General features: G+C 42.8%; 3 protein-coding genes across 5 annotated transcripts; all 3 read right to left on the bottom strand.

The window, feature by feature from the left end:
- Positions 1–3,372: 3,372 nt before the first annotated feature.
- On the bottom strand, positions 3,373–13,967 carry LOC307264538 (progranulin-like). The gene is made up of 6 exons (XM_080045957.1): positions 13,928–13,967; positions 7,009–7,158; positions 6,270–6,572; positions 5,897–6,070; positions 5,505–5,651; positions 3,373–4,968 (listed from the first exon to the last, which is right to left on the bottom strand). Exons 2-6 carry the CDS (start codon positions 7,147–7,149, stop codon positions 4,840–4,842), a joined length of 894 nt encoding a protein of 297 aa, XP_079902083.1. The 5' UTR covers positions 7,150–7,158; positions 13,928–13,967; the 3' UTR covers positions 3,373–4,839.
- An 836-nt stretch (positions 13,968–14,803) lies between these two features.
- Positions 14,804–21,820, bottom strand: fam133b (family with sequence similarity 133 member B). Of its 2 annotated transcripts, none has more exons than XM_080045185.1 (11): positions 21,683–21,820; positions 20,628–20,725; positions 20,019–20,097; positions 19,677–19,841; positions 19,554–19,586; positions 19,228–19,302; positions 17,718–17,816; positions 17,539–17,580; positions 16,932–17,021; positions 15,638–15,688; positions 14,804–15,492 (listed from the first exon to the last, which is right to left on the bottom strand). In XM_080045185.1, the coding sequence occupies exons 1-11, from the start codon at positions 21,704–21,706 to the stop codon at positions 15,388–15,390; spliced, it is 861 nt and encodes a 286-aa protein (XP_079901311.1). In that variant the 5' UTR covers positions 21,707–21,820; the 3' UTR covers positions 14,804–15,387. The 2 variants fall into 2 exon arrangements, with proteins under 2 accessions (XP_079901311.1, XP_079901312.1); XM_080045186.1 differs by having other exon boundaries at positions 17,539–17,577.
- A 3,272-nt stretch (positions 21,821–25,092) lies between these two features.
- On the bottom strand, positions 25,093–57,978 carry cdk6 (cyclin dependent kinase 6). Of its 2 annotated transcripts, none has more exons than XM_080045989.1 (8): positions 57,588–57,978; positions 56,380–56,924; positions 52,162–52,297; positions 46,486–46,653; positions 33,650–33,759; positions 26,796–26,846; positions 26,237–26,372; positions 25,093–26,072 (listed from the first exon to the last, which is right to left on the bottom strand). In XM_080045989.1, the coding sequence occupies exons 2-8, from the start codon at positions 56,601–56,603 to the stop codon at positions 25,920–25,922; spliced, it is 978 nt and encodes a 325-aa protein (XP_079902115.1). In that variant the 5' UTR covers positions 56,604–56,924; positions 57,588–57,978; the 3' UTR covers positions 25,093–25,919. The 2 variants fall into 2 exon arrangements, with proteins under 2 accessions (XP_079902115.1, XP_079902116.1); XM_080045990.1 differs by having other exon boundaries at positions 56,380–56,741.
- Between the last annotated feature and the right edge of the window lie 5,675 nt (positions 57,979–63,653).

The following is a 63,653-nucleotide window of genomic DNA, read 5'->3' as shown; positions in this document are numbered from 1 at the left end:
ATCTTAAATAGCAAAAAGAATAGAAATGCATTCAATTCAATATTATTGTTAATTCTTGACATCTATCACACTCTTCTAATCCCACTCAAAAAAATCCAATTTAGACTAATTATTTAGCTTTTAATTGATTTTTTGTGTTTTTTCTTTAAAAAAAACGAGTGACTTTTTCTAAAACAACTGGAATTTAAAGGGTTAAAATCCTTAAAATAAAGATGAATATGGTTTGTATGGTGAGGACTCGAGTTGTAAAATAAAGTTATAAAAAAAGATTGGTGGAAAAATACATTCATGTTATTTTTATCTACATATCAATTCAAAGTGACACCTTAAGCGCCGAAGGAGGCAGAGTGTGGGTGTTTTTTGAAAATCTTAGATATAAAAAAAATAAAAATGCATTCAAATCAATATCATTGCTAATTTTTGACATCTATCACACTCTTATAATCCCCCTTAAAAAAAATCCAATTTAGACTCATTATTTAGCTTTTAATTGATTTTTTGTGTTTTTTCTTTAAAAAAAACAAGTGGCTTTTTCTAAAACAACTGGAATTTAAAGGGTTAAAATCCTTAAAATAAAGATGCATATGGTTTGTATGGTGAGGACTCGAGTTGAAAAATAAAGTTATAAAAAAAGATTGGTGGAAAAATACATTCATGTTATTTTTATCTACATATCAATTCAAAGTGACACCTTAAGCGCCGAAGGAGGCAGAGTGAGTGTTTTTTGAAAATCTTAGATATAAAAAATTTAAAAAATGCATTCAAATCAATATCATTGCTAATTTTTGAAAAAAACCGAGTGACTTTTTCTAAAACAACTGGAATTTAAAAGGTTAAAATCCTTAAAATAAAGATGAATATGGTTTGCAGGGCCGTCGTATAGGGGGTAAAGGTTATGACGATTATAAGGGCCCACAGCCAGCTAGGGCCCACACAGCCCCCAGTAGAATCTATGACAAAATTATTATGCATACAGTGAACTAATATATAATCATACGAATGATTCCGAATCCGAATTAAAACAAAGCCACAAGTCATACAATATTCTAATTTTAATAATTTCAATAACCCCCTTGGCCCCTTCTTAAAAAATGGTTTGGTCCACCCTGCGGTTTGTTCTTCCTCATTGGAATTAATATGTTTGAGCGCGAGCGAACTCCAGCAGGCGAGGATGCCCCCAAAAAAGCTTGCACCAGAAAAGAGTTGAGAAGGAGGTCAGGAGTAGGATATGAGCAGCAGAGCAGGGGATCAAAAACTTTTTTTCTAAGAATGGTGAGAGTAAAACTACAGAGGGAGGCTGAAACAATTAGCCTACTTGTTCATTCATAACATTACCTTTGACGGGGCGCAGGCTGGAGCCTATACCAGTTTATTAAAAAAAAAAAAAAAACGAAAAGAAAAGAAAAGAAAAGAAAAGAAAAGAAAAGAAAAGAAAAGAAAAGAAAAGAAAAGAAAAGAAAAGAAAAGAAAAGAAAAGAAAAGAAAAAGAAAAAAGTCGCCAACTATAACTGAACGTTACTACTACAGTGACTATGTGTTTTACACATATTACTGTCTGACAGTGCTCCAGTAGCCTATGCGCCCATTCAGAGGCTGCATTGAATTGTACCATGATGCATTCAACTTCTACTCGGTAATTATGAGCATCTGACGATGGTCAGTTACGTTCAGGGCCGTCGGACTGCGGACAGGCTTGGGGGGCCCAAGGCAGAGGGGGGCTGCACCCAAAAAAAAAACTTGTTTTTTAATTTTTTTTACTGGCTCAATATAGGCCCCTGATCTTTGAAGGCCCCGACATTTTTTATTTAGGAAGATAAATATACATTATCTATAAATTATTCCAGAAAATATTACTAAATAGGAAACAGTTGATTTAGCCTTAGTTTTCTTCTCAAAGTGCACCAGATTGATGAATTTTACTTTAACATTATAAAAAAAATCTTCCGGGGGAGCATTCCCCCGGACCACCCTAGAAGGTCCAGGGTCCCCAACACAGTCTCCCAAATTCCTGTGAGAAACACGGTGTGTGTGCATGGTTATTACGAGTCTTAGACCAGGGGTTGTGTTCAAGTACGCGTAATGATTTGGTCATTCGTCAATAGAAACATTGTGTTGTTATCTGGCTCGGAGAGGGACCAGTCACTCATACGTTTTGGACTATAGACAAACATAGCTTTTACATGTTTGTATTGTAAGACCACCTCTCAGAGGGCCCATCAGGACTTCCTGTATAGGGGCCCAGAATTTGGTGCAACGCCCCTGATGGTTTGTATGGTGAGGACTCGAGTTGAAAAAGAAAGTTATATAAAAAAATTGGTGAGATTCTTATCTACATATCAATTCAAAGTGACACCTTAAGCGCCGAAGGAGGCCGAGTGTGAGTGTTTTTTTGAGATGCACTGAAGGTTAAATAAGTAACCTTTACTCTACTTTATTATCATGTTGATTCTGTGACTCTTGTATTCACTTCCATTTCAGCCTGTACTGAGAAATTCCTTTCTATCAAAACAGTCTCACTAAACATTAACAATGAACAGCAGTGGTATGTTTATAGGTTTATAGAGCCCTACACTGACAGCTATAATGTCAATGAAGGATTTAGATTCTTAGATGTTTCATATCGCTTACCTTCTGCAAGTGAAGTGATTTACCAGCTTCGTTTCTTGTGTCCCACACTTCCTCGAAGATGAAATTTAGCTTCACTGCTCTTTATACGTCAGGTTACCTCCTCCCACTCACCACAATCTGGAAGCATTTACACTATATCCCACCCCTGGGTCCTGTGACAGTTAGGGTTTGTGGAACTAGGTCACACCCATGCATTGAACTTCGATCTTCTTTTTTTTTAAGGATTGCTACAGTAATCATTGTTTGAGGATGTCAACACACACGCTCGCTCACCTCAAAGATTTAACATGACAAACATCACAAGGTCACATTAACCTTTGATACCATAACATTGTTTCTGTCAGGAGATCTGCATGTCAAGCCTCGATTCAAATGTATGTACATGAATTGTTAAGTATGTTTCCAAATATTTAAATACTACTTTTAAACGCACAATAAGTGATGAGGTTTGCATAGTTTAATAGATATAGAAATGTAATGTAACTAATTCTACTTAAGTTCTTTACAATTTAGGTACTAAGTTCTTTCCTTTCTCACAAGCTTTGTACTTCACCAAAAATCCAGTGGTTCTTGCAGAAATATTGAACCGATCCTTGTGAAAACCAACTGTTATAGTACTGCTGACCTCAGTTTAAATTTTAAGGAAATGAGATAGATGACAGGTGCAGAACCAGACGACATTAGTAACAGTCCAATATAAAAAGTCGTAAATCCAATACACACAATAGGGATGGCAAATAAATAAAAGGTTAAAACAATACTTTATTAATGAATTCCCATTGTTTGTACATTTACACTCTAGTGTAACAATTCCTCTCACAGAACAATTATCCCTCGTATAAATGTTGACTATGAAGCTCACATTTCTTATCATAAATCCAACTTCAATATGAGGCTGGCGAGACATCAGGACACCGGGTCTACATGCACGACGCAGGCACTAGCATAACAGCCTCTTCCAGCAACTAGAAATGTGAGATGTCGGGTATGGAGCGCAGAGAGGGCCAAGCATACCGAAAATGTGAGGAAGTGGCGTTCACACTTGAAGGAGGAAGAAATAAAACATAGGTGGAATATGCTTCAGTCCTGTTGTTCAGTGTAACCCAAAAATACAATGTACAAAGAGCATGGTGAGAAAAATAATATGCACCAGTAGTTGCCATTTAGAGGGGATGGGCAGTGGGGACCTCCCTCAATTTGACTTCTCACACAGAACCCCAGCATTACAAGTCTGTAGGTCTCAAGTGTGATGAGTGAAGCTATCATTGTGGCAAGGACAGCTGAGAATATTCTCTCAGTAACAGAAAGCAAAGAGAAAAATGAAAGAAAGCGCTAGGCTACTAATGAACCTTTAGTCCAAAAAGGGTTGCATCCTTCTGACACTCCAATAACAATGAATGCACCGTTGTCGAAACTGTTGTAAGAAATGTCATCAATGATTTCAAATCAAAGATGTTACAGCTGCATAATTTTGTTGAAAGTGATTGCATAGTTATGCAGGTGCTGCATTTGTTTTTCGGGTTTTTGGTAAATGTGCAATGAAGGTAGGTTTGTATTAGGTAGAACAATCGGATTGTCTGGTTTGCAAATTTGCATCTCTAACGATTAAATTATCCTGGGCACCCTTCCTCGCCAAATGAAAGTGTGACCGCTTGATTCATTTGCCTGAAATAAGATTTAAATAAAAACACATTGTAACGAACACAACAGGAAGGTTAAGTTAAGGTGGCATGAGAAAACTGAATAGATTAAAAACAACACACTCACATTTGTGTGCTTTAATTGTTTTTAAAGTTTTACATTTTCTGGTTCACGAGAAAAGATCATGAAACAAGTTGAGATTGGCATACAGCTATAAAGTTATTTGTGTATTTCTGACACTTCACTTCAAATTAAACATCTTACTGCATTACTGCAATGTATACAGACGTTTGCTGTTCATCTTGCTAAACTGATTACTAAAAGAAAGAAAAAAAGAGGAACACAGAATATATTGTAGGCTTACCAATCACCTTACATGACATTCACCATCGAAAAAGAAAAAGAAAAGGTCTTGAGATATTTTAGCAATTTACTTACTCAAACTGTAAACACCAGTGTCTGACCCCAAACCTTTCCGGTTTGTGTTATGATGCATTGTTAGATTTGATTGAAATATGTAGCGTAATAACAACAAAGCCATCACAGTGCACAAACGTTCACAACATGTCATCAGTCTGTTTTGGCATGCTCCTGTGTTCCCGAGGGGATCTGGGAGTAGCCTCTTCTGCATTTAGAGGAGTCGGGGTCGCAGGTGTATCCATACTGACAGCAGTGCTTACCATCAGCACAACACATGCCCTGAAACACAATCACAAGTCTCCATGTTAGAAAGAAACACACTATTACCTAATAAATTACTACAATTAAAGGCATACTCAGTCATTGTAATCCAAAATACTTTTTGTCAAAATCGGCAAATATCTCACTATCCGCAACCAGTCCGTACTGTGTTGCTCGCTGAAAAAAATCCAGTGTTAATAATACACAGTGTAGGGCTCTGTAAAGGGTTATGTAAACAAAGGATATGTAAACAAATGGGGCAAACTGTAGTTTGCAACACGCCTGTTTACAGAGCTTAGATATTCACTGATTTTGACAAAGTGATTTGACAACAGGCTTTCGCCAAAATGGCTGACTCCACCTTTTTAAAGGCATCAAGCAGGTTCATTTGTAGGTTTGTGTTCAGAACAAGGCAGTTCATTCATACCTAACCAATCATATTGCTCTGTTAACTGCTCTGTGCATTGTCTGAGCACATCTGCCAAAATGATTTTACATCAGATAACTGCAGCATTGTTTTGTGATGGCTTAAATATTTGATGCATGCTCCATACCAGTGGGTAGGGACAGCAGCTCCACTGGCCCGTGGACCCTTTGCAGCAAGTTGTCCCCTTAGCACAGTAAAACCTGGAATCACAGCGAATGACTCCGGCCGCTTGGTTGCCGCCACTGGCTTCTGTTAGAGCGGTCATCGGTGTCTGCTAAAAGGTAAACACAAATGGACCATTATGCCTTGGCTAATGTCTAAATATTTAATCATAAATATACATTCGATAACAAGTATTTATTAACTAGATCATTTTAACCTGCAACAATGGATGTTTGACCACTAGGTGGAAGCAGAAACTTGTTGGTTTTAATACACAATACTGTCATTCACACATTATCGTTAATGTAAATGTATTGATAACAGCCATCTATGCCCATTGGCCGTCATGTGTCCTACCTCTTGCAAGCTGCCTTTGTCCTCTGGAATAGGAATGAAAGAGGCAGGGACCGAAGACGGGGCTTGTCTGGGGCTGAAAGGATACGGCAGGCCTCGCCTTATGCAGTGTGTGTAAGTCAAGTCACAGTGGTAACCATATTGACAACAGTGGAAGCCATCCAGACAACACCAGCCCTGCAATGCACACATGTCATAGAACAGTCAATACAGAGTATTGACTGTAACCAACACAATGTAACCAATACTTGTGACTGCAAAAATGAAATGAACGAACAGAATTTAACAAAATTTAAACAGGTTGCAAACCTTGAGTTATTGTAATTGTAATTAAAGTCACGTTTCTTATTGCAAATCACTATTCGGGTCCACTCACATTAGGGTACGGGCAACAGAACCAGGCGCCTGCAGGGTGTCTGCAGCAGGTAGTGCGGTCGGGACAGACGGTATAGCTGTCACAATAAACAACTGAACTCTTTAGTTGGTCTGGAACCTGCTTGTTTTGGGGCTCTCCGACGGGAGACTGCGGAAGAGAGGGAGTTCTGGGATCCTCTGCAGCCTCCTTCTCCACCATGGGTACGTTCAACCACGGCTGGTATACCTGCTCACACATCTTGGCAGCCAGGTTACAACTAAACCCTGAGGGGCAGCAGTGTGCCATGTCAGAGCAGCACACGGCCTACAGGACACCAGAGTACAGACACACACAGATTAAAGGGATAGCTCAGTATGTTTTCAAGTGGGGTTGTATGCAGTACTTATGCATAGTTACTCTGTAACTTTATGGAGATGCCCGTCAGAGCAGTAATTTTAAAAAGTTTGGGAGAGACGTCGCTGTTGCAGATATGAGCGTTACTGTTGCAGAGGCAACCGAAAAAAGTTTTTTCGGCCTGTATATAGATGGTTACCTAATAACTTAATATCTGTTCAATGTACACTACATTTAGGATTTTTCCACTGCTGACTTGCTGACTGATACGCTGCAGTGCACCGTCAGTAATGGTGATTGTAGACAAAATAATCAAAAAAAAAAAAATTGAAATTGAAAATCGTACATACAGTCTTAGTAACTACAGGTGAAGAAGTTGCTTCATGTGTTGGTACGTGCTACTTACATTTGGATATGGACAGCAGCTGTATCCATGGTTAGACTTGCAGCAGGTTTGTAAATCAGGACAGACGTTCCCATGCGGGCAGGTGATGGAGCAGGAGGCCAGCCCCCACATCAACACCCCCACTAACACCCACAAGCTCATCCTCAGAATCTGCAAGAGGAAAGCATTCACATGAAGTATATTTGAATCAAGTGAATGTGACACATTTTGTGCCATTTCAAGAAAAAAAGAAAGAAAAAACATTGAAGTCCGTGCTTTCTTTTCAGTTAAGTCATATTCCGTGACTTAAAGCTCCCATATTATACACTTTTCGGTACTATTATACACCATATTATATGGTCTTAGTGGTCCCTAATACGTTTTTCTTTAATTGTTTGCTGAAAAAAACTTTCAGATAATTTATTGTACTATGCTGATGTTCAGCTAATCTCACAATGGCCTATTTTTTAAATTGTAAATATACAATCTTTGAGCTGCCCCCGCCCCCTGTCCGGAAGCGAAGCCAGATACGCCTCGCCCTCTGTCTGTCAGGGCCGTGGACCAATAAGAAATAGGGGTGTGGGCTGCACAGTGGAAGCTTCTGGCTTTCCAGTTTGTGAGGTCAGAAAAGGGGAAAATTCTGACTGGAGTATATTGGGGGAAGGGGTGGGGGTTTCAGAAAGGGGGAGAGTGAGAACAGGAGAGATTGGTTGCGTTCCGAATCGCATACTCTTTCTTTTTTCTATTCTACATACTACATCCGACGATAAAAATAATCTAGTTAGGACGCAGTAGGCATACTATTGGGACATACTTTACTCTCTTATTTCATCATAACATTGCGCCTTGATCTTGCCTCTTGCTTTTATATCCGTCGCATCCCCGTTTGTTTTCATAATGAGGCTTCATCGATGTTACGTCACTTCACGTGCGCACTGGATTGTGGGTCAGAATCGCCCAAATAGGATGCACTTTTCAACACTAACAATCTTGGCCGCATGAAGTAGGACATCCGGGTACTTCTAACCATCCTAAATCTGGCCACAAAAATCGGGACATCCTAAATCTTTTTTCTACATACTATATAGTAGAAAGTATGCGATTCGGAACGCAACCATTGTTATTTATTTTTTATTTTGGCAGTCTCTAGGCACACCGTGGACCCATGGATATGTTAGAACACATTTAAAAAGTGCATTTAGCATAATATGTGACCTTTAAAAGTGTAACTTTGTGTTTGCCAGAGAAGGGAACAATTTCTAAGGTTTGTTCTCATAACGGCATTAGCAAACTTTCCTCACAGTAAAATTGGATCCCTGTAACACTGTTTGAAGTTAGAAAGTTTCCTGAAAAGTTACTGTTTCATTGTTGTTGTTTTCAGCAGCAGGGCCCACAGTTTGGTTCACAAATATATTCTAGTCTCACGTTTGGTTCCAGTTACCTCAAAATAATCCAGTTTTGATTTATGATGATAGTGTGGCGTGTAAAGACAGGAGTCGGAGGCGGAGTGTCAAAAGACGGAGCTAACTGCTTTAATGACATTAATGCACTTGTCAAGTAACAACAACGGAGCAGACAGTAAACTCCTGATAGTCTCAAAACGCCAACAAGACAAAACAGGAAATTCCCCCAGTATAACAGTTCCCCCGGAACCCCGGAACTTCAGTTCGATAGGTGAATTATGTAAGATCACTACACAAGCCCCCCCAGAATTCACCCATAGTCAAAGTCCCCGCGCCGGAAAGGCACGATGGCCCGGCCGCGACTAGAACGAGTGGCAGGGGCCGAAGAGGGGAGGGGCGTGGCGGGTGCGGCCGGACCAAGCCCAGGACTGGGCGGTAACGGCACCGACAAGGTGGCAGGGAGCCCAGCGGGGCGTGGCAACGGGGGGCGTCCACGGCGCGGAGCCTGGGCCAACTCCAACGGTCTGGAAATGTCCACGTGGGCAGGCTTGATCCTGTCGACAGAGACAGTCTCGGGCCTACCACCGACGTCCACGACCAGGCTCTTATCCCCGTGTCGCAAGACCCTAAACGGCCCGTCATAGGGGGGGCGCAACGGTCCACGGTGGGCGTCGTGGCGGATGAACACAAACTCCGCCGTGTGCAGATTGGGTGGCACCAGGGAAACGGGGGTGCAGTGCTGCGAAGTGGGGACGGGTGCGAACTGCTTGGCGACCTCCAGCAGAGAGGACCGCTGCCTGGCTGCCGACCAGGGTGTCGTGGCGTCCGGAATGAAATCCCCTGGAACTCGCAGCACCTGACCGTAGACTAACTCGGCAGACGAGGACTGCAGGTCCTCCTTAGGCGCCGTCCGGAGCCCCAGCATCACCCAGGGAAGTTTGTCCAACCAGTTGCCGTCCGTCAAACTGGCACGCAAGGCCGCCTTCATGGAGCGATGGAACCGCTCGCACAACCCATTAGCCTGAGGATGGTATGCGGTAGTGCGATGCAGTTTAACCCCCAGATCCCTGGCAACCACATTCCAGATCTCCGAGGTAAACTGTGCACCCCGGTCGGAGGTGAGGTCCGAAGGTGTCCCAAAGCGCGCGACCCACGTGCCGATAAACGCACGGGCCACATCGGAAGATGATGTCGAGGTGAGTGGCACAGCTTCAGGCCAACGCGTCGTCCTGTCCACCATCGTGAGGAGGTGGGTGAAACCATGCGAAGGGGGGAGTGGCCCCACCAGGTCGATGTTGACATGGTCGAACCTCCTACCGGGGACGACGAATGGCTCCAACGGGGCCTTGGTGTGGCGGTGCACTTTTGCACGCTGACAGGACACACACGAGTCGACCCAGGCCCGTATGTCCTTCTTCAGTCCTTTCCAGACGAACTTCTGAGAGACCAGCCTCACGGACGCCCTCCTACCGGGATGGGACAGGCCGTGTATTGCCTCGAAAACAGCCCGCTGCCAGCCGGCAGGGACCAGTGGCCTGGGCTGGCCGGTGGAGAGGTCACACCACAACCTGACCCCTGAGTCGCCGATCGCCACTTTTTCCAGGCGCAGCCCGGTGTCTGAGTCTTTGAGGGACTGAAATCCGTGGTCCGTGGCCTGTTCCGCACTCATACGCGAGTAGTCGAGACCCAGCTGCACCGCGCTGACGATCACTCTGGAGAGGCAATCCGCGACCACGTTGGATTTGCCAGCGATGTGCCGGATGTCCGTGGTATACTCAGAGATGGATGACAGCTGGCGCTGTTGGCGGGCGGACCACGGCTCGGCTACCTTGGACATGGAGAACGTGAGGGGTTTGTGGTCCACAAAAACCGTAAACTGACGGCCCTCCAGGGCGAAGCGGAAATGGCGGATTGCCAGCCAGACGCCGAGCAGCTCCCTGTCGAAAGTACTGTATTTGCGCTCCCGGGGCACCAGCTGGCGGCTGAAAAAGGCGAGCGGTTGCCAGGCGCCACCGTCCCACTGCTCTAACACCGCGCCAACCGCGTAGTCGGACGCGTCGGTTGTGAGGGCCACCTGAGCTCCGGGCAACGGGTGGACCAACAATGCGGCCCGGCTCAATGCAGTCTTAGTGTCCTCGAACGCTCTGTCCCTCTCTGCAGTCCAGTCGACGTCTTGGCCGGGCGTCTTGTCCTTGAGGGCCTCATACAGCGGGCGCATAGTGTGGGCCGCCCGGTGTATGAATCGGTGATAGAAGGTGACCATCCCCAGGAACTCCCGGAGCCCCCGGGCCGAACGTGGGCGGGGAAAGTCGGAAACAGCCTCCACCTTCGACGGAAGGGGGACGGCACCATCCCTGTTGATGAGGTGCCCGAGGAACTGGATGGACGGCACCCCAAAAACACACTTCGCCGGGTTAATGATCAAGCCGTGGCGGTCGAGCCTTGTGAAGAGGGCCCGGAGGTGTGTGAGGTGCTCCTCCTCCGAGGAACTGGCGACCAGGACATCGTCCAAGTAGACGAAGATGAAAGGCATGTCCCTCAGCGCCGAGTCCATCAGCCGCTGGAAGGACTGGGCCGCGTTTTTCAGGCCGAATGGCATCCTGAGGAACTCAAACAACCCAAACGGAGTGACCACAGCTGTCTTCGGGACATCCGCAGGGTGCACCGGAACCTGGTGGTAGCCCCGCACAAGGTCGACTTTGGAAAACAGGAGCTTCCCCGCCAGATGCACGGAGAAGTCCTGAATATGGGGCACTGGATAGCGGTCGGGCGTGGTGGCATCATTTAGGCGGCGGTAGTCTCCACACGGGCGCCAGCCGCCATCCTGCTTCGGAACCATGTGGAGTGGCGAGGACCACGGACTGTCGGAACGGCGAATGATGCCCAGGCGCTCCATGTTGGCGAATTCAGCCTTAGCAACCGCCAGTCTCTCCGGAGCAAGCCGTCGGGCCCTGGCATGGACGGGGGGCCCTTTCGTCTCAATATGGTGCTCCACACCGTGTTTCGTCGACGTGGACGAGAAGGTCGGTTGCAGCAGGCTAGAGAACTCTCTGAGCAGCCGCTGGTACTTGTCACCCTCAGAGAGCGAGCTAGAAAGGCCGTCGTATGTCCCCTCATCGCAGACACATGCGAACGAGGAGAAGGTCAATGCGTCCACCAGGCGCTCGTTCTTGACATCAACCAGCAGCCCGTGTGCGCACAGAAAATCTGCGCCGAGGAGGGGGAAGGAGACGTCGGCTGTAACAAAATCCCATGTGAACCGTTGACCTCCAAAACATAAATCCACAGACTTCGTGCCATACGTTCGGATCGGGGTGTCGTTGGCAGATGTTAAGGGAGGGCCGTGCAACCCGCCGGCGGCGTCGTCCACCGTAGCCGGCACCACGCTCCTCTGTGCACCGGTGTCGCAAAGGAATTTACGCCTGGAGAGGGTGTCCACGATGAACAGCAGCCGGCCCTTTGCGCCTGCGCTCACGGCCACTACTGAGCGCAGGCCTTGGCGTTTCCCGCCGCGTTGAAAGTGCACGGAGAGCGGCACCTTTTTGCCTTGGCCCCGAAACGTGCATGGAAAAAGCATAAGCCCGCAGCGGCAAGGCTGTCGGTGGACGCGTGCCCTCCGCCAAGGGGAGCGCTGCTGCCCGGACGAGTGTAACGGCGTGTCGGGGCCAGCACATCCGGGGCGAAACGCTGGGTGGCCAGAAAGAACCTGTCTGCCTCCTCTGCTAGAGCTCGTGGCTCCGTGATGCATGTATTCGCGAGCGCTGTCTGGACGTGTGGTGGCATGTGTCGCAGGAAGAGTTCGATGAAAAGGAAATTTGGTACCTCCGTGCCCAGCAGGTTTAACATCATTTCCATATGTTCGGAGGGTTTGCTGTCCCCCAGGCCTTGAATGGCAAGAAGACGCCGGGCTCTTTCCGATCTTGACAGTTCAAAGATTTTGAGGAGGTAAGCCTTGAGCCCTGCATATTTATTTTGGGCAGGAGGAGATGTAATAAAGCTTACTGTCCTGGCTGCAGTGGAGCTCCCCAGTGCTGAGACGACGTGGTAATAGCGTGTGGCATCATCTGTAATCCCACGGAGGGTGAACTGAGCCTCTGCCTGTGCGAACCACGTTGCCGCGGACGTCTCCCAGAACTCTGGCAGTTTGAGAACGATGGAAAGCGCCATGCTGTTGCGATCGATATTCAAATCAGTCTCGGAATCTTCAGCGGGACTGACGTCAGGGTCACCAATGTGGCGTGTAAAGACAGGAGTCGGAGGCGGAGTGTCAAAAGACGGAGCTAACTGCTTTAATGACATTAATGCACTTGTCAAGTAACAACAACGGAGCAGACAGTAAACTCCTGATAGTCTCAAAACGCCAACAAGACAAAACAGGAAATTCCCCCAGTATAACAGTTCCCCCGGAACCCCGGAACTTCAGTTCGATAGGTGAATTATGTAAGATCACTACAATAGAATTATTCAATACTAAGAATTACATGGATAGTAAATAGCCTACGTTATGGAAACTATTTGCATGCTCTGCAAATGTCAACAAAGCCCCCTCTTCTAAAACCGCATAGTGCACATTTAAATAAGTAACCTTTACTCTACTTTATTATGTTGATTCTGTGACTTTCACTTTCATTTCAGCCTGTACTGAGAAATTCCTTTCTATCAAAACAGTCTCACTAAACATTAACAATGAACAGCAGTGGTGGATGTTTATAGGTTTATAGAGCCCTACACTGACAGCTATAATGTCAATGAAGGATTTAGATCAGGGGTGGCCACTGTTTTTCAGCTTGTGAGCTACTTTTAAAATGACCAAGTCAAAGTGAGCTACCACCTACTATTAGGGGTCAAAAGTCACGGTTCGGTACGTACCTCGGTTTTTAAGTCACGGTTCTGTTCTGTACGGTACGGTTCTCAGTTAAGAGGAAACATGTCTGCAGAATTGCAGCCTAAAGGTATTTTCCAGTATAGAAAAGAAAAAACTGCTGCATACAACCAAAGTCTCCAATAAATATCAGCGGAGTGAGAAAGAAAGGCAGACAGACTTGCCCAAATTATTGCCTAGTTAAATGTCATTCACACATCCAGTGCCACGCTAGTACCTCCAATGTCCTGCTGGAGGAAAATAGTAGCCAGCAGAGAACCAGACCCTCCTAGGGGGGTCCGGGGGCATGCCCCCCCGGGAGATTTTTTTTCACCTTTTTAAAGTGAAATGCATGAATCTGGTGCACTTTGACAGGAAAATTAAGAGGCTAAATATGAGGAATTTTGTGTGCTTTGGTTAGCTCACTGGCTAACAAACTGATGTACTGTATGTCAAATTAGAAAGTGGTGTCCTCTCTCCCTCCACCGAACGTCGGCGCATGCTCACACGGCTCGTTCGCTCTTTCATAGTAAAAAAAAAAGAAAAAAAAAAAAGAATTAAATATATATATATATATTTTTTTTTAAAGAATGCCACGCGATCGACCCACACTACCCTCGCGATCGACCTAGTGGCCACCCCTGATTTAGATTCTTAGATGTTTCATATTGCTTACCTTCTGCAAGTGAAGTGATTTACCAGCTTCGTTTCTTGTGTCCCACACTTCCTCGAAGATGAAATTAAGCTTCACTGCTCTTTATATGTCAGGTTACCTCCTCCCACTCACCACAATCTGGAAGCATTTACTGTATATCCCACCCCTGGGTCCTGTGACAGTTAGGGTTTGTGGAACTAGGTCACACCCATGCATTGAACTTCGATCTTCTTCTTTTTTAAAGGATTGTTACAGTAATCATTGTTTGAGGATGTCAACACACGCTCGCTCACCTCAAAGATTTAACATGACAAACATCACAAGGTCACATTAACCTTTGATACCATAACATTGTTTCTGTCAGGAGATCTGCATGTCAAGCCTCGATTCAAATGTATGTACATGAATTGTTAAGTAGGCCAAATGTTTCCAAATATTTAAATACTACTTTTAAACGCACAATAAGTGATGAGGTTTGCATAGTTTAATAGATATAGAAATGTAATGTAACTAATTCTACTTAAGTTCTTTACAATTTAGGTACTAAGTTCTTTCCTTTCTCACAAGCTTTGTACTTTACCAAAAATCCAGTGGTTCTTGCAGAAATACTTGAGCCGTAACAGTTAAAATAGGGAAACACAAAGGGACATGTACAATTATAAAAGCAAGTCCTCCATGGGTTAGTGCGTTAAACAAGAACTGGGTGTTTTTACTTCTACAAATATAACTGTCGTTTGAACCGATCCTTGTGAAAACCAACTGTTATAGTACTGCTGACCTCAGTTTAAATTTTAAGGAAATGAGATAGATGACAGGTGCAGAACCAGACGACATTAGTAACAGTCCAATATAAAAAGTCGTAAGTCCAATACACACAATAGGGATGGCAAATAAATAAAAGGTTAAAACAATACTTTATTAATGAATTCCCATTGTTTGTACATTTACACTCTAGTGTAACAATTCCTCTCACAGAACAATTATCCCTCGTATAAATGTTGACTATGAAGCTCACATTTCTTATCATAAATCCAACTTCAATATGAGGCTGGCGAGACATCAGGACACCGGGTCTACATGCACGACGCAGGCACTAGCATAACAGCCTCTTCCAGCAACTAGAAATGTGAGATGTCGGGTATGGAGCGCAGAGAGGGCCAAGCATACCGAAAATGTGAGGAAGTGGCGTTCACACTTGAAGGAGGAAGAAATAAAACATAGGTGGAATATGCTTCAGTCCTGTTGTTGAGTGTAACCCAAAAATACAATCTACAAAGAGCATGGTGAGAAAAAGAATATGCACCAGTAGTTGCCATTTAGAGGGGATGGGCAGTGGGGACCTCCCTCAATTTGACTTCTCACACAGAACCCCAGCATTACAAGTCTGTAGGTCTCAAGTGTGATGAGTGAAGCCGGATGGGCAACAAAAAAAGAACACTACTAGTGAACTGAACTGTGAGGGTGATGTGAGAACCGTAAAGCTACGGTTGATTGGCGAGCTCCGAGTCTGACTGAGACGCTGCCTTGTTTTTCTTTTTTCTGCTGTGTTTCTTGTGCTTCCTTTTCCTCTTCTTCTTGGATTTGTCCTGTGAATGGAAAACATTTTTAGTTAACAGCACATATGTGTTGGTAGATTGATAAATGCTGAGGTTTAGTTTACTGACTCACATTCCTGAATCAATAAATAAATAACGTCCTGTTAATAAAAAGGAAATTAAGTACAATTCTTACTGTGATTTTCTCCTTCTCCTCGCTACTTCTCTTTTTCTTCTTGGCTTCAGCCTATGGGAGGGGAAAGTTTAAATGAACCCATGGAAAGAGGGAAGTCATGAGCTGCACCTAATTCTAAAAAGTCCCCGCAACAATCTCGTTTCACAATTATGGAGTAAGTAATAAACAACCGCAAGTATAACAGCAGTAATCAGTTTCTGAACCAACTATATGTTTTATAAACTTTTGAGCAAACAATAGCAAGTATGCGCAATTTGTGATAAGTTGCTCTGATAACCTTTCTCCACGTGAAGACAACTGATCAACATAACGGTTGAATCAGTGATTCTGGAAAACGCTTGTTTCCAAAAACCTTTTTCTTCCAAATCATATCTCCCCACAGTCTCCAACCCGTCCACACCGTTTGTGTGCTGAAAAAGAAATCCAGTGTATATACACAGCCTAGGCTCTATAAACAGGCATGTTGCTGGATATGGTCGGTGGGCCCCTATGTTTACATACCAGTTTACAGAGCCAAGGCTGTTTATTAGAACTGGATATATTTTGGGCTGACTCCACTTTTAAAGGTTCATTTCTAGGTTTATGTTCAGAACAAGGCAGTTCATTCATACTTAACCAATCATGTTGGCTTTAATGATAATCATTTTCATCTAAGCCTCATTGCTAGGCACTTCATATTTGGACCAAATTCACTGATTTCGCTAAGCTTTGAAAACAATTCTAATCAATTATGGCGAGGGGGCTAAATCTTTAGATAACAGCAGCTCAATTCTCATTGGCTCTTCCTCATTTATGTTGAACAGAGGCCATTGTCTTTTAAAATGTATTTAACCGGAATGCCCAAGAAGAGTGAGAGACAGATGGACAACATGCTTACACAAGTGGGATGGGAGCCACAAGGAGAACTGAAACTAATTAAAAGTGTGAGAACTAAAAATTAAACAGATTTATTTATTTATTATTCTTTCGGACAACTAAACTAAACATGCTCTGTGCGCCAGAGGCCTGAACTGGTAGACCATAATGTCTAGTTTGTATTTTTCACGAAACAAAACTAAATCGTTAAGTGTCTTGTTGACTAAAACTACACTGAATGAAAAGCAGAACAAGGGAAAAAAAAGCGGAAGGGAAGAAAAATTATGGCTTAATTTTGGAGAGTGTGCTTTATTCATAACAAACTTGAAGTAAATCTAATTTTGTAATCAAATGGCTAAAAAGTGGTGAAAGAAACGTATTCAATTCCATTTTCCCTTTTCTTGCCCATAAAAGGGCATATAAGTACAATACATAATACCTCTTCTCCCTCCGAGTCCAGAAAGGACTCTGATGATGAGTCTTTGTAGCTCCGCTCGGCCTTCCTTTTTCTTTTACGGCTCTTTTCGTCCTGACAAAAAAAAAGTACATTATGAATATGAATAATTTACAACACCTTGAAACAGTGTTACACTTATCTGGACTGACAAGGGACAAGGAGAGCAATAACATTATATCTGGAAGCTCATCGCACTCGTCGCTGCGAAACGTACACAATATCAGTTAGTTAATGAAAGGCCGAGTAGGCAATTCTGGAGAAAGCTTGTGGTAAAAATCCCTTTTTGCCAAAATCAGTCAATAACTGCTCACGATCTGTTTCCTGTACGTACTGTGTGTAGGCTCTCTCAAAAGGCATGTTGCTAGTGGGTCCCTTTGTTTACATATCCTTCGTTTATATACCAGATTAGTTTACAGAGCCTGGGCTGTGTGTATAACTGCCAGATTTTTTTTTCAGTGCACACACACACTACGGACAGGTAGCGGATCGCAAGGATATATATTCACAGGCAAAAAGTGATTTTGACAACAAGCATTAACCAGAATCGGTGACTCCACCTTTAAGTGAGTTATGAATAAGAGTTCATCACCTTCTCTTTGTCTCCGTCCTCCTTGATTCTTTTCTTTTTCTTCTTGGGAAGAAAACATCAACATTTAGAATGAAAAGTGGCAATTACAAAATACATTTTCAATACAAGAATCTGATTCTATTGAAGTGCAAAGTCGTCTGTGCGTGCTGTTAGAAAAAGACAAAGAAGAAGAGAGAAACCTTGCTTTCAGCATCAGATTCTTCCTCTGAGCCGTCGGACGCTCTCCTCGCAGATGACTTCTTTTTCTTCCGTTTCTTCTTCACACTCTTCTTTTCATCCTACACACACACATCAAGAAATGCAAAAAAAAAAAACATTGATGACGGCTGCTGCGCGATGCCACATTGTATCTCCTGCCTGATGCTGCGTAGCGCAGCATTGTTACTTTATCTAATTTTCATGGCGCACGCAGCATAGAATGCACTGTCATTGGTTCAAATACACATGAGGTGGGTTTTGTTGATTTTTTAAGACCACGTGACCACCCAAAAGTTGTGTGGTTTGCCGAAAATCAGTCAATCAAAAATATTAAAAATAAATAAAAAGAATAAAAAAATATGCCAGCTGTGTCGGCGATAGTGTATTACAGAACAGTTAGTGGCGTTCGGAGCACAGAATCTAGGCCTACTCTAGACTACTGACGAAAATCACACAACACATTGCATCTATTTATTAACAATATTTAATAATTTAGGCTATATTTTGCTGCTCCAACTCAAATTCAGCCCAGTTTCAGTTTCGTTTTCATCTCCGTGGTATACAGCCGTTTGGACCAGCTGATCGGCTCCCAACAGCAGGAGTCAGTCTGCGTTCCAGCTGTACTGGGAAGTCTGATTTATGGTGCCAATGATTACTGAACTAAATTATAAAATAAAGCCATCTACTCCTTCCTATATCTGTCTATCTTTATCCCTCCACTGCACACTCAGTCACTACTATACATGTTAAAAAGAAGCAGGATTATAACCTCATTTAGCACATTATTTTTAAATATTTTATATTATTTATTCTTTTTTTTTCTCCCCCATCTAATTTTGACGATTTTTAGAAAAATATGTTGGTTTGTAAGCGCTAAAACCTGTGAACCTTAACTTTTAAATGTATTTTATTTCATGTTTCTATGTGCTACACAGGCTTAGATATTAAGGTTTTGGTAGACTTAACAATTCATACTATTTTTTCAGAAAACCCTCAGGCATTAAGGACATGCATCCTAGATTGCCATAGTCATCAATGGGTTAAGGCAAAAGTCTATTTTGAGATTTTTGTCTATTTTGCTTCAATAACATGTCTTCCTTCATACTGGTAAAAATCTGAACTTCTAAAGTAATAGCACTTCTAAAGCGCTTAAGATGTAATACAGCCTTTTTTTGGACAGTCTGAATCCTAAACCTGTTCTGTTAAAACGATGGACACTTATATGTTGTAAAAATGAAATAAAGTGACTTTATCCAACAACTATATATTTTTTTTTAAAGAGATGCAAATTGACGTATGATAGGTTAGATATTGCCAAATCTGCATATTTATTCACACATTTCTGAAAAAATTGTTATACGAAAAATGATTGCTTTAATGCAAGCAATCAGCTGGCAAAGTTATAATGCCATATATAAGTTCAAATGTTTTACCCTAGTCACCTGCAGTGTCCTGCCTTAAGTGGTTGGCAACATCTAGTATCAGACTTACCTCGTCTTCAGATTCTGAGGAAGAGCTGCTGGAGGAATCAGAACTCGATGAGGAAGAGGAGGAAGATGGAGAATGCTTGACCAAAACACAATGAAAGCAGGGTTCATTAGACTTGAGGTTATGCGCTTGTTTGGAAATTGGAACAGTACAATGCCTGTTGGTCGAAAGGGAAGATCCTCCGAAATGCTTTGTGTATTTGTTATTGATGTACATGTGCAGTGCCCACAGAGTAGATTATCTGCTTTTATTAGCAAGAGGAAACACTGAATGAATTAATGGAGAGTGTGCGTGTGTGTGGCATCAAAATACTGGAGGTCTCTCCTCACCCTGACGGATTTCTTCTTCTCTTTCTTCTTTTTCTAAAACACAAATGAAAAGCGAACGTGAGTGAAGATTCAAGTTTGAAAAGAGAGATAATTAAAATGTCTGATAAATGAGAAAACACATACCTCTTTTTTCTCCTTTTTCTCCTTCTTCTCCTCCTTTTCCTTCTCCTTCTCTGTCGTCTTTTTGTCTGTCGTCTTTTTGTCTATCGTCTTTTTGTCTTTCCCTTTGTCTTTGTCAATTGCAGCAAACAACTTCTCCCGGTTCTTTGCCAGCTCTTTCTTCCATTTCTGAAATCGGGAGGTTTGGAAAAAAACTTTCAACTACTATATTCTTAATTTGCGGCTACACCTTCATTCAATTTTGAATAGTTGTGTAGTAGTTGTAACTGGACACATTACCGTGTTGACCCGTTAAAAGAATGCATAATAGTTCAAAATGTCAGTCTACACATAACACAAACTCACATCGTTCATTTTGTCTTCAAATTCAGCCAGGGAGCGAGAGCCTTTCTTCTTCTTCTCCAGCTGCTCCTTTAACTCTTCCCTGATGAAAAGACAATAAAAAGGATAAGGGTTTATTCCTCCTGTGTAACAGAAACAATTTAAAAACGGTAAAAGCGGTTTCATTTTCTGCTGCTTTCACATTAAATTTAAACAAGCCAGTGTCTTTCAAATAGCACCATGCTCGTTCTTATGGCAGACAACAACGTAGACTTTGCTACTTTTGCCAATGTGCCATTTGTGAGACGAAAAATTACACAAAAAAGGTGGAGTCAGCGATTATGGAGTATGTTTGTTGTCAAAATCACTTTTTGCCAAAAACAGGGAATCACGATCTGCTACCTGTATGTACTCTGTGTGAACCCTCAAACTTGTTTGATGAGCTTGAAGGACAGGGCAAACCATGTACTAGAAAACGGTATCCTCACATCCTCCTCACAGTACCTGTCACATAAGTGCAACATCTAGCTATGATATTGAATGACAGCATGATATACAAGAATAACAGGGGAATGCAGCTGTGGTGAGACAAGGTGCAGTGCCAGTGAGGAGGTCCGTCCTTTTCTCTCTCACCATGTTGGCCGAGGTCTGCTCAAGTAATCCTGTATGCTGGGCCCAGAGTTTGATGCCGGTCCCTTGGCTCGGGAGGCAGCGATGGGGTTAACATAAGCCTGCAACACCAAACAGAGGGAAGCATTTTACACATTGCTGATGGAGATACAATACAATAATACTTTAAAAAAGGACAGTGTAGCAGATTAAAACAAAATGATCAAATAAGGAAATAAATGTATAGTAAAATAAGTAAAACACACAACTAAAAATAGATAAATAAATACACGCATGCCAGACTGTTAAATGCCAAGATTATCAGCGGACTGCAATACAGTTCTATACTCCCAGTCCCCACAACAAAATATCAATTTAATGAAGAACATTTCTTAATTAAACAGATAACACAATCTCAATGTACATTATCAGTGTAACCTCAGGGAGGATGGGATGTATGCATGATTGTTATAGGCCTATTATACTACATGAGTTTTATTTAACAGTCAAGATAAATATACCTGACGTAAACAAACCCATGACGTTAGCCCGATAAAATAAGTATGTATCGCTGCCGCTGATACAATGGTTAATATGGCATGAGCAAAGTGCTAACGTTGACCAAAAACATTGAACTAATGTTGAGATACACTTATTATCTTGATAAGTCTCTGTATGTATGTATAGACAAGAAGCAACGAAAAGCTCAGCGACCCCCCCCCCCCTTCCCCCAAAAATACTGTCAGTAATGTGATGAGCTAACGTTAGCATCAGCAGCTCTACGCAGCTCCACCACGACTGCTGCACGAGCTTGTAGACTCGCCTTTTCAGGTTAGCTACGACACGGTGCACCAAACCATTTCAAAATATAACGCATTACAGGCAAATGAAAAATATCCCACTGTATTTTTTAAGGGTATATGTTAAGGCGCGAATTTGGTAAACACTGTTTAGGCCCAGCATCAGAAAACCTAGCAGAGGCTAGTTAGTGTGCTAACGCGAAGACTCCGTCTGTGTTTTACCTCGCTAGCAGAACAAATGTAACCGTGTATTTACAGCTTGCGTGTAACATAACTCACCACTCGATTGTCCCTTTTGCCCATGTCGAGTTGACTAATGGGGGAAATATCCAATAGAGGGAACAAGCATTAGTGTTACCTTGTTGCTAACATTTACCACAGACTTTCTTTACGACGCTGACAATTCTTCTTCTCTTTGGTGTTCTCGTTTTTTCCAAGAGGCTGGCCTAAAAATAAAAATGGCGCATTACCGCCACCAAGTGTTTGGAGTGTGGACCTAAACCAACAAAAAATAATTGCATAGTAGGCCTATAATAATTAAAATATAACTAACATATACAAAACTAGTATATCTTCCCAAATGAGTTTTCTAAACGTAAATCAAAGTTTAACTAACCCTTTATTTTGTGTCTTACAATTCGCTGATGTGTCTATGGATCTCTGCGGTGGCTTCACCTGCTGATTAATTTATCTTAATTCCAATATTATTTGGTATCCCCAAAAAATATCGCAGTTCCATCATTTGAATTCTGTATAGTGTCGGTTGTAATTCTATCAACATATTCTATAGTTGACAGACTAATAATGATACATTTAAAATCAGAATGTTATGTTTACAACCTCTTCAGTTTACATGCTCATTTAGACTACAGGTTCTAGTTTTGAGCATGGCACATGTAGTGAAACAGACTGATAACACAAATTCAATAATAGAAAAAAAAAATCCTTTATTAAAAAAAAAACGTGTTCTTGTGCTGGTACGAAATAGAAGCATATTGTTGAGAAAAGACTGTGGCAGGATGCAAGTATTATAACAGCAAATATCTTGCGCTCAACTTTCCCCCGCTCTCATAATGAATAACTACACATTCAACAGGAGAATTCATTGATTTGTCAATCACACTTATAAATGAGTCCAAAACATCATCCACAATAAGCCGTTTTATTTAATTGGTGCAAAACAATAATAAGACACCAATGCCAGCATTCATACATAAGTATAATGCCATGATTGTGATTTTCCTTTGAGTCGCCATTTCCAGATGCTAAAAAAAAGTGACAAAGGAACATATGTGTACGTTCAGTTATATGACAGATCAAGCTATGCCGGTTTCAAAACAGTGAAACTACTAAAAGTGGACTTTTGGACAGTTTTATGTTACAAAACTGAAATGTATTACAAACTTGTTAAGTCATGAATAAAAGTGTACAGTGATTGTATCAAGTGTCATGACAGTAAAGCAGTCATTATGTTAATTGTAAACCTCTAGATCTAAAGTATTTGAAGCATTCATTGCATTGTACGCACCACTGTTACCAAATATGAGTCATGAGTTATTAAAACATAAAATTCACACAGTGCTTAGTCAAGCAGACAATTATACATGGATCTACATTGTGTGCACCATCAAGAACAGTTCATACAGGCAGTTGTCTTCAGACAGTAATGACTACAGTAACATATACTTGATAAATACAGATTGACAGTAGACATTGACCAATGACATGATCGTGGAACAGCTTGAAAGAAAAAACCTGAAGGAGTTGCGATATGGTCAGTTTGTAGTCCAGGGATGTGCAAACTGTGCCCGAAAGCTTTCGGAGTCCAGGGATGTGCAAACTGTGCCCGAAAGCTTTCGGACTTCCATAAAAAAGAACCTGAGAAAGTCAGAGAGTGTGTCTGTGTGTGTGTGTGTGCTAGCAGCACTACCTGTAAAGAAAACGTAAACCAGTGTTCAAAATATGTTACTGTTCTGAAAGAAATACTACATACAAAAATACAACTCTGCATATTAACTTGCTTTCTTCTTGCTGCTAAAAACTGAATATGACAGGACATAAATGTAAAATGAAAGCAAAAAAAAAAGTACACAAAATAATTGTGCATTATTTAATTTACATAACCACTGTATAAATTCATAGTCACTCTCGATCCAAAGCAAATGAAGCACCCACTGAGCCCACCAACATTTTCAATAGGCAAAATACTCTTGCCCTATACAACATTCCTCTGACCCTCTACTCTACATCTATCCGTTTTTACAACATATCTATAGGCTGCCGATGCACTTAAAAGGTTTCTATCATTACAGCTTGTACATAGCACTCTATACTGTACGGTACCAATGCCTATCCTTTATACATTCCTTACATCGTCAAACTATTCTTACACAAATTCTATAATCATCTAAAGAGTTGGTGTAATTGGTGTAAAAATATTGTATGCCCCAGCATATTAAAAAAAAAAAAAGTAACAACTTAATGAGACCAAGTATATGAGACTTGTCAATAAAACAAAAATTAAATACAAAATATTGGCGACACTATTTGGTGCCAAATGTATTCATGTTGAATAGTGCTGGTGGGACTTTCTCCACCTATTGCAAGCCTGTGCATTTACTGTATCATTTAGGATAGCAAATAATTTTATTTCATTATGATAAAAGCCCAGGATGGCAGACAGGTGAGTGGCAGGAACGTTTCTATAAAAAAGAAATAAAAAAAACCAATTGCCTCAGCACTGATTTTAAGCCCCTTCCGATCCCTTGAAGAGTGCAGAAACCATTAGAATCCCGCTACTGGTCTGCAGTTACTCTGGACGTCCTCAAGGTGGCGGTTATTTAACACATGTAAAACTGGAATGATAAGTCATGACGTTGGCAGTGAGGGGCTGGCTTGTGATGCCCAATAATGTTTCAGTAAAGTCGGTGTGTGAGTGTGTGTACATGAGCGTGCTAATGTCAGTGGTAGTGCACACGCTAAATGTTGTGTAGCTTACATATTTGTGAGCATGCTGGTACTGTATGACTGCCCACTGCGCACACCCAAACGCAGTAAAAACGCTGTCCACCCAGGCTGTGTTATGGTCCAGCCAGGCTGCGTTATGGTCCCCCCCCCCCCAAAAAAAAAAAAAGTCATGAGGGCTCTTGCAAGGCTAACACTGGTCATAGAGAGGCCTTTGGTCCGTGGCCTATACAGTGTGTCTGCCCGCTACCACCAGTCAATATGAGATGCAAGTCTCTTTTGCATTGTTAACAGTCAATCATCAACATTTAACAACCTCAAAGCAGCAAATTACAATCCATCAGTTCATGGAAGGAGGATAGCTTTTGTGCATTTTTTTTCAAGGGGTGAGAGTGTTGGTGTGTCGTCTTCCTCGACCAAGCTTGACTCTCTCTTTAGGAGTACTCTCCTTGAGCTCTTTACATGGGCTATAAAAAGTGTTTGCCCCTTTGGTGTATTTCATGTTTTTTCTTTTTATATATATATATGTACAACACAGAATCACAGTTGATCAAGCTGGTCTTGACACTGATTATCAGAAGAATGTGTCTTTAAAGTCAAAGAGAAGACAAATATCTACAAAATGGGATCTAAAATGACGGCGTTAAGTATTGCCCCCTCTCAACTATGACACTTAATTCATCACTGGTGCAGCTGACCCCCCCCCCCCACACCCACTTCAGGAGATTGAATCATAAGAGTAACGGCGATCGCCTGTGTTTAATCGAGATGCAATGTTTACTCTGCAGGTCCCAACAGCTGGCATAAACTACACTATGAAAACAGGAACATCAAACCGACCTGCAACAAGGTTACTGAGAAGTACCAATTGGTGGCGGGACACTAGTAAAATATATAGGCACTGAGTGTGGAGAACAAGTCCAAGGCAATAGTGAGCAAGGTAATACGGTCCTGTAGACACTGAAGGAGGGTCTGCTGTTCCCCTAACGGTGATGAGGTTTTCGAGCCTGCCGCCATTTCTAACTTTAAGGCCAACTGACATAAAAGACAAATCCACACATGTCACAATTCTCGTGACATGTCAGCTTGCATTTTGCCCAACGGTATGTGGGAGCACATCAGCCTAGACCGCAATCCAATTGAGATTTTTTTTTGGGAATAACTCACTATGCAACTTGACAGAGGCTTGAGGGCTTTTGCAAAAATGCCAAGGGAACATGACCGTCGCAAAATGTGTAAACCACATAGACTTAAAGTTGTTAATGATGCTAAAGCTGCCTCTACTGAATATCCCCTCGAGTAGGTGAATACTTCTGCATTAATCACTCTGTATTCTACCTACATTGAATCCATGTCTACCGATTTATCCATCGCTTTGACATTTAAGATCTATCTGTGGGTCAGTGTCAAAAAAGCTTGACTCGAGCACTTTGATTTAATGCCGCAGAAACCAATGGAACATGAAAAACAACAAGGTGGTGGGGGGTGGGGGGTATGCTGAATACTTTTTATAGACACCGTGTGGGATGATTTAAAAGGTGAAGGAAGACCATCAGGCAGTCCTCTCCTCCATAGTAGGCTTGTTGCTGGGGATGGGCTGGGCGGCGTACACACTCCTACTGAGGCTGTCCACACTCTGAAAGTAGGGGTGGGTCAGTGCAGCAAAGGCCGATATCCTCCTGGAGGGGTTGAAGGCGAGGAATTGCTGCAAAGGAGAGAGAGGAAATAGAAGAGGATTAGGTTAGACTTATGAATAAAGTAGGTCAATTAATGTATAAGTGCAATATTGAACCATAACAAATGCATCGTTTCTACATGTTGAGACCTTGTGATGAGTTTGGATTACTTTCGACAAAGACTACTACCCACCAATAAGAGGGCCCGTCCTTGCTCGTCCATGTCTGGAACCAGGTCCTGTATTGGCTTAGGGGGTCGTGGGCTGAAGGCACTCTGTGGTAGGGCCACTTCCTGGGGCCAGTCTTCTACTGTAGGTACCCCTACAACACTGTGGGGACGATAACGGTCAGCAGTGCTTTTTACCTACGCCGATACGCAACATTCACTGTCTCTCAAGGACAAATGTAATCCTTTGTTTCTAAAGCCACTGAGGTTTATTGTTCAGTGTGGGATATTCTCTATAAACTGTTCTATATTTAGGCCATATGCAGAATGATAAGTCCAATTGAGGAACAATTTAGAGTATCCGCATACCCGCTTTAAATTCCCTACATTCTTTTGTTGTGTTTTTTTTGGACAGACTTCTGACTGATCTTGATGGACAGTCCCCAGATAAAGTTTTAAGAGCTTAAGGCCAGTGTCTGGATAGTGTCCATTGTCCAAGGTTGCACATTCTCCGTTCTCTATGTATATATCAAATATGATATGTAGGACCTCAGAAGCTCTAAGACACACAGCCAATAATACTTACTCAAAAATCTTTCCCAGCTGATCAACATCTGAGTTTCCTCGAAATAGCGGTCTGGGAAAAAAAGAAAGAAAATAAACACTTTAGTTTGACTGCTGCTGCTGTTGCTGCTTAAACATTTATGTACAGTGTGTCAATCCTTAGGTACGGTGCTGCACACAAACATATGCAGCAATGTGCAGAAGTAGAAAAAGGTTCCAACAGATTTCGGCTCTAACTGAAGCAGTACTTATATTATTCCATTCCATATTGACATTGACATGCATACATGTTGACATTCTTTAAATACAAGCCCTTATGCCCACTGTGCCATGGTACACGGCAGACAAAAACAGCCCTAAGATATAAGCTATGTATCGGCTCAAGGCAAAGAGGAATGTGTGACTCAGACGTGAGTGTTTGAAGTAGCCATGCACTAGCTCCATCTCATGTACTAGTCAGAGGATGGTGGAGCACCAGTGAAGAGGGGAAGGAGGGATGAAAGGAGGGAGCAGCGCCGAGCGGCAGCAGTAGGGCTGCTGGTGGTTCCTGTGGCTTTGGGCCGTCTCCGAGTGCCCCGTGGGCGGCCATGCCTGCACTGGCACCCGCACAAATTCCAGTAGTCATCATCAGCACAAGCCCGACGGCCGCCGCACGGGACAGAAAAAGACTATTTATCCCTTGTGTGTGTGTGTGTTTTTTCTCTGCCTGTGTATGCATCTGTGAGGGGAAAGTAGGAGGGAGAGGCGTGTGAAAGAAAAGTTAAATATTCTAACAGAGAAAGAGAGGTATGGGAACTAGACTTTCCTGCAGTTCCTGCGAAAGGAAATGAGGAGCCGACCTTTTGAATAAGAATACTATTCTAAATGTGGTAGTTTTAGAATCCCAGCATGAAATAAGAGAAGAGAAGAAGAAGATGTCCTTTTTTGGTATCTCATGTTTGAGATGATCAGTCACCAGCAGATGTCAATGTAATGCAGGATACTGTCATGTGGATCATGGGCTTGTATGCATTTGTGTATGCATTCTGTTTCACCAGGCCTCAACACAGCTCAAGTGCACCTCACTTAACTGGAGTCAACAGCCCACCATGTGCTCCCTGTGTTTTTTCCCACTTGCAGGAAGCTTTGCATAGCTTCAACACCCACACTTTCCTACAGACTCAGACAATGGGAAATTAGTCACACAGGGGGATTTTGCACATTTGTACAGTGGCAGCAAACTCTCTGTCACATGCTGCAGATCGGAAGTGGAATTGAGATATACAGTTTGATTATTCACAACTGGCATTCTTAACTAATGAATGTCCCTGTGTCTACCCTTTAACCCTTTGCTTTAAACATCTGACTCGGGACATGGATCATGCACCACACCACACATGCAGGTCTTTGGTTTGGAGGTTTGAAAGCCATTTCAGATCAGACCAAACCAGTTTTTGACTGTTGCAAAAGAAGGAAAAATTCACCTACAGCAAAGTCAACGTGCCAAAACAAGTAGGGCTGATAATTCCAAGAGGTCCATTTTTAAACCTGGAGTGGTTTGTTGGTTTGTTGGAGGGGGATAACTGGATTCACATAGAGCTGGCCACTGGCATGCACACAGTCAACAGTCCAGTGCAAATGCACATATGCACACACTCGAGCGAGTACACACATCAGGGTGTACAAATGCACACGCTTAAAATAGATGGTTTCCCACTCTTTAGGATTTGTAGGATGTACACGAGCACAATCACACACACACACACTGGTGGTAGTGAAAAGAGGATTGAGACTGGGTTGGGACAGGCAGCTGAGTCATGCTTCCTTTAGTGCCAACATGGCTCTGTCCCTTATTCCACTGAGACAACCTCTAGAATGTGTGTGTGTGCCTGTTTGCACGTGAGAGCGTCAATCTGTCTGGGTGGGAAACGAACAGAGACAGAGAGAGAGAGAAAAGGAGTGTGGCTTCTTCCCAGGTCTGCGGCTGTGTTCAGGTATACTGTGCATCTGAGTGCGTGTTTGAGTAAAGCACACGTGCATGTAAGGTTTGCGTCTTTGAGGGATTTATCAATTGAGTTCCAAACTGTGAGAAAGTCAACACGGATGTGGGGCCTCTCCCGGACCATTAACACAACACGTTCACCCTTTTTTTTTCTTCTCGATTGGAGGAATGTCAACAAGCAGGCACTCTCTCCCCTATTCAATCGCACCATGACTCACACTGACACTATCCCAGCCATGCAGATGCAGACTTGCAAGATATTTGCTCAAATTCCTTTGACATCAAGTTCCCAACCATTCTGGCTACAGTAGACAGTCATTAGAAGAGTCGGCTTTTTTTCCTGTTTTGACAATGGCATGTTTGATGATGAAAGCCGAGACAGGAGGGGAAAGGTGCTTGGGGCGGAGATCCCATTAAGTTTCATGAGTGATAAGAAAAATATTCTGAAGGTTGGAAGTGTACTTTTGTGACCTGTGAGCATAAGATGACAGGGTGAATTGGGGTTGGCACGGCTCAGTGGGACAAAGTAACCACTCATAATGGCTTGTTATATGTCCAAAACCAAGACAAATTCCATCTACAAGAATAAAAAAACAAGTTAAAGCAGAACGACCTCTAGTTTGGAAGAACTAAACAGCTAATGTTTGGTCATTTTTGCAATATTAAATCAAAGTAATCCAAGTGTCGCAAGATCATTTTTGTCAGTACACTAACCAATCAATCATCTCATGGTGCACACGAGATCTCTAAGCTGATGTTCTCAGACAAATGCATGAATTTGGGTTCCTGCCAGCGATTCTCAAAGGCAATTAAACCACCGGTGGGAATGTCTGGTCGGCTGTAACCAAGCTATCAACTATTCTAATCTCTAGTTCAACAAAACTCCAAATCAATAAAATGTGTTTTCTCATCTTCTCTTTCCCTCAGCCTTTCCCTTCTCTTGCCTTTTTTCACTGCCTCTCCCAGGTGCCCTTTAATCTCTAACAGGTGGCCTTTTAAAAAGCCATCTTAATCACCTGCAGAGAGCGAGAGACCTAGAGAGAGAGAGAGCGAGAGCGAGACAGAGTGTATGTGTGTATGTTCTGTTCATGGCCATCAAAGGGCTCTGCCTTGCTTTCCGCCTTAAGGCCAAGTTGGACAGGTGCCAGATTGTGAAAAAAAAGACACACATATACACACTAAAGCTTTTTACATCTTATTGTGTCAGGGTGAGAGAAGAACCTTAACCTAGACAACACACACACACACACACACACACACACACACACACACACACACACACACACACACACACACACACACACACACACACACACACACACACACACACACACACACACACACACACACAGCTACTGTCAGACCTGGATTGCTAACATCAGAAAGTCCCTGCTCTTAACAGGAACACTATGGAACCAGGACAGAACTCTGCGGCACATGATAAATAAGCGTTACAGTTACTTTGTTTATTGTTAGATATTTTACAGTAAAACGCTCACTCATAAGGTTAATTTTCTATTAGTTCCTTCATGTGTTTTAACACTTAAAAAGGCCAAGAAATGACCATCAACTTTGTGCATTTCATGATGTATTAACAATGTTGAATATGGCATAAAGTTCATCCAACTCCCTAAATGAGTCAGAGGCTTAACTTTCGTGTTATTTGCGAATTGGATTGTGAATGTACTAGCTTGTAGTGTATTTTCTATCCAAACAATAACTGTACCCTATTGAAACGTCAACCTAAACTGCGAAATGTTGTGCACCAATAAATTTTTTTACTGATGTGAGAGCTATATGCGCAACTTTAACCTTAAAAGAAATAGATTTATGCCAGGTAAAAATACAAATCATATGTTTTCATACGTGGCTTCTTAAACAGCCATGTCAAAATTTAGAAGACATTTCCTCAGGGTCTGAAAACTGTTTGCGTTTGTTAAGCTGTATTGGCACATTACAGATCATGCCTTTACTTTCCAGGTAAGCCTGCAACTGGTGATTATTTTCATTAAGGATGAAGCCACCAATTGATTTTTTGAATAATTGATTCATTGTGGGTCTATAAAATGTCAGGAAATAGTAAACAATAAAATGTCTTAAAGCCAAGCTCAGCAAACAGTCCAAAACCCAAGAATATTAACTTTAGAAGCAATTCCTCACATCTAACGTTGGAAGTTGGAATCAGAAAATGTAGGGCACGCGTTTTGGGAAAAAGAGTCTTGAAAATTAGCCAAGAAGTTGGCAATTTGTGGCTGATCGATCAATCGATTTTAAATTTTCAGTTTGAATCCAAAGATGCCGAAAGAAAATTAAGATATAATGTGGGCAGCCAACACATAACTGTTGTTGGAGCAACTGAAACGGTTCAGTGAAACCATTGGTAACTCTTAACGATACCGACACTGAAAGAGTGATAATGTGGTCACCACATCATCGTCATCAGCTGAGGAAGCTCTGAGAAGACTGAACATTTTTAAACCTGACCACCGGGGTTTTTTCTTTACTCAACTGAGTCACATATGAAAGTACCTGTAATTGATTATCAGTGGTCTTGAAGTAACAACACCATGAATATTAAAGCAGCCCGTGTCTCCCCAGGGCTGCTCCTCCTCTGATACAAAGCGTTTACGGATGCAACAACATTGGATAGTTTACAGTGGGACATTTGACATTGCAATAGGGGTTTAATTAGTCCAACATCTGGTGACTGAAGGCCATCGCATATCACAACGTTTTTATAGTTTAAGAAAGTGTTCAGTAACCCTCTTCACCATTTAGCAGCATGTTCCATATTTCTACAAATCATATACAGTAGTGCTGCTGTATACCACATGACTACGCGGTGTCTTCACCCCGTGTCACCCTGTGCGAGCAGGGCCTATATTTCCCCACTGAGGCTCACGTGCAGAGCGTGGGTCGCGCATGTTGGGGTGTGAGGACGGTTGGGGAAGGAAGCATAAATTACAGGCAGGGCTGCTCCTCCTGGCACTCTGCCCTACCTCAGAATGGCTGTTCTTATCTGCCCTGAAGCACACCCATGCATGCTGGCTAGGCCCCAGTTCACTGTTGATTACAAGTAATATTTCTTTACATCACGTGGCTCATAAATATTAATATCAGATAGATGCTGTGAGGATACAATATGTCCTGAAGTCTTGGGAAAGATTTGTTTCTTACATAGAAAGCCGTTGAATATGGTCCGTTATTAGCTTGGCTCCCTGGTGTGTGAAGTTCGTTAGACCACAAACTGACAAATACCTACACCAAGAAGCAGAATCTTGACTCGCATGCTGCAACCACAGCAGACAGCCTGTCATTACTGTAATGGTTTGATAAGCCAACTGACATTCAATTTCTCACTGCTCACACAACCCATCTGACAGGTGTCCGGGGGAAAAAAAATGACAAGTTTAAGAACCACCCAAATAACTGATTCTGTAACGACGGCTGCTGATTGTTTTTGCAGCATGCACCTTTAATGATTAGGTTCAATAAAACAACTAATACAAAGGAATAGAAAAGTTTCCTAACAGTGCAACTCTTAAGTATTAACCAAAAGAAAGACAGTAAATCTTGATGAATAAAATGTATCAACTATATATCAGGGACATTTTTTCACTCATGAATGCAAACAGTAAAACCACTCTCCATAGGACAGGAGAGAAGGCAGAGGGCCTTTAGTGATACTTGCTCCATATGAGAACTAGTCACAAGGAAATGAGCGTGTGAATGTGTGCATACAGTATAGTGTGAACACCCCTGTGGGTCACTGATCATAATCTGTTGTTTTAACAGTAAATGTGTGAAACCCATCAGTAACAGGAGCAGTTTTCCACTTCATGACCTCCGATTGCCCCTAAAATTCATATAACGGCCTGACCAGTGAGAAACACATGGTCAAAGTCAGCCATCAGATGCTTTGACCAGCTCGCTTTTCTGAATTCATTGAACTACAGCTACACTGATGTATACACCAAATCCTGTTCAAAAAGATTGACAACCTTTGTTAAGTTGAATTCTCCAAACTATAGTCAGGCAAATTGAGTGTAAGGTGTTTAGGTATTCCGTCCTTCTTATTGCCAACATGACAAAGGGTTAAGGTCAAACAATGCAATGTCAGTTAAGTAATACCGTTCATACTCAGCAGAAATCTACTTTAAATAATAAAAAAATAAGTCACACATGCAAAAGCACTTAAAAAAGGTAGAGGTCAAAAAGAGGCCAACTAGTATGTAGCGGATATATTGCGCTGATGCGGGTCAGTGAAATTTGTGTGACCGTGTGAAGATGTAACACCACCACACCATTCAGTAGTCAATTGCTGAGGTGTGAGTGTTAAGTGGGAGGATACAACAGTGCATGGATGAGGGAGTCATGTGAATTATTAAAATCATGAAGTGCTAACAGTGGTAGCCGTCGACACCTACTTGCGGCTCACATTACTATTGTTTGAGTGATTCGAAACAGGTCAAGTGTTCATAACTTGCCAATGCTACTGTAGTTTCCACATCAACTGAAATGTAGTTCAATGGGTTGGATATATCAAAGACTAAAGGGTTACGGCAACAAAAAAAATATCCCACTGGAAAGAGTGAGAGGCTAACAACAACAAGAGCACAACCTCTTAGACATTAGTATGAAACAAAATGGCCGATAAACCAGATGATCAATCTAGAATAGTGTTTTTGAATGATAGCAGGAAATTGTTTTGTGGCTGGGGATGTGTGCGGAGCTTTAGGCCGGTGAGCATGTGGTTGCTGGTTTAAATCTCTTAAATGTATCTATGACTATGTAGTTATCGCGTTGTCGTTCATGCAGTCTATGGTCGGCAGCAATGCAACACTTCAGCTCAGGAGGCTTGTTTTTATTTTTTTTCACCAGGCACGCTCTCTCACCTTCTCCTAAACATCTCAGCGAAGATGCAGCCGACACTCCACAGGTCCACCGGCGTGGCGTAACTGGACTGGAGCAGCACTTCTGGGGCTCTGTACCACAGTGTCACCACCTGCAACACACAAAGCAGAAATACATTAAGAACATGAGCTTGAATACACTGACACAAATATTCCCCAATTTCTTTCTTGTAGTTTTACCTGCATGGAGCACTGAGTAATTGTCACCTTCTAAAGGGGCTCAGACTCCCACACATGCAGGCACACACACACACACACACACACACAGGGTTAATACTTCTCTGGCCCATCATAGGCTTATGTAAGACATGAAATCATATCTGGCAGGACACGTCTCCATACTCCACTTTTGGTGTACCTACGTCAGAGTCTTTCCACAGCAATCCACCAGGGACATAATACAGTATGTACGTCTGTGTATCTACCTGCAGTAGTGCCTATTACGATGATAAACACAATGTTTCATTGGATTAAAACCTGGCAGATGTCTTGTGTTATGTGAACTGAGAATGGGCTATCATTGACATTAACCATCACAACCACCAACCCCCTCCTGCAGAAATGGAAAAAGAAACACTGCCGTCTGTTATCAAGCAACGCTGTACCCACCTGACGTATGACGGCAGCCATTTTGTGCCACTTCACACAATGCATGGTTTCCAAATGTGTCCTTGTAACTCTATTGGGAGCTAAATGTGCGCACGCACAAGTGTGTGTGTGTAGTCATAGCCTGCAGGAAGGCAGCAGCATTGTTAACAGCTACAGTAGGGAAAGCCTCCAGACAAAACTCAGTGACCCCTAGTCAGAGAGTGGACCGGTTCCAGGTGCTTTCCTAAACTCCAGATTTTTTCCAACAGCTTTTGGCTGCAGTCCCCTGCTCATGCACAGCTAAGTGCTTATCGGGATCTGAGAGTCTGAGGTGAATGTTTGTAAGCAAAGAGAGTGCCGTGTCACCTAGATATCTTTATTAGCGGGCTTGGACTCTCCGCGGGGGCATTTGGAAACGGTTCCCTGAGCTTTTAGATGTTGTCTCATCATATGCCTACATGTATAACATGAAAGCTATGATCTTTGAAGGATGTGCTGAGAAGTTAGTTTGAGTCAGCGGTTCAAGTAACTTTATGGATTCAAGATTTTTGGATAGTATTTCTTTGACTGGGGGAGGTGTATGATTTCAGTATTACATGTGCCACATTGAATGTGTGTTACTGTACTCCAGTTAAAGCACTTGTTCGTCCTTGCCTAATCTAATTCCCATCTGGAAAAACCAGTTGTGTTTCAGCCACGCTAGCATCATGGCTCTGCGGGTGTCATTTTCGGTTGGTATATTGATATTACTAAAATATCTTAAAAACAATTGGATGTATTGCTTAGACGTATTGCTTTGATGCAGACATTCATGGTCCACCAAGAGGTGCACATCTTTGGTTGATAAATATGTAAACAACTAATTAAACATTAACATTAAATACTTTGCCACTTTGATTTTTCCTCAAGGTCAAAACATTATTTTGTCCAATACTTAGGTTTATGACCAAAATATTGACAATTCTATCTGCCAAATTTAGGATGCCAACAGGCTAATCCAAGATGACACACAGGGTACATGTTGCCTGCTAATAAATCTGCAAGTTGTGACTAAGTATATTAGCATGCTGATGTTAGCATTAAACTAATAGCACCACTGTGTCCAAGTCTAACCTCACAGAGCCATGGGTATCTGAAGCAAAGTCACAAACTGACCAAACTTTACCCCGATGGTGGAATTCTAAAGTGAGGCAGTCACCAGAGACCGATAAGAGGAATAAAAAGTTTGGTCACATTTTTTTTTCTTCTAAACTGAATGACACTATTAATAGAGCCGAAGAAGGGGGGGTTGCATTTTGCAGATGTGTGATACTTTCTCATCTCCTGCTTCCTGCTTCAGTGGAAATAGGGAGGAAGTTGAGGCTAGTTGGCTGCGATGCGTCGGCTGAGCCACGTGACCCAGACATATGAGACATGCTGACTGCTATGGTCATTGAACATTTTAAGAACAGTGAAAACCTCAAAGAAAAACCATGAATGGAAGTTGCACAGCTGGCCGTATAGTCAGGCAAAAAAATGTCATTGATGTTTTTTTTTAGCATAGAATAATTCAACGCTGCATTGTTTTTGTTGGAATTATATCTTAAAGCGTTTGATTATTACGTTTGAAAGTAAGTCTTCAGCATGATATGTAGAAAGAGCACAGAGCACATATCCATTTCCCAGCTACCAACTAAAACATGGTATTGTTTAAGCAATCAAGCAACGGTTACTGGTTTTTGAAAATGGGGGTGGATGCATAAGTGACACTTGGCCCAATCCTTCTGTCATTCTTGCAGCTGCATGCTCAAATGCAAGTGACTTTAGTCTACTGCATTGAGCTTGTAAGCATTTAAAAGTCAAGAGCCACAGGCTTGCATGAACAGATATGCAGCACGCATAGAGCCTTCTAGGAAGAACCACAGTACATCCGCCTCAGTGCAATACAGAGTTATTCGAAAACCTGGCCACAAGTGCAGATTAAAGCATATGTATATTTATCACATATGCATGCACTCAGAAACACCGGAAGAGAGATAATTTAAGGCTTATTGCATTCTGAATTTAAACCATGACTTCATGTCACACTGCAGGATTTTTTTTTGTGAAGGCACATCTACGTCAAAGGGATCCTTCATCCTAACTGCATTTAAAGATAACACTGCTGTAACTCTAGTGTTCATTTTCTGACAATTATCATTTGAAAAGAAAAATAAGAACGCATTAGTCATCAAAAACCTCATTCTAATTTCTGGGTGCCCATTTTCATTTCCACTGTATCACTGGTCTCCAATCAGCAATCCCCATCACCCTATTCTCCCTACGTCATACCTCTCTTGTTCTTTCTCTATAAAATGCCTCTCTGCTTTTGTGAGCCTGTGAGTCTGTAATACACACACACGTCTTATATTCAGTAAAGTCCGCACACGCACACACCAGTTGGTGAGCCTTTAACATCCGTGAATGCACTGTGATCACTCTCTCACACACACACACACACACACAGTTTCACCTTCTCCATAAAATACTAAAATGTCTCTTTGTAAATCTCAAATCTGCTGTAATAAATACAGAGCGTGATTTGCCCTGCCGTGGCCTAAACAGACAACTTAATAACCACTTTCATTGAGAGGATTATAACAACACGTAGACTGTCCTAAAAAAAGAAGAAAAAAAAGAACATTCCCCAATTGCAAAGTCGCTCTGAGCTTTTTTTTTGTGTCCTTTCCCTTCCTCTTCTTCCGACCACGTTTGCATTCCTTCTCCCTTAGTCTCTTTCTCACCCTTCTCATTCCCTGTTCTGCTTCACGTATCCCTGCGTTACACACTCCTGCTGCGTGAACAACAGGGAGATATTACAGACACGTCAGTACAGTAACTGTAGGACAATCAGGACACGGAGGAAAGTGAGTCATCCTTCGACCGGTGCAATAAAACGCTTCGCTCTAAGGTCAGCTGCTTTGCATTTCCAATCTGTCTCTGTGCCTATCTGACACACCACTCTTCCCTTCCGCATGGTAACAGAAGAGCCAGAGGAGGTCAGATAAAGCAGAGGGAGGGTTGGGGGGGAAAGAGTGAGAGAGAGTTTGAGCGAGAGACATAGAGAGTGTGTGAGGCTGACTCCAGATTAAAGGACAACATTCTGGGAATTCCTCTGTGCTGAGAGCATCCTCCCCCTCACCACAGTCCTCCTCACTGCTGCTCTCTGCTTCAGGGGAGGAAATGGCTTCCCCTGCCCTAGAGGACCTCCAGACCTCCTGGGCCGGACCTCCAAGCCTGTCTGGCCTTGCAACATCCGGACCAGTGTGCAAACCAGCGCATGCACTGTGCATGCATGGCGGAGGAGTTATGACAATAGTGTGCATGCAATGTGAGTGCGGGGGCAGATGGTTTGGGGTATGTGTGTGTGTGTGTATGTGTGTGTGTATGTGTGTGTGTGTGGGAGCACTCGCACGTGACTAAGTGAGCACCTGCTTTTGCCTGGATTCACTGGCTCCAGTGCCAAGTGCTTTTGTGTGTGTGTGTGTCTGGAATTTACGCAAGTTATCGACAGCATGTGTTTGATGGATATTATTCTGGTTTAATACAAATTGGATGTTATTTTCATATAGTGTTGTATAGTGGTTCTATTTCTTTTCTGGGCATTCAAACATTGTACACACAGTGGGATTTGTGAGCGCTACGCAGTTGACCCAAGTAAAAAAAAAATATTATTTAAACCATGGGCAAATTAGTTAAGTCACAAGGCATTCTTCAGAGTGTTTGAAATAGACAGGTTCAATTAAGTGATTGGGGCCTATCAAATCATCCCATCCCCCTAGACTAGAGGCACAGGGAACAATCACAGGTGACTCAAACTTCATAACATACAATTTAACATAAAGTTCTACATCACAAATGTTCTGGCCATTTAGACCATACATTGGTTGCCATTTAAGAGAAATTCTAAACAGTCCTAAACAATTCCAAGTGTGTGTGTGTCTGTGTGTGTGTGTGTGTGGGGGGGGGGGGGGGGGGCATTCAAAGCGACCTGATGCCATGAGGATGACTGAGCCCGGGGCTTAAGGCTGCAGCGCCGGAGGCAAAGGGGCTGATGGAGCTTGGCCGGGAGCCTGTGTTTACATTCTCTCTCACTGAGGAAGCCCAGGATGAAAGAGCACACAAACACACAGACACAAACCCATCCACACACACACACACACACACACACACACACACACACACATATGCACACTCACAGACAAGTATTTTGGATGCAACAGAGGCCAGAGAGCTGTTGCAATTGAATGAATTGAAGAGCATGATTGGAGGGTTTAACTTTCAGCAATTACTGAATAACGTGGAATAAGCGCGCGGGGCGGTTTAAGTCTCTCCAGGTAAATGGCTGGCCTGTGTGGTGCTTTAGGGTCTTAAGCTGGAATTTGATTACGTTCCTGAAAGCATTCCACTGGCAAATTAAAGTCTTCCTGCGTGAATCTGAGGCAGGAAAAAAGGATTAAGTTTTCAAGAGCGTATAGGCAGGCCCACATATGGCAGAGAAGGAGAGCGGATGTTGTAATAATAATATGAGCAAAACTATGCACTCTGAGAATACAGTGGAGCTGAGGGCTGTAATGTTGTGTCTCCGGAGAGGCCTCATTCGAAGCCCTAGCAGTCAGCCATGTTGTAAACACCATTATTTCACTCCTCTCTCACTTTCCCTAGCTCTTTCTTTCCCTTGTTCTGCAAAAAGGACAATTTACAGTCGCAACAATGCAGCCGCACCAGGCCAAGAAAGGAAGTAAGGAAGGAGCGATAGAGAGACAGAAGATTTAAAAGGGGGGGGGGGGGAAAGGCTGAAGGAGGGAGAGACAGAGCTAGAAAGGAAAGTGCAAGAGAAGCACACAAACTGTATACAGTAAAACAGAAAAAAAGCGGGCACTACAACTGTTGCCAAAGTATGCACAGTGTACAGGAATGCAGCATGGGGCCCTCAGCGAGCGAAACAAAGACAGCACAGTCAGTGGCTCTCTCTCCCCAGTGCTACCACATCCGCACATCATTAGCTGGAAAATTCCTGATATATGCTGTAATTTTTTCTCTCTTTTTTTTCTCTCCTTCTCTTCCTCTTGCCGTTGCTGGTACAGACAAGGCTTTAATATCCTGATGCCGGTGTACACACTCCAACCAGTACCCCCTTTTCCCCACCTGGAGCACTGCCAAGAGACTATCAACAATGACTACAGTGAAGTGCGTGTGCATGTCTGTGTGTGTGTGTGTGTGTGCATGTGTGTGTGTAGGGGGATACCACCGACGCTCTTTCAGACACACTTAAGAGGGGGTGTACACGGGAAAAATCTTGCACAGTGCATGTGGAGGTGTTTATCTATGTGTGTGCAAACATTAATAACAATGCTTTGAATGCATGCATTTACAGTATATCCCTGTTCATATGTGTGTGAACTGTGTGTGTGTTTGCTAATGTCAAAATTGGGGCCAGCCCCTTTGCTCCAGCCGGCTGCAGTCAAAGCGTAGAGGATGACTTTTCCTTTTTTCCCATGCAAAGCCGTTTGAGGAGATATCTAAACATTCCCAGAGTGCGCTGCACGTGCTCTCCTGCGTGCAGTGCAAGGGGTTCCCCCCTCCCTCTCCCTGCCGCTGCCTGCCTTTCTGTCTGTCCAGAGTAGAAACACATTGTCTGGCAAAAGAAGAGAGCCACAGACACCACTGTCTAGTTCATCCTTGGTCATCACAGAGAGATTTCAGTGTTTCACTTTCCTCAGTCTCTTTTACTGAACTCTGTTGCTTTATTGTCGTTGTATTTGATGCTACCGTCACAGCTAGTACAGTAGCATCAAATAGAACATACTGATGCTTGCCAATATGCAAACAAGTCTTGCAAACAGCAAGTCTTCCTAAAATCATTGTCTTCAAACTTTTAAATAAAGTTTCATTTTGTAAGGGCCAGAAGAGGGAAATGCCATCATCAAGAAGCATGTGGTTATTTGCATTATTCTCACCATCTTGTAAGATTATCATAACGTGCCACGAGTGAGAACACACCAATCTAACACTTTCCCCTAAACGACTCCCACAGAGCTGAGCTCACATATCACAGTCAAACAAGGGCCCACAAATGGGACCACTTTCATAGTGAAAACACAAATCCAGACTGAATAGAGTCTGACTGTTCTTGAAAGCTTTGTATTGTAAAAGCTTGTCTGCTCTTTGAGCGCGGGCAGGAAATCTGGTTTCAATTTGTTTAATGTCGTCTGAGATATGGGTGTCTTATTCTGGTAATCATGGTGGGAGGGCTGTAGTGTAGGCAGGGGGAAACTAGGGGAAAGAATTGGGAAAATACCTTTGATCAGGTAGCAATTCCACTCCTCTGTGTGTCACCAACAACAGATTTGACAGTTAACCAATAGTGACAGCTTATAATAATACAAACTGGTTCATTTGGCCACTTTAAAATAAAAAGGTCATTTAAAAGCTATTTATTCGCTGAAAAAAGACTTGAAAAGAGCAGGCTGCAAGACTTCCTGTTGGGTGTTGTTTAACTCAATGACAGGCTAATTTAAGATAAGCTCAGAGGCGAGACAAAAACACATTTTTGCCACTAATAAGCTTACCCTGTCATCTCCTGTGAATTACAGCAACCCCCCAGTTTATTTTGGTTTCAACTACAAAAACACAAGAGTTTAACGACAAGTGATAACATAAACGTCCGGTGGCGTTCCCCTTGAGTTTTCCAAATCCAATTTGACAGGCAACGACATGCACATGACATGCATGAGAGTGGAAGCTAATTGGCTTCATGGGACCATCGTGTCAGCCTCCTACAACAATGGCTGCCAATGTGTGGTTGGTGTGGATGTAAAGCCTACCATCAGGTTACTTAAGATTTTCTTTTGAAAACAAACACCTTACCTAACCTCTGCTCCTATGTCACGGTCAGAGAAGGAGTCTCTTGAAAATCTCAAATCTTATTTACAAAGCTACTGCGAGACAAAACTTCACTATCTAAAAAGTTAGAGTTGACCCTGTTGCAATGGATGACATTTTGTTTGTTAATTTACTGAGGTGAGTGACAGGGGCATCAGTATATGTGATGCAATGCTGCAAACTAAACTGTATTGCTTCAGTATGCAAGTAGTGCAGCGTTGTGTAGAATATCTACAGGACTATTGGACAATTCAAATCTGCCTGTGAGATATTAACTCACCTGCCATCAAAATATGCAACATATTTCTCTCACTTATTTTAGGCAAAGTTATTCCTGAACTCCTAAAGTCAGAACTGTCCACCCTCGGTTAGTTAAAACTACTTAGTTTTAGACTTAGGATGTTTTAGGAATCAGTCCTTCGACTTCCATTAAGGCCAGGACACACCGGCCAGATAATCGCCGTCGTAGTGTCGGTAGTGGGTCGGGACACAAATCTGTTTGGTGTGTGCCGTGACGTCGGCCGAGGTCATGTTCAATCGGCGGCCGACTGTCTTTCATTTGGAGCAATTTGATTGGTGGAGGGCTAGCGAATCAGTGAAGCCCGGAAGTGAGGCGGGTAGCACAAACAGCTAACAACAGCTAGCCACCGTTTTAATGTGTTTGTTCGTTTCGTTTTGAGAGTACTCACATGCATCAACCCTTGTTGACTGCTCGACACCATGCTCGACACTCTCTGCTAAAAATTGTGCTCTTATGGTCCATAAATATAAATACGTATTTCTATCTATGTTTATGCTCTAGAGAGCTGTCCCATCATTTCCGGCTTTCGTATTTTTTCGGGCCACAATACAGATTAGCGCCGCCTGCTGTTGTGGAGACATTACGTCCCGCGCGGAAAATAAGCAGTCGTCTCGGTGTGTTTTTTGGCCGCGACGGAAAGACTGGAGCTTCCTGAAACGGCGACTCCATTTTTTGGGTAGTCGGAACGAGTCGGACTGGTGTGTCCTGACCTTTAGAGAGATCCAGGTCAGATGTTAATTGGGTTTCCTTCTTACTTGATAGAAACAGATATTTATAACCAGTATCTGAATGTTAATCTATTTTAACACTGCATTATACAAGAGGACTTCAGCAGCCCTACAAACTGTTGGGTTGTATTTTTCGTTAGCATTTGTTCCGAATTCAAACAACATCAAAAGAAATAGTTTTCCCTAAAGTGCTTTGGCAGAAATGGGATCTCATTGAGGTGGACAGAAAAAAAGCCCCTCTCCGCTCTTTTCTGGTGTGTCAGATTAACCCATCAGCTTTTCCCATCTGCCTGTCACTCAGGGCAGTACAATGAGCCTGTAGCCAGACTGGGGTCATTAAAAAACCATCAACAAAGCAACGGACCTCCAGGGACTGCCAGGGGCAGCCTAATCTGGACCCCAGTACCAACCCAATGGGTGGTCTCCCTCCCTCCCTCCCTCCCTCTCCTTTTCAGGGAGGGTGAAATATGTGCAACATGGTAGGTGGGTGATGCCGATGGGGCCAGCAGTCACATGCAACCATCCATGTGCAAATGCACCCAGACTCCATCACACACACACGTTCACACATAGACTACATTTTTTTGTCAATTACATACTAACAACCCAGCAGGTTTTCTAGGTTGAAAAGCAAATTCATTGCAAAAAGAGAAGTTTGAGCGGTAAATCATCAGCAGAAAATACGAACGTGTTGATACTAGAAGGAAAAAAGGGGAGCGAGGGACTCTTCTTGAAGACTTTATGCAAATGTTCACTTCAGCCATCTTGTCATTCTAGAAGTGCTAAATGAATCACTTTGAAAGTGAGAGAGAAGTGTCTTGTTCGCTTAAGCAACAGCAGTTCTCCAAAGCCCATCTGTCTGCCAGTAACGGTGGCATTAGGTGACTAAATAAGCAACTGCTGGTCTGTTGGGCAAAGGGGAAGGTGTGTGTGTGTGTGTGTGTGTGTGTGTGTGTGTGTGTGTGTGTGTGTGTGTGTGTGTGTGTGTGTGTGTGTGTGTGTGTGTGTGTGTGTGTGTGTGTGTGTGTGTGTGTGTTGGACTGATAGGGGGATTCCAGACTCTGGCACATTAATGTAGAACCGAAGATCCCGTTCTCACGTTGCAGCGCTCTGCTCCAGCGCAACACATGCACACGCACAGGCACAGTATAAGTATGCATAACCAAGAAAGGAAATGAGTGTGCGAGTATGTGTGTGCGCTAGCAGTTTCGGGTACTTAGTATTGGTGAGTCATATCTAAAAGGTGAATACTGGTGTAACTATTCAACCCCCGACAAAAAGTGTCCCCTTCCAGTCATACTTGAAGTCCAACAAATCTACCACAAGACAAAACCTCCAGTGAAACCACACACACTCACTGAATATGACTTAACACTATGTAAATTCTATGGTTAAGTACTTCTTCCCCTGAGCTTTTAGCTATGTGTTATCATCAATCACAATGACAAATTATAGAAATTAACTGAGGAATTACTGACAAGATGTATCTGAATCATAGAAATTACCCTCGATAAATATAGTGAGAAATTACATTTCAGGTCCCGGGCTACAATCGCACATTACTCAAACTGATAAAAAGCTTGGAGGGATAAAGTCTACATTTGAAAAAAACAAACTCTCCTCCTATCTAAACACCGACATTTATCAGTACTTTATTGTAACCGTCGTCTCGATAATGAAAACCCCTGGCAACTTGTGTTGTGATAATGACTTCATGAAAAAGAAACATAATTCCATTTCAGTTATCACTTGATCAGTGAGAGTGTTTTTTCATGCACACTAGTAAACTGGTTCCGATCATAACAGAGATATGATATTCACATGGAATCTCCCTCTGTGTAAGATTCCAACGACAATGTCAACCATTATGTTCTGTATCAACAAGGAATGATCATAAACCTGGATATGGTAAGTAAATGCCACAGTATTCGGTCCAAATGTAAAACGTGTGACTTGGACACTCCAAATAGCCAATCCATTTTGCCATGCTTTTTAGACAATATTCTACTTTATTGTCTGAGTAGACTTTGATTTGTTTTATGGCTTGGCTTACTGAGACCTTCAAGGCTGATGTGATGTTCATATATGGACTATGATATAGGTTTAATACATTTAAAATAAACAATGATTTGGTAACCAGCTCAAAATAACTACTTTTGCTCATTGTGCAGATACCTTGTTTTTGAATTTATCTAAATTATGATACATTAAATGAAAGGTCCTCCTCCAGTCTCTGGTGGGCTGGATTTCAGTAATGGGTTTTTCAAACTTAACTTAACTTACAATGAAGCAGATTCAGGATATCTTCAATTGATTTTTGATATGGTTTCAACTAAAACTGTTAACTGTAGAATACATTGGTTACATAGCACAACAAGAGGCACAGTAAATCTCTACGCAGAGTGATAATGGCACAGACGCGTGTCAATCTATTTTAATGCTGAGAGCAGAATAAAAGTTTGCATTCTCTCCCAGAGGATGTTTGTATTTACTTTAGATGGGCATATGCCGCACTACTGGAAGTGCAGGATGAGCCTGAGTTAAGCTCCCATGAGCTTTGCTTACGTGGTTTCACTGCGATTTTAAGGGTTTGTCGTCTGTACATTGTAACGCCAATTCACTATTTACACTTAGTGAGATAACATCTTTCTGTACCAATATCTGACACTTCCACAGTGAAACAAACACAACTCTTTTTACTTAACAAATTGAAGGGTCATGTGCTACAATATTGTCCTCCATGAAAAAGAAACGTTTAAAAAATTAATTAAAACTAAAACCTTAAAATTAACCAATTTACCTTAGGTGCCTTGAGCTGAAGGCATGAGTGCTTATGTGTGAATTTGACACTGATCTGAAACCCTTCTCTTGGTTAATAAAGGCGTATACAAGTTACTGAGCCACTGTCGCTGGCTCCCCTTATCTTAAAAAGTCTCATCTCTTCCTATTTCAAAGTCTTCCAAAGACTCCTTTCAGCCTCCTCTCCCTTTCCATTTTATCTGGTCATCAGAGCCCAGAGCTCAACAGTTGGACATCAAAGCGCCGCCAGTGGGGAGGGAGGGGTGTGTGTCTCTTCTCGTCTGTCCCATCCCTGTCTGCAACAGCCACTGAGGGATTCCTGAGACCGACCGCGGGGGCCCTGGGCTCTCACTTTACACAGAGAAGGCCTATCATTTGGCCCGGCGCTGCACAGCGACCCGCCGATGCCCCATAAGTGCCCGCTACATCACATGAGACGCTTTTCATCAAACTCTCTGGAGATGGGACGGGCAGTTCAAGGCGGTGTGTGTGTGTGTGTGTGTGTGTGTGTGTGTCTCTCTCTCTATCAAAAAGCCTTGATCAGAATGACTACTTAAGTTTGAGTAGTGAATGAATAGAAAGGTGCAATGATAATGATATGATACATGCAATGCACAGAGACATACAAAAATGTTCTACGTGACTCTTTAGATTAGGGCTGCAACTAACGATTATTTTGATAATCGATTAATCTGTCAATTATTTTCTCGATTATTAATCGATTAGTGTTTTGGTCCGTAAAATGTCAGAAAATGGTGAAAAATGTTGATACATTTTCCAAAGCCCATGTTGACGTCCTCAAATGTATTGTTTTGTCCAAGACACACAGATATTTCAGTTTACTGTCATAATAGGATTAAAGAAACCAGAAAATATTCACATTTGAGAAGCTGAAATCAGAGAATTGACATTTTTTATTCAAAAATTACTCAAAACGATTAATCGATTATCAAAATAGTTGGCGATTATTTTAATAATCGATTAATCGTTGCAGCTCTACTTTAGATGTCTTCCAAAAGATCCTAATACTGGCAATTGGTTGATAACTAATATTAAGTGTGGGTAAATGGGGTGGCTACATTCTTTTTATACTTGTCTTTGTGTGTTTTCTGTGTTTATTTGGTTCGTCTCTTTTTGGTTATTTGTATGTTGTATACATGTTGTATTGACTGCTAATTCATGGGTGAAATCTGCACAATGGCATCAAGACCTTGAACATAAGAATGAGGATGCAGCTGTAGAACCGAATGTGTTACAGGTGCAATAGAGCTGCTCTGTCCTCCCAATCTGACATCACAGGCTATTATATTAGGTCATGTCCTATTCCCTTATCCAAGTCTATTTGTGTCCGTGACCCAGAATTAAAAACAGCCCGCGACCCACTTTGGGGTCATCAGCTGGGCTTCACAGTGTTTGTTTTGAGTCACTGGATTGTGAAAGAAACTATTGGATGAGTGCGGCTGGCTTTGGGGGGAAAAAGACAGGACAGGGTAACTCACCACAGAGGTGAGCGCCATCTGGAAGCTGTAGATGCGCGCCAGACCAAAGTCGGCCAGTTTGATCTGTCCTCCGCTGGTCACCAGGATGTTCTGGGGCTTCAGGTCACGGTGGACCACGCGGTGCGAATGCAGGAAGTCCAGCCCCTGGAGCAGCTGGTACATCATATCCTGTAGGACAACAAGACAACAAAGAGAGAGAGAGAGACAGACAGAGAGAGAGAGAGAGAGAGAGAGAGAAGGGTGGATTTTGGTTAACATCATCAGAACAGAAGAATTCATACAACTAAATTGGGATGAGGATGATTGAGGCGTTGGGATTTTTGAAGTCATGAAAGGGTCTGAGGTCTCCAATATATAAATGACACTGATGGAGTGTGAGATTGAGCAAACAGCACTCTAAAGGCCAGGACACACCAGCCCGATAATCGCCGTCGTCAAAAAAAAAGACGAATCTGTTTGGTGTGTGCCGTGACGTCGGCCGATGTAGAGGTCGTCGGACTTGTTTTGAGCCTGTCGGCCGCCGATTGGACATGTTCAATCGGCGGCCGACCGTCTTTCATTTGGAGCAATTTGATTGGTGGAGGGCTAGCGAATCAGTGAAGCCCGGAAGTGAGGCGGGTAGCACAAACAGCTAACAACAGCTAGCCATCGTTTTAATGTGTTTGTTCGTTTCGTTTTGCGAGTACTCACATGCATCAACCCTTGTTGACTGCTCGACACCATGCTCGACACTCTCTGCTAAAAATTGTGCTCTTATGGTCCATAAATATAAATACGTATTTCTATCTATGTTTATGCTCTAGAGAGCTGTCCCATCATTTCCGGCTTTCGTATTTTTTCGGGCCACAATACAGATTAGCGCCGCCTGCTGTTGTGGAGACATTACAAGCGCGGGACGTACGGAAAATAAGCAGTCGTCTCAGTGTGTTTTTGGGCCGCAACGGAAAGACTGGAGCTTCCTGAAACGGCGACTCCAGTTTTTGGGTAGTCGGAACGTGTCGGACTGGTGTGTCCTGGCCTTTAATAGGCTTATTCATATTTGTGACACAGAGTGTGATTGAATCCGAACCGTTATTAGAAATAGTTCCGTCTTAAACTGCTCTTGCAAAATGTCAAAGACAGATGGCTTCATGACCCCCACACACCTCTACAGCAACACCTGAATGAATTCCCCTGTCAAACCAGACGACAAAAGGACTGAATTATAAGACCCTGCAGTAAGGACTGAATTATAAGACCCTGCAGTGAGAAAGTTAAGTATAAAAGGCTGAGACACTGTGGCATGAAGGGGGGCCTGTGTCTTTTCTTGTCAACTGTAGCAGATGTTTGATCACACACACACACACACACACACACACACACACACACACACACACACACACACACACACACACACACACACACACACACACACACACACACACACACACACACACACACACACACACACACACACACACACACACACACACACACACACACACACACACACACACACACACACACACACACACACACACACACACACACCTCTTTCTCAGCAGCTGTCTTGCTTGAGTTAACTAGTGCTTGTTGCTCTTTTTATGCTCAAAAGCAGACCCCTGAAATGGCCAAAGGCACTGCATCCATGACACATTAGCAAATGTAAACTGGCGTGATCAGCAATGAACTATGTCAAAACCAGCTTGGACTTGTTCTTTTCAAACCGAAATCCTCTCAAACAGGTCTTGCACCTGTAAATAGATAACAAGTCATTACAAGGGATGGTGGTCAGGTGGTTGTGGCGGTGCTACGGTTGGGATCATTTCATAAAATAAAATCTAGGGGAACCTGTTTATGTAAATGCTAGTCAAATATAAAAAAAAAATCTGACTATATCCATGATGGTAATAAAACAATTGTCTCCACAATCATTTAGTCTGTTCGAAAACAAAATGTGGTAAAGGAGACAATGTATATATTAAAGAAGAGAAAAGAGAGACATTTGTAAAGGGAAATGCATTGATGCTGGTAGTGGTGTGGTGTGTTGCATCCTAGTCTGTACACCCCCCCTAGAAAAAACACACACCCTTCCCAATACACACACACACACACACACACATGCCCCCAACACACACCCCCAAAACCCACTGCCAAGACCTCACAAGTGACATGGACCTGGGCCCGCAGCTCTATTCACTGGCCGGCCAGCTGGTGAGTGAGTCAAAGGGGCCTGCACACTCAAGCAGAAAACATTAGCAAACGGCGCGGGGCTGGCTGCTGTGCTGGCCACAGAGGAGGAGACAGGGCGCCCCACACACAGCACTGTGGAGATGGGGAGTGGTGTGTGTGTGCACACAAACTGAGTGTCCCTCTGGTCTGTGTTCACATAATGTGTGTTTAACTACATCTCTATTTGTGTGTGTGTGTGTGGACCTCAGACTCTGTGTGTGTGTGTGTGTGTGTGTGTGTGTGTGTGTGTGTGTGTGTGTGTGTGTGTGTGTGTGTGTGTGTGTGTGTGTGCATGTGCGTGTGTGCCCTCTGACCAAGGGCAGGCAGGATGCATAAACAGACCTTCCTTTCTACATCTCCATCCAGCCATGACCCAAGCGAGGAGGGCAGCAGACAGCCAAGGCCATAGGAGAGAGGCAGGCAGTTGGTTATATTGTGTATGTATGGAGGGGGGCTGACACAATAGCGGGCCACCCCCTCAGTTCCTCTCCGCTTTAAATAGCCATTTCGCCTTGCTTCCATTCAACAGCATTTCCTAGTAAACACTAATTATCTCAGAAGTGTGACTCTTGGACAAACACACAAACAATCTTGGCCCCTTTGTCCTGAGCCATCTTCTGTGCCGTATCAATTACCCTCACAACAGAATAATGAAGAATATTCTAACTTTGTTCAACAGCATAACTTGTGGCATTGCCACCAGGGAAACACCGAGTTAAGACATTTGAATAGCTAAATGAATACTGCTTCAGAGTTTTGGATCATATGTGGCACAACGAGCAATAGCGTCACACAGGGTTGATTTCCGTGGCAGGAAAACTGACAAGGGTTTCTCAACACACAACTGTCTTCAACTGGCAAGCCCACAAAAACAATTGGCCTATAAGCGAACAAAATCGAGCTACAAGGCAACACACCGAAAAAGCACCAGGAGGACCAGGAGAAAAGTAGTCAGCCCCTCTGTAAGATGCAGTCAAAACATAGCTTTCTGAGTGCACCTCCTTTTCTAATGCAAATGTACCAGAGGCAGCCATATTGTTTATTGTAGCTGGGCACAATATGGGACATCTGCCGGTTAGCGTTAGTGTAATTCCCTCCCCATGCTTCATTAACCTCCCCCTTCATGGGCCCGAAGAATGGAGTTGTAGAAGCTTGGACGGTGGTTTCAGAGGAGGGTGGGCAAGACCCAAGCGCTGGCCCGGACGAGGAGCACTGAGGCTGGGGCTGCCCGGCTCCTTGATGTCCTTCCAGCTCATTTGATTCCTGGAGGAGGACCTTTCATCAATGGCCATGTGGTGGGTCTTGAGTAAGGCTGAGTGGGTGATGGAGGGTGGGGGGACTGAAGTGGACAGGCTGGGCCGGGGTTGGGTGTTTGGGGGGGGTAGACCGGTTCAGTTTGCCTGTTCTTTTTGGTTTGGGGTCTTTCCATGAAAACTTCCTCGGTTCAGGGTATTCAAGGGTGGCAAATTAATAGGAGTGTTCAATTAAATCAGCAACGGTGTGCTAAAATTATTGGGTATATCTGGTTTAATCTGGTATAGCGAAGGAAAAATGTAGTTGTAGTGGGAGGGGGGTGGGGGTGTTATTGGGTCGTGTCCACTGTCCTAGAAATAACAAGCAATGGTGCTAGTGTCATCTTGTGACTCAATCAGTCCCTCTGTCCCCTCAAGCCTCCAGCTGTATGGATGTTAGGCAGAAAGCAAAAGATGGAGGGATGCCTTAAGGGGCCCGGATGCTTCAAACAGGTCATTGTCGATGGTCCAGCTGCCCACAAAACATTTTCCCCCAAAATGTGCCAACAACAGGATTTGGGTAGGCGGCATTGTCAAACAATCTCAAGCTTGAAATCTAACTTCACATAGTGACTGGCTAGGTTTGTAGCGGCAAGAAATTACAAGTTTCTTTTAAATACTTTCTTACAAAGCTGTCTATTTTTCCTTCTTTGTTTTACCACTCCCATTACTTTTTGCGCACACAATTAAATGCAACACCATGAACGCCTTAGAAAAGAGTTCAACAGTTGCCCGAAAAACTGCTTTTCTCACATTTCATCGATTATTGCGTCTCATGGGTTCCTATAACAGCAGGCCTTTCGTCCCGCCTATGAGTGTGGCCATTTGGAACAGCTAAAAAGTTAAAACATTTTTGCCTTAAGTCGCAAGACGCAACACTGTAGTCTTTTCAAGTATACCACCAGTAGTTGTACCCCACAGATTGTGATTGATAACTCAATTATGATCTGCTCAGCGTTTAAGCACCACAATAAATGATTAGCTACAAATATTATTAAATGTATACCTCATGAACAATAAAATGGCTATGAATATTAATGATTACTTCTGAACAATAGTTGTATCATTACATTACATTTATTAAACTATTCAACGGTTTGTCATTCATGTACTTGCTGCTTCGGTATTACAGTAAAAAGGTACACTATTTGGAGCCCCAACAACAACCCAATCATCACCGCTCTGAGATATCCATAGAAAATACAGTAGCACACACACTGTATCGCACCCTGGGAAAGCCTCAGGTGTGATCTACCTGACTCGTCTACGCTTGCACAGCATCCCACCAACATTACAGACGATACAAAACGTACATACATAAAGCCCGCCCTGGGGTGATAAACCAACGGTTACTCTAGCTTCCAGGACTTCTCTGTTTCAAATATGACACTTTAAACTGTGAGGGCCCCTCTGTCCAAAAATAGAGATGTATACTCTCCAATAATGTGCACGATACATTTACAGACCTTGGGGTGAAACATGATAAAGAGGATTTGAATAAAAAAGGTACAAGTGTGGGAAAGAGTTGAACAAAAAGACAGTTACAGAGGCACAGGAGTCGGTGACACATCCATTTCCCGACTTTTGGCAAAGTATGTAATGCACACTTTGTGGGTTTTATCAGATGACCTGGAGACATTCATAGCGCTGGTGAGTTTAAATGTTGTACTTTTATTCATTTCTCACACACAGACACACTTTTTTTCCCCCCCCTCATTCTCCATCTGTTAATACAGTGTAAACTTGGGAGGGAGAGACGGGCAGAGTGAAAATAGAGATGGTGGGGGAGCCTCTAATTTGGAACCCCATCTGCCACATGTGCTGCCCTTCAAAACGCTCCAGTACCTCTGATGTCGGGAGGGAAGTGCACTCTGTCCTCGTGAGTCTCTGGCCAAAGAGAACTCAGTCAGTACCATAAAGACATACATAGGCTGTGGTCACGCAATGTTCAAGCCGCAGAGAGGATTAGCAAATAGCTTCCCTTTCTATTTGAAATAGAAACGGCACAGTCATTTTTTTTTTCAAATTACCCTCTGACATGTTTTCTAATTGGTCATGGAATACTATTTATTTATTGCCTACCTAGCTGATCAGTACAGCAAAAAAATTGTCATTTGAGACGCCATTTTATCCACCAGAGTACTTATAGTTAAACAGTGATAACATTGGTTACCTTGATGGTCTCGGGTGGTACCCCAGGGTCGGGGGCCTTCTCCAGGTAGGTGGTCAAGTCCTGATCCACGTGCTCAAAGACCAGAGTGAGTTTGGTTTCCCGGTCGTTCCGAGATACTGTACACACATCAAACAACCTAGAACAATAAGGAACAGGTACAGCAGATCAATACAACCGATTTAATGGAGTCCACAAGCTAGTATAGTGTAACTAATAAGACTCAACCACCACTTTGTTAACATTTCGGCATGTTTGTTCTTTTAACAAGATGTATTGTAATGTCACTTGTTTAACTTAAAAAGTGGTCTTTATCTTCATTCTCTTGTTCGCTCAGTGACTGTTTTTCTTTATATTTAACACTCAATTGTAAATTGAGATAACAGACTATAAATTGTAGGTATAATGTCGAATAACTATCTTGCCTTTTGAGTAAATTTCAAGAAAACAGCATCATATGTGCAAAGCTTTTGAATGCTTTCTTTATTGCATCCATTTTATACTTTCATACACAGCAGCATACATGTCAAACAGGTGGAACTGATGACAATGATGCCAGTTCAGACATTGAGACATTTCATGCTATGACAGGCCACAAGTCTGCATGTGAAAAGGTTCTATTGGAAAACAACAAGACACAAGGGACAGAGGCTATCCTACTGTAGCTTTCATTTTTTTTCTTTTACAAATCTTTCCTAAATTCAGTTATGGAAAAAGAATCTCTTCCAATGAAACCTCAACAGCTGAGAGTTGAACAGATCTGCTTTGTGGTGGTTGGTCAGGAGGAAAGCATTAACCATTCCAAGACTTTCAATTGAAAAGTTGAGAAACAGAGCCTGGACTCTAGCCTGCTGGGTATTTCTATATTACGGAAAGGTTTGAGAGAAAATTAACATGCCTATTGCCTAGACCCTAGAGCAGGGGTGTCCAAACTACGGCCCGTGGGCCAACTGCGGCCCGCGTTTTATTGCCCCGGACCCTACTTGGAGGGGCGGGATCTCGGCTGGCTGCTATTTTCACCTAGCTGGACATTGGACGCAAAAGCAGAAAACACTGGGTGTATCAATGGCATTTAACAAGAGGGGGAATGTATCTGTTTAATGTACAAGTAAAGTGTTGCCGTGAGGAAGGATTACAATTTACGAATACACTATGACACTAAACATCAGAGCAGCTACATGTCCTGATAAATGTGTTATTTTTGCAAAGTGGCCCGGCCCTTCGTAGATTTGTCTGTATGTGGCCCTCAGTGAAAAAAGTTTGGACACCCCTGCTCTAGAGTGACCAGAATGATGTGCTGTAAAGCTTTTGAAGATTCAAGACCATCAAGCACCAAACAACAGTGTTTATGGTTGTGTTTCACTAGGCAACACACTAAGGCCAAGAATCCAGATTATGTTGAAACCTGCCAAGGCAGGCTTTGGTGAAAAGCTGAAAAAAAGCTAGCCAGTGTGTCCTCTTCAAAGAGCTGTGGACCACAAGCGGCATTCCTCAACCGGCACTATGACAACTCCTGATGCTCTCTGGGAAGCTGAGCGGACCCTGCCTGTAGCTGCTGCAGAGGTAGCATCTTCCATCACAACAACCATGAAGATATATCACACACACACACACACACACACACACACACACACACACACACAGTGTTGGCACTTTACAGAGAAGTGAGTCACTGTGAGCACATATCCTTGAAAGTTTGGCATTATTTAAATGACCCAATAAAGTGGTAAATATCATATGTCAGTTTTAATCTGTATGCTACGAAATAGAAAAGTAATAATATTGTCTCCTGTTACTCAGGGACAATTTATAGACAATATATTTATTGTCTATAAATATTTATTGACCCAAGACATGTTATGGGAATTAATATTATAGTGATAATATAATAATCAAGTTTATTTCTTTATGTAGCCAGATTACTTGTATTTCGATTCAAACTGGCATCTGGCTACATAAACAAATACACTTGATTATTATATTAAACCCCTGCCTTGACATGTTAGGGTAATGAACCCAATATGGGTTTCCTAAAAAGCTTTCATATTATGTGACATTACCAACTAAGGGTACCTACCGGTAACTGCTTTTAACTTATTATAATGCCACATCAATATTTTAATCAACCTCCAACACGTGCTGCAATAACTCAACCTAGCTAATCTACATAAGGCCTTTAAATTCTAAGCTTGGAAAAGAAATGACTAAATCTCTTTGGAAACTCTTTCATTCCTATCCAACGAGGCGCTCTCTGCCAACACCCTTGTAATCAGTGGACTTGGAAACGCTGGAGTCAGTGAGGGCCGATTCATTCAAGGTATTAGTTCTGTGCATGATGTCACAGAATAGACGGCGCCCTCCTCTTCAAGCGCTGGGGTTAAACGCCCCTCGCAGCTCGATTGTTGGGCTACAATGGGGGCTCTCAGCAGACACTGAACATATGGAATGAATAATGGGCCTCATTACAAACATCCAGGGGTTGGCCTGGAGTCACACAGAAGGCCCACAATGCACCCTTCCTGGTTGGAGCTGCTTGGCTAATGTTGGTTTGCTAAACTGGAGGAAAAGTGAAGTTTTCATGTTGAGAGTTCAAAGAGCTGATGGCTGAGCCGCAATTTTCCGCGACCAATGCTTCTGCGTAGCATCTGAACTCATGCTTTCACGGTTGTGCACAAGGTTTGATCAAAACACTGTGTTAAAACATAGAAAACTGACCAGTTTTCCAGTAGGAACAAATCCCCATTGTGATCCCATTAGGAGGAAACCATTATCCTCTTTCATTCATTGATACACTGGGGAATTATTATTTGGGGCACAAGATGGTGCTTCTAAAACATCCATTTAGAGATTCCTCTTAGACCTCAAAGCACTCAATATTCCACAATAAAACGGATACCAAGGTCACACCATGGACAGTGCCAAGGTCTGACGTGTTATCTGACTGCAGACCAGAGGGAACAATTTCATATCAAAAGTAAAAGAAAACAGGTTCAACGTGCAGAGAAAAGATGAGCAAAAATATGCTGGAGATCTATGTTCAAAATAGTTATACTCAGTAAACCCAGCACGATGTACAGTAACTGAGCTGGGAGAGCGCCTTGCTCAAGGGCAACTGGACGACATAGTACAGATGAGCACACCCCCACATAGATACACAGAGTGCATCAAACATGCGACACGTTTTTGTTATAGTTATTTTTAATTAAATTTTTTTTTTACCAAATAAAATACTATTCATTACTAGTTGTAGGGGCTCATTTGTGATATATTATTGTTAACAGGGCTCACTTGAAAGCTGAAACATATGTCATTGTTTACACTCATGAGTTTACAATATTTATTCAGAAAATATCTTGATATATATCTTGATAAATAATCTAAATAAAGTGATGTAAGATTCAAATATCATATCAAAAGGTGAAGGCCTTTTCGTTGGAAAGAAAAGCTTTGAATGGAAACCAATGTATTCCAATCTGACGTCAGTGACGTGTGTAAATGAATGCTCGTCTGTCCTGTCAAAGTGCTCGTGAGCAAGATAGTGACTGGGTACCAAACACTAAAACACTACTTAAATAGAGTAGTGTTTTGGCTTCTAAAAGTGAATCCTTTAATTCAAACAGGACGTCTCGTTGAGATCATGATCTCCTGCATACCAGAGCCCTTTCTTGGTGGCAAGAGGGTGAAAAGCCACCGGTTAGTAAAGTTGTTGCGTCTTTCAGACAGGGCCGGCTTGATATTTAAAGCCGAGTGGAGTTACACTTTTTATGGGAATGTGCACGTAGGCGGCTCAATGTGGCCGGAGCAGACCAATTAATGGCGAGGAAGGCACAGGGTTAAATTCACACTAAAGGGGAAGCTTAACAATGCAGACAGACAACATTGAAAATGGGGGAAAGTTATTGATCCTTCAGGTGTGCACCTATACCTGAGGCAGCAGCAACAGGCTGGTTATGCAACCCAATTTCTTTTCATATTGTCAGCAGAAAAGAGTTAAAGGCCTCCGCCACAAAAACACAGGACAGGCACGAATGTAGGCCTGTCTTAAAGGTCATATGAGGCAGTATGGTTGTCACCACACAGCTTGCAAAAAAGGAAGTAGGCCTAGCATGTGCCTGTCTTATAGACATACACAAAATGTATCATTATTTGCCACCCTCTTCCTCAAACAAATACAAACACACACACACGCATAGGGCTACCCACCTCTCCCCCCTCACTTACCTGACAACATTGGGGTGCTCAAAGGCTTCAAGCTGCCTCAGTACCGCCACCTCCCGGATGGTTGAGAGAGGCATCCCCTCTTCCTCCGTCTGGACACGAACTCTTTTTAGGGCTACAAAGCGTCCCCCGTTCTTCAAATCTCTCGCCTTGTACACTTTGCCATAAGCGCCCTCTCCGATCTCGGCCACGGGCTCATATTGAGTGGCAATGCTCTCTTTTTCCATTTTTGCAGATTTTTTCTTTCTTTCTTCCCTTGCTCTCCTCGTCTCTTGTTGAAAATATGGGGAATCCCAGGGAGGGTGACGAGCCAGAGAGTCTCTCACAAAGGCATATTCACAGAAAAAAGTTGGCACGCGCAATGCCTAGACGACAGGGAGACACAGATGGGGGAAGACACCATCTTTGTCAGATTTGGTCAAACGGAGCTCCAGGTAGGCAATAACAGGACTGTCATCATGTTTTATTCCGACTATCAACACAAGAGCCCCGTTGCGTCCCAACTTCCACTCCTCCTCCTCCTATTACGCACAGCAACTCATGTCCTCCTACCAGCAACACAAAGTCATGTAAAAAATAATGAAAATTAACCGTATTTAGCCTCTTTTTTTAAACTAGGCTCGCTTTAAACAAACTGTCTCGCGCATTTAAAAACAAAGCAGTCCGCGCGTGCAACTTGTTGAGGTTGTGCTCGCGCAGCGCTGTCTTAAATAGGACATTTTAAAATAATGTTATTCTTTTTTTAAAGACAACACGCAAACAGAGAGGGACAAACCTTACACGCCACGCTGCTTTAAGTAAACGAGATAACCAGGGCACTGCTTTCCCTGTCCTGTTTTATCAGAGTGTGCGACACAAACTTGTCGAGCACGTGGCTCATGTCTACTGATTGCATTGTCTGAACTTCCTACAGCAACAGTCCATTTAAAACGCCGCAAACCTCGACTTTCGAGCCCCGAAACGAAACAAATGTGTAAAACAATGAGGCAACAGAGTTTTAAGAGTGTTAACATTAGCTCGGCCAGCTTCCTCTAATTTTTCTAATTTAATTGTGCGTGGGCTCAAATGGGCTAATTAAAAATAATGTCTAGCAAGCCTAGGGGATGCGCTCTGCTCGGTTTCAACTTTTATTGTAAAACAATTTTTTTCAGCTTCAGAGACATATTTTGTCACAACATTCTGCATTAAACATCCACACTCTCGCTGTTTACCTTGGTTTATGTTGTCAATAAACTGTCGCAACGTCTTGCGTGTCCGAGAAAATGCAAAACGCTGAGGAGGCATTCAGTGTCTGAATAAAAATAAATAAAAATTGACCCGCATCACTGTCCACTGTCCTCCATGTAGGGGCCACACAGGTAGTTGGACGGTGCAGGCTCTCTAACCCCCCATCCCTCACTAGGCTACTGCACCAGCCCAGGGAGAGACACTCAAACAAGGGAGGAGGAGGGGGTGGTGGGCAGTACGAAAACTCACACACACTCTCACTGCAACTTTGTGGGTGGGGGTGTATGATGGTGGTGGTGGGGGTCATAGGACAAAGGCAAACGCGTGATACAGCCCCTCCAAAAACCACGCTCTTCTTTAGATTTTTCTCCTTTCTAATTTTTTTCCTACCCCCTTTCCATAGCCTTTCGGCATATCCCCGGATAGGCCTATGGAACTGCAGCCCCGCTCACTTGTACTGAGCTGTGTGTGTGTGTGTGTGTGTATGTGCGCGCGCTCCGTCTCTGCCTGGCTTTCCCACGCCGGCTGAATGTGGCCTGACCCCCTTCAGAGAGGTTTGACACGGAGCGGGGACATTTCCGCATTCCTCCCCGACTACAAAGGCACACCGCCTCCTTTTTGCTCTCCCCTCGGCCTCCTTGGTGCTTTTACCATTCACAGTCCTTCGCTCCGCGGGTTTTGTCTCCCGTGTCAAAACCGTGAGCGCCGCGGGGATCGCGAGAGAGGAGTTTTTTTTTCATTGGATGGACGGCTACACTATCTATCTCCCCCACAAGCCATTGAGGGACTCCTCCGGTAACAATGCGGCAGTGGGGGGATGCAATGTGTCAAGCTCGTCCTAGATGGTCCGGAGGGGTCAGGTTCAAGGCCCGGTGGCTTGATCTGTGACAGGGGTGGGGGGGGGGGGGCTCCTCTGCTCCGGTGGTCGTTTTTTTCTTCTGCAGGGCACCGTGGCCCCATGGCCCCCGTAACGTGCGCGATAGCCACGTGGGCTGCTAGATAGCAAAGTTTCGTTTGTCTAGAAAAATATGGGATACGGCGTTACATCATCATCACCATCTCAGGATTGATTGATTTCTCAACAAAAGATTGACTATTCTGATGTGTAGAATTTACTACGCTACATGTAGGACTAATAAGCCTAAAAATAATGATGACTATAGGCTATCCTTATTATCAGCTTTTAATATTTATAACCCACTTTTGTATAGCCTTTCAAAACGAATTAAATTATTCAAAAATAAATGTAAATTGCTAAATTAAAAAGCATATCATAAACATTATTTTAAGTTAGTTTAAGATACCTCAAAATTAACATACCTTCTATCCTACAAAAATACAATTTACTATCATTTGTGCCTTTTATAATTTTGCTCATGTTCCCCGTTTGCTTTATTTGTTTAGTTAAGATGTATTTTATTCGACTCATTTATGCTTTATGGTCTAATTACAAGTGTAGACATTCATTACCTTCTTTCTTTGAATGAAAAGTTTTTTAAACTTTGACATACATTTCACATTTCTTTTTGGATCATGCTGGACACGCTTTTAGACATGACAAGACTTGATGTCAGGCTATTCCAATGAGAGGCCAATTGCAGGCGCGTAAGCAAAGCACGATTACCATAACTTCATTGGAAGGCGTGTAGGCCTATTAGAGATTGCACACTAGATAAGAGGAAGGCCATTCACCCGCTGCTGGGATTTACAAACAAACTTGTCTTGCGTGTTTTTTGAAGACTGCACTGATTTCCTTTGAAAAGGTAAACTAGTTTTTTGAGATGGGGGAGGGAGATAATGACATGGAAGTATGTATGGCAATCTCCCCCTGCACAACTTTATAGACAACCCCACATTTAAAACATTTGCATCTCAAAACACACAATGCAGACAATGTGCCCCAGACCAATTACTGTAAATGTGGTGCATTTACATTTTTCCCATCATCATTGTTCATGTGAAATCAGCTCTGAGAGCCATCCCCTAAAATTGAATACATTAGCATGCATACTTCTTATTTGGCTGGAGAACAAACCAATTAGCTCCGTTGTGTGCGGTATTATAAATATGAGAGGGAGACACACACACCTCAAACACTCCCACACACACAATCACATTTTTGCAACAGTCTCTTATTATTCATATCTGACATACACTTTTGTTTTTTTAAGTTTCCATAATCAGGGTCTGCGATGTATTTACCTTGATGGGGCTCATGCTGGGGGATCGGTTAGCAGATGCAGGAACAGGATGATCCAATTAGGAACATCCTGCTCTATGGAAACAGCATGGTCAGAATAATCTACTATTATGTTTAATCTTGAGCTTTTCTTGCGTCATTGAAGTTTCAATATAAACAATAATCTCTGGTTCTGACCATTCAGAAGCAAAGGTGGACCTTTCGCCAAAACAAAAGATTGAAACAGTTTCAGGTGGAGTTTGATCATTTTAGTGGACTTTAAACCCACTTTGGTGATCCTAGCAAAGGATCCCTTATCGCGTTTCTTCATTGCAAATTATTATTGACTCGTTTCATATAATGATTTGGAAACTTTCGTGTGAAAAATGTACCGGGATGTTTTTTAATCAAGGCGTTTAGTAATAGCTACAGGATTTTCAGTAAAAAAAAAAAAAAAAAAATCGATTGAAGTATAATTACAGAAGAATTACAGAAATCAGCAAAATGCACCTAAATTATTCAAAGTATACCAATTCTGCAAAAAAAAAATGATAGAAGGCATCATTATTCATCCATAGTTTTGCAACATATGGAACAGGTCCCCTATATGGGGTCGGTGGATACATCTGATGGTTTGTGAGATGCATATTCGAGGAAACAAGAAAACTAAAGTTCTTCTGAACAAATGTGTTCATTCTGTTTCTTAGCGTTAGTTTAATCTGCTATTGTGGCGATAATATAATTATTTGATCTCTTTTGCACTCCAATTGTTGTCTAAATGAAACCATCTGGGAGGTTTGGGGATAAGTCACTCTTTGGTGGGATGCAACACTCATTGACTTTTTGCCATGAGGCCACAAGCCAAAAAGAAAAGTCTAGGAACCACTGGTTTATAATCTATTAATGTATCATGTTTTACACATGTATGAAAGGTTTTTAATGTCTAATCTGAATTTAAAAAGTAACTGGTAACTACTGATGTTGGATTGATATGTAAAAAGTACCACATTTACCTCCTAAATACTAAATTACATCACGATACAACTGTACTCGGGTATTAATTGTAGGTGTGTGTGTGTGTGTGTGTGTGTGTGTGTGTGTGTGTGTGTGTGTGTGTGTGTGTGTGTGTGTGTGTGTGTGTGTGTGTAATCTCCCTGAATGTAGCTCCTAACCTGGGAAGATTAAAGCACCCCAACTGGCATTTCTGCTTGACACAGCCACTCCTTTACATTTTTACTACACATGATACCAAATCTGGTGGTCTGACAGTTTTTTCTTCTCAGTGAACATGTTGACTGCATTGACACCATTGTGGCCAAAGGTTTGTCAGTACAGGTTGTCTGGACACTCAACTCCTTGGTTTTGGCCAGGTCGGGTAATAAGCTTCTCTTTCTGCATACTTGAGTGTTGCTCTGACAAGACAGTGCAAGGTGTTTGGGGCGGAACTACTGTTTCTTCAGGTTCAAGTCAAACCAGATAAGGCATCAAAGAGACAATATAATTGCGAGTACAGTGCGGCTTTCTTTCAAGGGATCTTTACGTGTCACTCAGGAGTTTGGTTGGGGTTCAATAAGATCTGGTACGTAAGTGAAGCCATTTCCCTTACAAAATCTAAATATATTAACAACAGCAACAGACATTTCATATTAACATGCACATCACTGAAATGTAAAGCTGCTTTAATTGATTTTTGATATAAAAATAAGAAAGATAAATTTACATTTTCACTTGTAAAGTGAAACCTTAACAGTGTCAGTCCAGTACAGTAATATTACTATCTTTGTTTTCATTATTATGTGCTGCATAATGACTCATTTGAGTCAAAAGGCCAGCCCCATCGTTCACTCCGACTCTGACATATGAAAGAAAATGCATTTAGTCTGTGTGTTCTAACGTGTTCGCCCTTGTCCCTGTGTGTGTGTGTGTGTGTGTGTGTGTGTGTGTGTGTGTGTGTGTGTGTGTGTGTTTGTGTGTGTGTGTTCATGCACGTGGCAGCTGCTGATCAGTCCGGCCAAGAGAGAATCATGGTCCTCCCGAGGGGGACGAGAGAGGCCAACAAGGGACAGGTGACTCCCAGTCTCTCCCAGATTTACTTACACCCACCCACCCACACACATACACACACACACACACACACACACACACACACACACACACACACACACACACACACACACACACACACACACACACACACACACACACACACACACACACAAACAGAAGATCTTCATTCAGAGAGAGGGAGAGATTGATTGTGGGCCTGTCTGCCACGTCCTAACTAAATGGAGGGGGGACGTCCATGCCACAAGGCATAAGGTACAGCGATAATACCCTAGAGTCTTTTAGGTGGACAGCTGTCACACCTGGGGAAGCAATCGGATAGGTGATGTGTGATATTGGGTTCCTTTTTAAGTTCCCAATCCCCATTGTCGGGATTTACAAGCATCACTTAGTGCGCAGTGTTTCATGTGAGTCAGGTCTTATCCAGCCCATCAGCAGCTTAATATTTAAGCGACATTTTGAGCGTAAAAGTCAGGGCCGCAGCAGACAATCCGAGCCTGTTCTGTTCTGTGTGTCTCTCTGACTTGATTTGCCCCTCTTCTTCCTTCTTTCCCGTCAAGCCAGACTGAAGTCCAGAGTGTGTGGCACAAGCAAAGCCCCTTCTCTCCTCTTCCCTTGTCCTCCTCCTCCTCCCTCTCCTCTCCTCTTCTCTTCCCCCCGGCACCGGCCCCCAGACACAAGCCTCTTTCTGTTGGGGCATCCCCATGGCAACCCAGCCACTGACTTGAGGAGGCGACATAAAAACCTGCTCTTTTAGGGGGGGACACAGGAACACCTGCCACCTCCGCCGATGGGGAGGGCCGGGCCGGACGCCTGGCCACGTGCAGACACACACTTTTACATACAAAGTGGACTCTACACACACACAAACACACACACACACATACACACACACACACACACACTCTCTCTCTCTGTCATACACACACAAACACACACGCACACACACACACACACACTCACACACACACACACACACACACACACACACACACACACACACACACACATAAAACAGAGGATCAGTGTAACATTCAAATGAGACCTCTAGCTAACATCTGCTCCCCCTTTAGAAGCTAATTTATCTTCCAATAACATCTCCGAGAGAGAGAGAGAGAGAGAGAGAGAACAAGGAGAAGAGCTTTATGAAAACAAAGACCCCATTATTGACAAGGTTGATAGTCGCAGTCTAAGACACACATTTCCTCTTATTTAAGCATTTCGATCGTGTCTCTTTTTACACCTGTGCTCACTTTGATAAGAAATTAAGTTGGCTACTTGTTATCCTGAAGGACCACCAGACACATGCTCAGCTGATTGACTTGTCTATCCAGGCAATAACACCTGTGCTGTCTTGCTCGTTGACTGTTAGTTAACCACACCTACACCTTACACACTCCCTGATTACATAGGAAAATGAGTTCAAACATCTTCAGCACCTCTAAAGGCCACTAATTAACACATAGTCTCTTTGCTGTTTAAAGTGTTCACTGATTCTATTCACAAAGATATAGGGTGCAGTTTCCCAAAAATGTAAGACTTTCTAGAAACTACCAGCAACACGTGTTGATTAACCTATATAGACATGAAGTGCCGCATAGCAAAAATACTTAAAACCTGCGTCAGCACAAACCTTTTTCTTATTTGTGATTCATTGAGTGCGTTTTGAAGTAGTTCTTTAAACGGTTTACAACAACTCACTGTCAAATTTCCCCTATACCCGCCCTCCTGCCTTCTAATAGTGATAAGGCATTTTCAACATGACTTTCAAGTCAGTTTGGTGACAATTAAAAAAAATACAGTTTCA

This window comes from Ammodytes marinus (genome assembly GCF_949987685.1).
Source record: "Ammodytes marinus genome assembly, chromosome: 17".
In the NCBI taxonomy this organism is placed as follows: Eukaryota; Metazoa; Chordata; class Actinopteri; order Uranoscopiformes; family Ammodytidae; genus Ammodytes; species Ammodytes marinus.
Note: the sequence above shows the minus strand (reverse complement) of the source record. Positions and strands in the feature narration are given on the sequence as shown.

Coding starts and splice junctions, on each gene's coding strand:
- LOC307264538 (XM_080045957.1), bottom strand. CDS start 7,149: ATGAGCTTGTGGGTGTTAGTGGGGGTGTTGATGTGGGGGCTGGCCTCC. Junction 6,071..6,269: donor TCTGTTGCCCGTACCCTAAT/GTGAGTGGACCC, acceptor TGTGCATTGCAG/GGCTGGTGTTGTCTGGATGG. Junction 4,969..5,504: donor GCTGCTGTCCCTACCCACTG/GTATGGAGCATG, acceptor ATTGTGTTTCAG/GGCATGTGTTGTGCTGATGG.
- fam133b (XM_080045185.1), bottom strand. CDS start 21,706: ATGGGCAAAAGGGACAATCGAGTG. Junction 19,587..19,676: donor AGAAAAAGGAGAAAAAAGAG/GTATGTGTTTTC, acceptor TTTGTGTTTTAG/AAAAAGAAGAAAGAGAAGAA. Junction 17,581..17,717: donor AATCTGATGCTGAAAGCAAG/GTTTCTCTCTTC, acceptor TTTCTTCCCAAG/AAGAAAAAGAAAAGAATCAA.
- cdk6 (XM_080045989.1), bottom strand. CDS start 56,603: ATGGAAAAAGAGAGCATTGCCACTCAATATGAGCCCGTGGCCGAGATC. Junction 52,298..56,379: donor GAGCACCCCAATGTTGTCAG/GTAAGTGAGGGG, acceptor TTATTGTTCTAG/GTTGTTTGATGTGTGTACAG. Junction 33,760..46,485: donor AGATGGCGCTCACCTCTGTG/GTGAGTTACCCT, acceptor TGTGTGTTGCAG/GTGGTGACACTGTGGTACAG.